Source organism: Mustelus asterias, chromosome 13 (assembly GCF_964213995.1).
Source record: "Mustelus asterias chromosome 13, sMusAst1.hap1.1, whole genome shotgun sequence".
Taxonomy (NCBI): Eukaryota; Metazoa; Chordata; class Chondrichthyes; order Carcharhiniformes; family Triakidae; genus Mustelus; species Mustelus asterias.
The window spans coordinates 94,026,835-94,098,923 of NC_135813.1; the positions used below are offsets into that span (position 1 = coordinate 94,026,835).

Sequence of the window (72,089 nt, forward strand, 5' to 3'; positions counted from 1 at the left end):
CAAGGTCACAAAAAGCAGCACAGGAAGTGGGAACCTCCACGCAGGGTGATCAATGACTTTTGTCCTACCTTCCCAGAATCATTCCAGGACATATAGGGTCCCAGACAGGCCAAGCAATGGCAAAATTGGAGAAAGCAATTCACTAATTTTCGAAATGCTCCGGATCTTGGTTAGGACTTTGTAAAGACTCGCTTTCCAATCATTATTTTGCAAATTGGGTTTGTGTCTTTATATACCCTGTTTGTGAATAGAATTCCCACTCACCTGACAAACGGGCAGCGCTCCGAAAGCGAGTGGATTTTGCGACCAAATAAACCTGTTGGACTTTAACCTGGTGTTGTGAGACTTCTTACTCCTCTTTCCCATCCAGATCATGGTGTGGACTTATTTAAAGTCAAAGGGAAAGTATTTCTCATCATTGTAGATTATTATTCCCGCTGCACTGACGTGCAAAAGCTCCATGAGCTCACCTCTGAAGCCATTATAACCTTTTTGAAAAGGATGTTTTTCACACATGGCATTCTGAACATTGTCATCTTTAACAATGGGTCACAATTCAGCAATGAGTGTTTCCAATCCTTTGCAGCATCATATGGATTTGTCCACTTTAGAAGTGGAAACTTTACAACCTCAAAAAAACACAGTACACATTCAAGGAGATTGGTGACATCACCATAAAGATTATCCCTGTAAAAATAAGTGGATGAGTACATAGCATTTAGAGATCAAGACTTGCAAGAGAGATAGAATAACACTACTCTAATAGGTAGTGAGCATGTGCATAAGGAGCTATGTAATAATGATGCCACTCAGAAGAGAAAGAGAAGAATTTGAGAGATGAGCAGTAGCTATGTTATCTTGTACATAGTTGAATATATTAATAAAGGTTACTATGGAAAAGGATCTTTGCCTCCAGATCTTGCTGAGAGTACCCACAGCTTCCAAAATGATCCAACATTTTCATTTTATTTATTAGTGTCACAAGTAGGCTTGCATTAACACTGTAATTGTAGTTACTGTGAAAATCCTGAGTCGCCACACTCCGGCACCTGTTCAGGTACACTGAGGGAGAATTTAGCATAGCCAATGCACCCAACCAGCACGTCTTTCAGAATGTGGGAGGAAACCAGAGCACTCTGAGGAAACCCATGCAGACACAGGGAGAATGTGCAGACTCCGCACAGATAGTGACCCAAGCTGCGAATTGAACCCAGGTTCCTGGTGCTGTAAGGTAGCAATGCCACCGTGCCACCCCACAAAGTAACAGGCTGAAGTAATAGGGGATAATAATTTCTGGGTTGCTTTCTGAGCTATTTGCCGCAGATGTTGGGAAACTGTGCAGTGCTATTCTCCACATCTGTATGGACATTTTCCACCTCTGTTTTCTTTTAAGAGCGCTAGAGATCCAGTTGTAGTGAATACAAGTGCTGAATATGATTACTGCAGTCTCAGTGAAACAGTTTACATGGCCCATAGCAGTCATTAATGAGTCAACAATTCTGAATATTTCAACAGCCTTTAAGGGTTGTGTTTCATGTCAATGCGGTACAATTTCAGGATTAAACCCACTTCCCCAACATAACAGGACTAGTGACTATGGCTTCTATATAATGTGTCTGCATGTCTATTTAAATATTTTGTTTTCATAGAATCACAGAAATTTTGGTGTAGAAGTTCCATTCAGCCCATCCTACCTGTGCCAATACTAGCTCCCATTAAAACTAACTTCACGATAGCATTGGAAAGAGATAGGATCAGGCAGGCTAGGAAAGTGTTTCTCTGGAGTAAAGGGAAATACAGTGTCATCAGGGAGGAAATTAGACGGGTAAATTGGAAGGAGGCATTCTTGGGGAAAAGTACCGAAGGAAAGTGGAGGATTTTCAAGGAATGTTTGTCTGGAGCTCTGCATGACAACGTTCCGATGAGACAGGGGGGTGTTGGTAGGGTACGGGAACCGTGGTGCACGAAGGTTGTGATGAACCTGGTGAATAAGAAAAGAGAGGCGTACAGAAGGTTCAGAGAGCTAGGAGGTGTTAAGGATTTAGAGGAGTATACGCGATGTAGGAAGGAGCTTAAGAAGGAAATTAGGCGAGCGAGAAGGGGTCATGAGAAGACCTTGGCGGGTAAGATTAAGGAGAATCCCAAGGCTTTCTACAAATATGTCAAGAGTAAAAGGATGAGATGTGAAGGCATAGGACCCTTAAAAGGTGAAGGGGGAAAAGTTTGTGCGGAACCGTTAGAAATGGCGGAGGTGCTTAATGAATACTTTACCTCGGTATTCACGGTGGAAAGGGATCTGGGTGGTTGTACTGCTGGTTTGCGGTGGACAGAAAGGATCGAGCATGTGGACATAAAGAAAGAGGATGTGTTGGAACTATTGAATGGCATCAAGGTTGGTAAGTCGCCAGGACCGGATGGGATGTACCCCAGGTTACTGTGGGAGGCGAGGGAAGAGATTGCGGAGCCTTTGGCGATGATCTTTGCATCGTCGATGGAGACGGGAGAGGTTCCGGAGGATTGGAGGATTGCAGATGTGGTCCCTATATTCAAGAAAGGGAACAGGGACAGCCCGGGAAATTACCGACCGGTGAGTCTAACCTCAGTGGTTGGTAAGTTGATGGAGAGGATCCTGAGAGACAGGATTTATGATCATCTAGAGAAGTTTAGTATGATCAAAAGTAGTCAGCACGGCTTTGTCAAGGGCAGGTCGTGCCTTACGAGCCTGGTTGAGTTCTTTGAAAATGTGACCAAACACATTGACGAAGGAAGAGCGGTGGATGTGGTCTATATGGACTTCAGCAAGGCGTTCGATAAGGTCCCCCATGCAAGACTTCTTGAGAAAGTGAGAGGGCATGGGATCCAAGGGGCTGTTGCCTTGTGGATCCAGAACTGGCTTGCCTGCAGAAGGCAGAGAGTGGCTGTGGAGGGGTCTTTCTCTGCATGGAGGTCAGTGACCAGTGGAGTGCCCCAGGGATCTGTTCTGGGACCCTTGCTGTTTGTCATTTTCATAAATGACCTGGATGAGGAAGTGGAGGGATGGGTTGGTAAGTTTGCTGACGACACCAAGGTAGGTGGTGTTGTGGATAGTTTGGAGGGATGTCAGAAGTTGCAGCGAGACATAGATAGAATGCAAGACTGGGCGGAGAAGTGGCAGATGGACTTCAACCCGGATAAGTGTGTGGTGATCCATTTTGGCAGATCCAATGGGATGAAGCAGCAGTATAATATGAAGGGTACCATTCTTAGCAGTGTAGAGGATCAGAAGGACCTCGGGGTCCGGGTCCAGAGGACTCTTAAATCGGCCTCGCAGGTGGAGGATGCGGTCAAGAAGGCGTACGGCATACTAGCCTTCATTAATCGAGGGATTGAGTTTAGGAGTCGGGAGATAATGCTGCAGCTCTATAGGACCCTGGTTAGACCCCACTTGGAGTACTGCGCGCAGTTCTGGTCACCTCATTACAGGAAAGATGTTGAAGCCATTGAAAGGGTGCAGATGAGATTTACAAGGATGTTGCCTGGATTGGGGGGCATGCCTTATGAGGATAGGTTGAGGGAGCTTGGTCTCTTCTCCCTGGAGAGACGAAGGATGAGAGGTGACCTGATAGAGGTTTACAAGATGTTGAGAGGTCTGGATAGGGTAGACTCTCAGAGGCTATTTCCAAGGGCTGAAATGGTTGCTACGAGAGGACACAGGTTTAAGGTGCTGGGGGGTAGGTACAGAGGAGATGTCAGGGGTAAGTTTTTCACTCAGAGGGTGGTGGGTGAGTGGAATCGGCTGACGTCGGTGGTGGTGGAGGCAAACTCGTTGGGGTCTTTTAAGAGACTTCTGGATGAGTACATGGGATTTAATGGGATTGAGGGCTATAGATAGGCCTAGAGGTAGGGATATGATCAGCGCAACTTGTGGGCCGAAGGGCCTGTTTGTGCTGTGGCTTTCTATGTTCTATGTTCTATGTTCTAACTTCTGTGCCCCTAGTTTCATGTTATTTTCTGAATCATTGAAAAATCTTCTTCAAGTGTGTACCCAACTCATTTTTTAAATGTGATTTATCCATGTACGATAGCTATTTGTGGAAATGTATTCCATGTTCTAATAACTCTTTGCAAGAAAAAATCCCTCCAGGCTCCCTCTTTTTTTCTCCTAGTACTAATTTTACATTTATGCTCCTGTGTTACCAAATCAGTGACCAGTTGATATCATAGTTTACTATTTGCCCTCTCAAATTCTTTCAATGTTTTGAACACTGTTAGATCTTTACTTGGTCCAATTAATGCAGCCATAGCATTTCAAATCTGTCATTATAAAGATATCGTCTAACCCCAGTATCACCCTACTTAATCTATGCTTTCACTTTGTCCATGGCCCCAATATCTTTTCTATTTATAATTAATGAATTTTGTGATCTCAGGTGAGGAATGTTAAGCTGTGAAATGGAACATAGTTCCCTTTGGCACCCAGCTGTCGCAACAACCATTCCCAGTTTATGTATGACACAGTTTAGATGTAGATTACAACTCCTTTTGCACTGTCCCAATAATGTGCACTCAATTTCAAAAGTGCACTCCCTGCTCCCTTCATGGCTCAAAGAGTTTATATAGGGATTAGATAAGCCATATGGGCCAAGAATGTCGCAGGTTTTAAAAATGGTTAGTGCTGAGTTAACTGACTTATCTCAGCATGGGCAGCAGTTGGAATAGTGTAATGAGACATGCCCGCCCACTTTGACCCATCCCCCTCTTTAAACTTTACAGAACTATAGTACTACAGGGCAAATGCCACATCACTTGTGGTTAATAATCTAAAATACAGAAAGAGGAAAGATTATTTGTTTCATCAAGCCTGTCTCTTCTACAAGTAGTGTAAAATTTACCTTCCAGAAATCCAGTAAAGTACTATCCCACTAACAAGTACAAATCTTCAAGAGGAGAGTGAAGAAAATAGGCAACAAAAAAAATCAGCTTCCCTTTTCTCCAATTTGATATCTGCATTACCCACACCAGCCTGATTATGACCCCTGAGTGAGACAGTCAGTTTCTGCTGAATGAATTTGTTCTGTGAAACTGTGTCAAGTCAATAAGACTTGGATTGAGAATTGTACTCACTTTGAAATGAGGAAGAGTTTCATTCGATCAGCCTGGGCTGGGAAGAACACCACTCCCCAAGATCTTAGAGGAGATTGGTTAGTGTACTATCTTATTGTACTATCTAGTTCTCAACAAAATTATATACAACTACCCCCTGGAGTGCTCTTCAAAAATTCTCTAATGTTAAATATGAACATAATATAGGACAAATTATACACTTGTAAAAGGGAAATAGACTTAATGTAACAAATGGCCTTTATTTCATATTTTCTAATGTTTCTAAGTGCTGTGGAGTTTTCCCCTTTACAACTTGTCCGGTAGAGATTGGCAGCCAAATCAAGACCAGAAGCTCTTAGACTCCAATTATAGAAACTGGTGAAATTTTCATTAATTTGTGGCAGGACAAAGAAAGATAAATTTAATTACATTGAATATTGACTTTTTCTGAAAAAAGGTTAAGGCTCATGGCATTAATTGATAACAAGGTAGCTGTATTGAAAATTGAACAGGAAGCAGGTGATGATAAATGAAAGCACCACAATCTGGAGGTGTGACTAGTTAGGTTCTTCAGGATTCTCTCCATTTGTACTATTTATAAATGTCATGGAGGAGAGCACTTCTTGGATATCTAGATACCAAAAATATTCTAAAAAGCCATAAAACATGCATTTCCTTCAAATTTCATATTGTATTTTCTGCATGACATTAAGAAAACGAAAGTGTGAAGATGCAAAGACAGTTATTCAACACAGGTTCTACAATAGCTGAAAAAGGGGCTTAGGAGAGCTAGAAGGGAACATGAGAAGTCCTTGGCGGGTCGGATCAAGGAAAACCCTAAGGCTTTTTACTCTTATGTGAGGAATAAAAGAATGACCAGGGTGAGGTTAGGGCCGGTCAAGGACAGTAGTGGGAACTTCTGTATGGAGTCAGTAGAGATAGGCGAGGTGATGAATGAATACTTTTCTTCAGTGTTCACCAAGGAGAGGGGCCATGTTTTTGAGGAAGAGAAGGTGTTACATGCTAATAGGCTGGAGGAAATAGATGTTCGGAGGGAGGATGTACTGGCAGTTTTGAATAAACTGAAGGTCGATAAGTCCCCTGGGCCTGATGAAATATATCCTAGGATTCTTTGGGAGGCAAGGGATGAGATTGCAGAGCCTTTGGCTTTGATCTTTGGGTCCTCACAGTCCACGGGGATGGTGCCAGAGGACTGGAGAGTGGCGAATGTTGTTCCTCTGTTTAAGAAAGGGAATAGAAATGACCCTGGTAGTAATAGACCGGTTAGTCTTACTTCGGTGGTTGGTAAATTGATGGAAAAGGTCCTTAGGGATGGGATTTACGACCATTTAGAAAGACGCGGATTAATCCGGGATAGTCAGCACGGATTCGTGAAGGGCAAGTCGTGCCTCACAAATTTGATTGAATTTTTTGAGGAGGTAACTAAGTGTGTTGATGAAGGTAGGGCAATTGATGTCATATACATGGATTTTAGTGAGGCGTTTGATAAGGTCCCCCATGGTCGGCTTATGATGAAAGTAAGGAGGTGTGGGATAGAGGGAAAGTTGGCCGATTGGATACGTAACTGGCTATCTGATCGAAGACAGAGGGTGGTGGTGGATGGAAAATTTTCGGACTGGAGGCAGGTTGCTAGCGGAGTGCCGCAGGGATCAGTGCTTGGTCCTCTGCTCTTTGTGATTTTTATTAATGACTTAGAGGAGGGGGCTGTAGGGTGGATCAGTAAATTTGCTGATGACATCAAGATTGGTGGAGTAGTGGATGAGGTGGAGGGCTGTTGTAGGCTGCAAAGAGACATAGATAGGATGCAAAGCTGGGCTGAAAAATGGCAAATGGAGTTTAACCCTGATAAATGTGAGGTGATTCATTTTGGTAGGACTAATTTAAATGTGGATTACAGGGTCAAAGGTAGGGTTCTGAAGACTGTGGAGGAACAGAGGGATCTTGGGGTTCATATCCACAGATCTCTAAAGGTTGCCACTCAAGTGGATAGAGCTGTGAAGAAGGCCTATAGTGTGTTAGCTTTTATTAACAGGGGGTTGGAGTTTAAGAGCCGTGGGGTTATGCTGCAACTGTACAGGACCTTGGTGAGACCACATTTGGAATATTGTGTGCAGTTCTGGTCACCTCACTATAAGAAGGATGTGGAAGCGCTGGAAAGAGTGCAGAGGAGATTTACCAGGATGCTGCCTGGTTTGGAGGGTAGGTCTTATGAGGAAAGGTTGAGGGAGCTAGGGCTGTTCTCTCTGGAACGGAGGAGGCTGAGGGGAGACTTAATAGAGGTTTATAAAATGATGAAGGGGATAGATAGAGTGAACGTTCAAAGACTATTTCCTCGGGTGGATGGAGCTATTACAAGGGGGCATAACTATAGGGTTCGTGGTGGGAGATACAGGAAGGATATCAGAGGTAGGTTCTTTACGCAGAGAGTGGTTGGGGTGTGGAATGGACTGCCTGCAGTGATAGTGGAGTCAGACACTTTAGGAACATTTAAGCGGTTATTGGATAGGCACATGGAGCACACCAGGATGATAGGGAGTGGGATAGCTTGATCTTGGTTTCAGATAAAGCTCGGCACAACATCGTGGGCCGAAGGGCCTGTTCTGTGCTGTACTGTTCTATGTTCTATGTTCTATATCTGCATCCTCCAAATTATTTTACCAAAGGGAAATACAGGATTGTGACTCACAGCCTGAACAACAATTAAACTCCAACCTTACTTAGTGTTTATCCAACAGCAATTAGACTTTGTGGCCTTAAGAGAATACATATTTACTTTAGCAGCAAAAAAAGCATTTGATTCACTCGTCGAATCACCACGAGTGATTTGCTGGTATAGTCAAAATTGTCTCACGACAAAAATCATTGCAAAACAATCTTAACTGTTTGCTGTTTTTCAATTAGAAGCTGAAATAGACAAGCACATTTCAATGTACAAAGCTTCTTGATCAGCAAAGTTTAAGTCTTATGCCAGTCAGTGATCTTATGCTATGGTTACTACTCAAAGGTTATCAGGTGTAGGTGGAATTTGGAGGTGAGGCCACAATTAGATCAGCCATGACCTTATTGAACGGCAGAGCAGGCTTGAGAGGCCGAATGGCTTACTGCTCCTAATTTGCATGATCGTGTTACAAATAGCAACTAGACCTTCTGGCTTTAAAAGAACAGGCTAGCTTGAGCACAATTCTACCTTATTAAGAGAATTCTTATACCTTGTATAACATTCTTATCTTCTTTAGATTGAAAAGCTCGCTGATGACACATCTATGTAGCCAGGTGATAAATATAGGCGGGCCAATTAGTATGCAAGAATATTTGAACCAATTTAGTAAGGAGTAGCACATAGAATTTAACCTAATTGCGGTCACCATGACCTAGACTCAATTTTCAGTCACATGCCGTGATACTCAAACATACCTACCTATTACAGTTGTGAAAATTACAGAAGTAATTTTATTAATGTTTATAAACCACAAAATAAAACATTTAGAAAACAATTTAAAAATAGTGTAATTTATTTTCCTAATTGTACTTCCTTTGTCTTTCTGTACATTATTTTTTAATTTCATTCTCTTTTTATTTCTTTTCCTGACTCCCGAATAACAGGTAGTCAAAACTTTAAAAAAGGATCTGACAGGAAAAAGCTTCACTTTGATTTTATTTTTGATGAATATATTATGTCTCCTTTTTTATTTGCATCCTGAAAAATACTCTCCATTTTATATTCTATTAGGAATGTGGCAATAAACTGAGCAAAGGAACAGACAGTGTGAGATTGAAAACTGAAGAACAGCTCTAGGGTTTCAGTTCATGTTCATTCCATTATTTAAAAATGTATCAATGGCAGAGATAAAAGAAAATGAGAGAGCTGGAATTTTCAAATAAAATAGGAAGTGCTGAAAATGGCCAGTGGCCTAGTTAATGCTGCCCTTTCCTCTCCACCACCACCGACCCCCCCAAACAAAAGAGTTAGGTAGATCCTTTATCAGAACATTTCTAATGAAACAGCCCATTCAAAATACTAACCTATCTTCCTAATACAAATTATGCTGAATCTACTACAAAAGTGTGCCAAATTGGAACTTAAGTAACTGGGTAAAGACTTAAGTAAAGCCAATGAAAGTAATAGCATGCTGAAAAGTCTGAAATAACTCGTAGTTTGTATACACAGTAAGTGGCAAATAGGCAGCTCACAAGACAACTACAAGTCTTCAAAGGATAGAGGGGCAAATGTCGGTCATGTTTGAAGTGACAGAGGCCATCATCTTCATATGTTAGTGTGCTGGATAGATGTAAAATCTTTCTGGTAGTGTACTTCGAAAAGTGAGGGATATAACATGATCAGATATTTGAGCTACCCATCCTACATCCCCACACAAGATATTCCTGAGACTAACAGATTAAAGTCTGAGGATATTTTGAACCAAAAAAAAGTGTTAGTTGCTTTGGTGTTTTGTTCAGCAAAACAAACATAATTTGGATGGATTCCTGGACAGGAATAAGATTAAGGGATATGATGAAAAGCTGGATTTGTGGAGTTGATTTATCAAAACTGAATGAATCTTTTGGCCTGAAGCCTTTGGTGCTTGCTTGGCCATACTGCACTGCCCATTCTTCCCTTTAAGTACAGTTAATATGATATTACAATTGGTGAGCAGAATTTGTTACTTAAGCATAACAAATTGACTATTTTAGTTTTTCCTCCTCTAGTCTCCTCTTCAGCTGCCTGTGAGAGATTATTGATTTCTTTTTGCAGTATTTCATTGAGTCGCTTGATACATGAGTGTCTAATATATCTCTGAAATCTAGAATAGTTTATCTTCAAACCACTGGCTCTAAAAAGCATGAAAATTACTCAACTGAAGCCAAGGATCCCAGTGGCAGTCATGAGCTTTACACTTGGTGCAAAGATGACACCAATTCAAATAACATTATCATTGTGCAGATTGCATCACTAACATTGTGCATTGGATGAGTTAAAGAAACATTGCCGCACTTCCTGATGCTTCAGTTGCTATATTCACTGCCCAGTGAGATATACAAACTACAGCGGTCCCAAGTTCAATTCCCAGACTATTTGATTTAATTCTGAAAGCAAACACGAGCATAAAGTGTCTTATAAGCTTGAACCGATGGCCTACAAGTAAGACAACTGAATATAGAATTGGAAAGGAACAAATTAGGGCAGGCCTTTACATTTTGTAATATACAGTAAAAATGAGAAAGGAATAATTGGCAATCTGGTTGTGCAAGGCCCTTTGGGGATCAGCGACCATAATATAATAGTGTAACGAAGCACTTTCACCGATTTCATTAGAAACATAAAAGGTATTTATTAAGAAGGAAACAGGAGCCTCATAGCTGTAGGTAGCCCCCAGAATGTCACTATCTAGGAGAACACTACTCACTGGGATGATTTCACATAGGCCATGTGACCCTTTTTCCACTGTGCTGCCCTTAAAGGGACAATCAAGATGGAGAGCGATGTAGTTGATTCTGAGACAAGGGTCCTGAATCTAACTGAAGGAAACTACAATGGTATGCGGCACAGGTTGGCTATGATGGATTGGGGAACTCTCCTTAAAGGGATGACAGTGGATAGGTAATGGCAAACATTCAAAGAGTGGGTGAACTACAACAATTGTCTATTCCTGTCTGATGCAAAAATAAAACAGGAAAAGTGGCCAAACCACAGCTTACAAGAGAAATCAGAGATAGTATAACATAACAAATAACGTACCAGAAATGTTGGGGAACACAGGGTTTAGTGCGGTGGAGGAACCAAAGGAAATCATTATTATTGGGAAATGGTGATGGTAAATCCCCAAGGCTTGATAACCTACATCCCAGAGTACTTAAGGAAGTGGCCTTCGAAATAGTGGACACATTTGTGATTATCTTCCAAGATTCTATGGCCTCTGGAACAGTTCGTACCCAACCATTTAAAAAGGGAGGTAGAGAGAAAACAGGGAATTATAGACCAGTCATCCTGACGTCGGTAGTGGCATAAATGCTAGTAGAATCCACTATAAAAGATTAAATAGCAGAGCATTTGGAAAACAGTGGCAGGATCGAACAAAGTCAACATGGATTTACAAAAGGGAAATCATGCTTGGCAAATCTACTGGAATTCTTTGGAGACATAACTAGCAGAGTTGATGAGGGGGAGCCAGTGTTATTTTTTATTTGGACTTTCAGAAGGCTTTCGACAAGGTCCCACGTAAGAGATTAGTGTGTAAAATTAAAGCACATGGGATTGTGGGTAGTGTATTGAAATGGATAGAAAACTAGTTTACAAACAGGAAACAGACAGTAGGAATAAACAGATCTTTTTCCAAGTGGCGGGCAGTGACTAATGGGGTACTAACGCAATCAGTGCTAGGACCCTAGCTATTCACAATGTATATTAATGATTTAGATGAAGGAACAAAATGTCATATCTCCAAAAACTTGATGGAGAGTGAGCTGTGAAGAGGATGTAGAGATACTTCAGTGTAATTTGGACTAGCTGAGTGAGTGGGTAAATGCATGGCAGAAGCAGTGGATAAATGTGTGGTTATCCATTTTGGTAGCAAAAACAGCAAGGCAGATAATTATCTGAATGGCTATAGATTGAGAGAGGGGAATGTGCTACAAGACACATGGGTGTCATTCTACAGTCGCTGAAAGTAAACATACAAGTGGCGCAGATGATGAAGAAGGCAAATGGTATGTTGGCGCGAGGTTTCGAGTACAGGAGCAGGGATATCTTGCTGTAGGGCATTGGTGAGACCACCCTAGCAATAAGTGTGCAGTTTTGGTCTCCTTACCTGAGGATGTTCTTCCTATGGGGGGAGTGAAGCAAAGGTTTACCAGGGTGATTCCTGGGATGGCGGGACTGGCGTATGAGGAAAAATTGAGGCAGTTAGGATTATATGCTATATTATGTAGTAGAATGAAGAAGGATCTCATAGAGACTTATAACTTTCTAACAGGACTAGACATGGTAGATGCAGGAAGGATGTTCCTGATGGCAGGGGAGTCAAGAACCAGGGGTCACAGTTTGAGGATGCAGGGTAGACCGTTTAGGACTGAGATGAGGAATAATTTCTTCACCCAGAGAGTAATGAGCTTGCAGAATTCTCTACCACAGAAAGAAGTTGAGGCCAACACATTGTCTGTTTTCAAGAAGGGGTTAGTTATAGCTCTTGGGGCTTAAGGAGCCGAAGGATATGGAGAGAAAGTGGGAACAGGTTACCAAGTTGTATGATCAGCCATTATCATAATGAATGGCAGAGCGGGCTCAAAGAGCTGAATGGTCTACTCCTTTTCCTATTTTCTATGTTTAGAACATATCTTCCATTAGAGAATTTTACACACTTTACTATGCCCCTCATGCAACAACATAATCCCTCAGGAGGTACAAAAGGTCATCAAGCATTCTTTAATAATGGCCTGTATGGTACACAGTTACTTTGGTCCTTTATATGTTACATAATTTTAACATAAAAAAACAAATTGAGTATTTTATATTATTTCCAGGTGTTTATTCCCATCGATTGTGGTCACTCTGCATGGGCTAGACCCAGAAAAATCATACACACTTATGGTGGATATGGAGTCAAGCAGTGACCAGCGCTATACCTACACACAGGAGCGAGGTTGGTGTCCATCTGCTCCAGCCCGACAGCAGGTGAGATACAACACTTGGCACTCCTTTGAAACAAATAGCTATATATAATTCAGTGACCAGATTATCAAAATCATCAAATTCCTTTGGTACTGATTAATGTGGAAGCTGATCAGTTCGAATACATAGATTGAGGAGTGCATAAGAAGTCCATTTTAAGAAGATGATACATTTCTTGTATGTTCTGGATAGTGCAGTTTAAAATAGGAGTGTATGACTAGAGATGGCAGGAATCCTATTTACAGAGTAGTCTGGATTAGACTACCTGAAAGTAGGTATGGTTTTAATGCTGTCCTTCAAAAGATAATTTGACAGTTTTCTGACTGAGGGGAACATTCCTGGTTATAGGGACAAGATTGTTGGTATAAGGTTATTCCCCTTATTTTTGTCCCTGCCAGATTAGTGGTTGGTCAATGGTGTGCATATCTAAATGGGGCAGCTTGGCAGGCCTTCTGAGTCTATACCTGCCCATTGCATTCAGGAACCAGATCAGAAACCCAAGGTATATTATGAAGTTAGACTAGACCCCAAACATTTGCTACTTTGACATTAATTTGAGGATAAGGCATTTCACTCCAGATGTGATTTTATTGATACACTCGTAAGCTTTTATCAAAACAAACTTTATTTAACAATACAGCTTAACTCATTAAAAAAAAGGAATTAGCTTAACTTTTACCAATTGAACAATACTTCAACATGACAAGATACATAGGAATTGTATTAGTTCCAGTTCAAGCAATATTCCTCTTATAGACTTAAACTGCTCCTCAAAATCAACACACAAATGCTTGTATTTGGGCTACCAGCCCTCAGACCTCTAGAACACTTCTAAAGAGAGAGACAGAGAGAGAAAGATCTATTTCTCCCAGCAGGTCCCAGACAGCAGCCTCCAGAGAGAGAGAGACAAAACAGCAGCCTCCAGAGAGAGTAAAACAGAGGCATGTCTTGTTTCTTTCAGAACCCAGCAGTAACTGCCTGCTTTCCCATGTAAGCTTAGCTTCTCCCCTTGAACATACGACTGTCTTTGTCAATCAACCTATTCAAAACCCTACTCTGAAACTCCAGAAGAAACCCCAAGTTAAAAAAATCATTAACTCAATAACACAAACACATCCCAAGCTAAAATCAATCTTAGCCTGCATTCTCAGCATGTGAGCTGCCTGGTGCCCAGACAAATTGGCACCGTGTAAAACAGAACTGAATTTTAAACATATCCCTTACAAGAAACACAATATAATTATATTTCTTAAAGGCACAGTATCATCACAGCATGTATCCAACCTAACCCATATACCCAACTATAGCAAGCCAAAGTGAATTGGCAGTGACTTGACTAGGTGGGATTTGGAAGTGGGTCACAGCAGTAATAGCACATTGAAACTAAGATTGGAGGATGGGTTACTATACATATGGGAGAAGCTCAGGTCACGTACTTAAGTTCTTAATCAAGCATCGCAAAAAACATAAAGGTCTAACTAATGCGACTGTCAATTCATGAGTACCCTGTTAACAAGTGGAAATCAGTTAGTAACTTGTTTAAGAGCTGGAATACCATGCCACAACCACCTTAAGCACTGAAGCAGAACAAAACGAGTTAGTGCCACACCGGAGGTAAATCAAAAATGACTGAACAATCATGCACGCGAACATAAATAACATACTGAGGCAAACTGGTTGAATTGCTTTTTTCTATTCCTAAGTCCTTATGTTTCTGAACCATTTGTGTTTCCTTTCTTGAAAATTGCACAGCAATCAAGTGGAGTGTATATCCATTCAGATACACCAGCCCTTGGAGCTGAGTTGAATAAGAAGCCCATATCTTTCAAATTGCTCAAAATCTGCACAACAAATGGGATTGGAAACAAAGGCATGGTGAGTCTGTATTTGTAAAAAAATTCCAAGGTGAGGGTTGTTTGGGGCATTTATATTTGGTTTGATCTTTGTCTCTCCTTTCTCCTGAAAGTGCTGATTATGTTTGAGCGGTAGTTCTACAGCTGCTATCAGTCACACCCATGAAACCGTTGTCAAATGTTTAAGTTATAACAGTAACTACTAGTGGACTATTTGTCCCTGAAGAGCACTGCAACCAAATCATATCCTATCCCTATTTGGAATCACTTTGCAAGAACTTATTTGATTATGATGAGGAACCTTGGATTATTGGAGTTGTTCTTAATGTTGCCCTGGCTGCGATCAGATAATTCAGCATCGTATATCAGCATTTAGTAGGCATGCAACCAGAAATTTGCCTTAGCTGTATTGCTCTGTACCACAGAGCCATCAAAAGGAAAATGTAGGTGTGGAATTCAGGAAGTAGGACTGTGAGGAACTTGCAGTTTGACATAAGAAATGGGAAGGCATTGGAGACTGACGGGCTTAAAAAATGGATAAATCCCCTGGCCCAAATGAATTGCATCCCAGACTGCTGTGGGAGGTGAGGCAGGAAGTTGCAGGAGCTCTGACACAAATTTTTAATTCCTCTCTATCCACGGAGGAAGTGCCAGAAAATTGGAGGATGGCTAATATGGTTCCACTTTTCAAGAAAGGTAGTATAGATGAACCAGGAAATTACAGACCGGTGAGACTCACGTCAGTGGTAGATAAACTGTTGGAGAAAATTCTGAAGGAGAGGATTAATGTCCATTTGGAAAGGCATGGATTGATTAGGGATAGTCAACATGGCTTTGTCAGAGGGAGGTCATGCCTAACAAATTTGTTAGAATTTTTCAAAAAGTAATCCCGTGTGTGGATGAGTGAAGTTCAGTTGATGTCGTTTATATGGATTTTAGCAAAGCTTTTGACAAGGTCCCATATGGGAGATTGATTGAGAAGGTTAAAGCATATGGAATTCAGGGAAATTTGGTGAGGTGGGTCAGAAACTGGCTTCGTAATAGGACTCAGAAGGATAGTGGTAAAAGGTTGTTCCAGTGACTGGATGCTGGTGTCCAGTCTGTACCACAAGGTTCAGAACTCGGAGCTTTATTGTTTGTTGTATGCATAACGACATAGATGAAAATGTGGGGGGAATGATGAACAAGTTTGCAGATGACACCAAGATTGGTAGGGTGGTTGATAGTGAAGAAGATGATTGTAGGTTACAGGAAGATATAGATGGGTTGGTCAGATGAGCAGAGCAGTGGCAGATGATATTTAACCATGATAAATGCAAGGTGATGCATTTTGGAAGAAGAAACAAGACGAGGAAATATTTAATGGCAGGACACTGGGAAGTTCAGAGGAACAGAGGAATCCTGGGGTAATTAATCACAGATCCGTGGAGGCAGCAGAGCAGGTGAATAGGATAATTAAGAAGACATGGGACACTTGCTTTCATCAGTCGTGATATGGAGTATAAGAGCAAGGAGGTATTGTTGGAGTTGAATAGAGCATTGGTTAGGCTAAAGCTCGAGTACTGTATGTAGTTCTGGTCACCTCACTATAGAAAGGATGTTATAGCATGAGAGGGGATACAGAGGCAGTTCACCAGGATGTTGCCTGGGATGGAGCATTTGGGCTATAAGGAGAGACTAGATAGGCTTGGGTTGTTTTCTTTAGAGCAGAGAAGGCCAAGGGGGGACACGATTGAGGTGTATAAGATTATGAGGGTTATGGATAAGGTGAGTAGGGAGCAGCTATTCCCCTTGGTTGAGGGGTTAATCATGAGGGGGCATAGTTATAGGATGAGGGGCAGGAGATTCAGAAGGGATTTGAAAAAAACATTATCATTCAGAGGGTGGTGGGAATCTGAAATGCATTGCCTGAGAAGGTAGTTGAGGCTGGAAAGCTTACAACCATTAATAAATACTTGGATGAGCACTTGAAACATCAAAACATTTCAGGATATGGGGCAAGTGCAGAGAGTCCATGGAGTTGGCTTCATAAATTCAACTTTTAAAAATGGCCACCCGCAGTTTGGACTTTTAGTTGGAGGGGGATGGGGGGGCTGAACTAGCAGTTGGGGCAGGCAACCTAGGAACAATTGCTGAGGTTGCCAGGCGCAGAGTAGGTTGAGTGTAGAGTTGAACTGGATACAAGACCTGCCTGTGTGCTTCACCATTCCTAAATACAAAAAAAAGAAACAAAAAATATCCCCAAGCACTCCCTATGCCACATCTTTGCTGACCTCTCCCATCTGCCTTGCCCCTCACACACCTGATGCCAACCCATGCATCCCCATGCCAGCTCATGCCCCATTACCCAACCTATTGCCCCCAAACCCCTCTGCTTGCTTGGTGACAAATCATGCTAGCAAATGCCCCAATCATCACTCTTCGCCCTTACTCCTTCTACACCTAGTATCATTGTACAGTTCCTCAGCAGCTTTTACACTTCCTGGACAGTTTTGACTGGACAGTTCTTTGACAGAGGGACAGCTTTATAACAGTTCCCTGATTGATGGAGAATTCCTTGATATCTGGATAACTTCATTGACAGCTGGACAGCCCTTTAACATTTCTTTGACAGCTGGACAGTTTTTTAACAGCTGGACAGTTCTTTAACAGTTCCTTGATAGCTGGACAGTTCTTAGACTATAGAACAGCTCCTTAACAGTTCCTTGAGAGCTGGATAATTCCTCGAAAGTTGGACATCTCTTAACAGTTCCATGACAGTTGGGGAGTTCTTTGACAGATATACAGCTCTTTATCAGTTATTTGACATCTGGAAAGCTCCTTGACTGCTGGACAGCTCTTTAATAGTCCCTTAGCAGTTGAACACTTCTGTGACAGTTAGACAGCTCTTTAACAATTTCTTGGTAATTGGATATTTCTTTGTCAGCATGGCAGCTCTTTGACAGTTGGACAGTTCTTGTGACAACTGTACAGCTCTTTAACAGTTCTTTGACAGCTAGACAGCTCCTTGACTGCTGGAAAGCTCTTTAACAATTCCTGAGTGTTGGGCAGTTCTGTGATAGTTACACAGCTCTTTAACAGTTCCTTTGTGGCTGGACAGTTCTTTAACAGCTGGAGAGCTCTTTGACAGCTCGATAGTTCCAATGAGTTTGTGTCTAAAAAGTGATAATCATGTTTATTTGTAAAATTCCCAAAAATTGCTTTACCTCTCCCAAAGGTGTCTAAGATCGTTTCCAAAAGAGTACCTTACTCTCCAAACAAATCCATCAAGTCAGACCTCCTTTTACCTGTTCTAATCTATGCAACCCATGTTTCATGTTCCTGACCTTCAAAAATCCCATTGCAGTGGAGGCAGTTGGTGATTTAAGTGGCCAGCACCCTTTGCAAATCTGTGAATTGCACCAATGCAAACCCTGGCCTAATTCCAGCCCCAGCTCTGTGAAAATGGGAAATGCTGAGTTTGGTCAGGCATTTCCAGGATTTTTGCACAATGGAGAGACTCTCTATTGTGGCAGAAATCTAGACCTTCGTCTTATTTTCTTCTGGGTTAAGTTATGTAGTAACCACAAAATAGTAGGCATAGAGGTGATCATGGAATTATATAACTCAGAAGGAATCTATTTATCCCATTTTCCTCTCTTGGCTCTTTGAAAGAGATATTCAGTTGGTCTCACTCCTCTGCTTTTTGGCATTGCCCTGAATTTTTTTCCATGCAAAGTATTTATCCAATTTCCTTTTAGAAAGTGATATTGAATTTGATTCCACCTCCCTTTCAGGCAGTGCATCCTAGATCACCATAACCCGCTATGTAAACGTTTTTTCCCTCATGTTACTTCTGGTTCTTTGCCAATGTTAGAATGAGCTCCACAGAGACACTGGACTTGCACAATATGTTGATGTTACAACTGACTAGTTAGGCATTACTTCCTTTAAACGGGGTACTTCATTTGCAAACATGTGGCGATCTTATTTTTGTTCACTTAGGGAAAAGAGCTATGTATCTTAATCACATTAGTTGCAGATAAAGTTTTTTTTAAAACACGTTTTATATTCTCACATTATACATAACCAGATGAAAAGTATTGCAGAAAATGTATTAGTTTGAAAAGCTGACCCTTTTAAGAGATAGTTCTTTCCCCCCTCCCCTTGTTCAAAATTAATAAGTGTCCTTCTATAAATATTGCTTTGGCATCAAAGCAATTTTAAAGAAAAAAATCTGTTTTTACAATAGAACTGATTGGAGACCTGAGAAACATGACATTTACATTACTCAATGACAGTGCTGTCTGGTCAATGAAATTTTAACAGGCATTTAAGTGAACATTTAATTATTTAAGTAGATTAGCATTTGCAGAGGTGACAATGAAGGACATTAATTGTTTTAAGTGTTTATTATGTGTGTGCAGACTACAAACCATACACTTAAATAAAAATTAGTCTTGCTTATGAAATTGTCTTTTTACTTGTTGATTTCCAATGGTCTTACACAGAGTGAGCAAGTGTAGTCTTCAGATGAAGACTGGACTTGGCATGCAGATGTAACTCAGACATATATTACACTCATGCATGTTTTCCTTCTTATTTTTATATTGTCATTATAAACACCGATGTCCATATTTATAATAGGAACTGCCTATGGAAAAAAAATGTATATTTAAAGATGCACCTGCTGATTTCAAGCGGATGTCCATGATGCCAACTCAGAAACGATTAGAATAAAAATGCTGGCTGGAAGTAAGAGAAAACAACAGGTTCTGCACCTTTCCAATGTCCTTGGTCATGGAAGTTGTTGCAGATGCTTGTAGAATCATCAATGTTTATTCAAAAAAGATGTAATGTCTGGATATATTCCTTTTGCCTGCAGAGGCCAGGTTCCTGCATGTAAAAGTATGCAGCTCTTAGCAAGCGTAACATTGTGAGCCTGACTGATAATCTTAAATTGATTATAGTGTAACTCTTAGCATGCTCACCATTGTTTTGTCCCAAGATTGGCGCATGCACAGTGGTCCTGCACTGATGGCCTCCCGATTGCTGGCCAGCCCCGCGACCCCCGCTAGACCAGCTCTCCTCCCCCTCCCCATGACCCAATCACTAGCCTCCCAGCTATTCCCGGGCCCAGCCCTGACCACCCCCCCACCTCGTCCCAATTGCTGGGCTCCCTCCTTCCCCGACTGATCCCTAGACAGCGTAGCAGTGGGATCCCCCCCCCCCCACCCCCACCGATCGCTCCCTAGGCCCCGCCCCTTGGGAGGGCACTTTGTCCCTTGGGCAGTACTAGAGGGCACAAGCTGACACTGCCAGGGTGCCCATGCCCAGGGGCAGGGGGCACCACTGCCTTGCCGCCCAACCCTCTGGGGGCCCCAATTTCACCCCCTTCACTCCAACAGGGTTGGGCCACCAGTTCCCCAAAGGTGGGGAGCTAGTATAAACTCCCCTGGAGTGAAACACTCTCGTAGGGTGGGAGAGGCTAGAGGGCCCAGAGACTTCAGTCCTGGGCCTACTAATCTCATTTAAATTGTAGGGAAATGATTATTTAAATCATTCCCGCATCTCCCCGCCAATTTCCAGCTGCAAAGTTTTGGTGACAAAAATGATTGACGAGGGAAGGGTCGTGGATGTCGTCTACATGGATTTTAGTAAAGCATTTGACAAGGTCCCTCATGGCAGGCTGGTGCAAAAGGTTGAATCTCACGGGATCAAAGGTGAACTAGCTAGATGAGTACAGAACTGGCTTGGCCATAGAAGACAGAGGGTAGCAGTGGAGGGATCTTTTTTTGATTGGAGGTCTGTGACTAGTGGTGTTATCGGACTACACACTTCAGCCAGATGAAATCGAAGTTCTCAGCCGAGGGCTCAACTTTTGCCCCACTACCAAAATAGACCCCATCAGTCTCGCAGCGGACACAGAGGAATTCATCAGGCGAATGAGGCTGCGGGAGTTCTTCCACAAACCCCAAGAGGCCAACAGCGAACACAATGAGACAGCTAATGAACCGAAACAGCAGACAGAGAGATCCGCAGTGCAACCGAAGAGGAAAGAGTCGAATTGGACTCCTCCGGAAGGCCACTGCCCTCGACTTGACATGTATGCCCGAGCCATCAGGAGGTGCGTCAACACCAAATTCATCAGCCGCATTCACAAGACAGCCCCGAACATCACCCAAGCACAACGCAACGCCATCCACGCTCTCAAGACCAACCGCAACATTGTCATCAAACCAGCAGACAAAGGAGGGGCCATTGTCATACTGAACAGAACGGATTACTGCAAAGAAGTGTACCGACAACTGAACAACGAGGAACACTACAGACAGTTACCCACAGATCCGATCAAAGAACACACCCGTCAACTCAACACTCTGATCAAAACCTTTGATCCGGACCTTCAGAGCACCCTCCGTGCTCTCATCCCACGTACTCCACGCGTTGGAGATCTCTACTGCCTCCCAAAAATACACAAGGCAAACACACCCGGCCGTCCCATCGTTTCAGGAAATGGAACCCTGTGCGAGAACCTCTCCGGCTATGTCGAGGGCATCTTGAAACCCATTGTACAAAGAACCCCCAGCTTTTGTTGTGACACTACGGACTTCCTACAGAAACTCAACACACATGGAGCAGTTGAATCAGGAGCACTCCTTGTCACAATGGATGTCTCGGCACTCTACACCAGCATCCCCCACGATGATGGCATTGCTGCAACTGCCTCAGTACTCAATGCCGTCAACTGCCAGTTTCCAGATGCAATTTTACAACTTATCCGCTTCATCCTGGACCACAATATCTTCACCTTCAACAACCAGTTCTTCATCCAGACACACGGAACAGCCATGGGGACAAAATTCGCACCTCAATATGCCAACATCTTCATGCACAGGTTCGAACAAGACTTCTTCACCGCACAGGACCTTCAACCGATCTATACACTAGATACATCGATGACATTTTCTTCCTTTGGAGTCATGGTGAGCAATCACTGAAACAACTATATGATGACATCAACAAGTTCCATCCCACCATCAGACTCACCATGGACTACTCTCCGGAATCGGTTGCATTCTTGGACACACGCATCTCCATTAAGGACGGTCACCTCAGCACCTCACTGTACCGCAAACCCACGGATAACCTCATGATGCTCCACTTCTCCAGCTTCCACCCTAAACACGTAAAAGAAGCCATCCCCTACGGACAAGCCCTCCGAATACACAGGATCTGCTCGGATGAGGAGGATCGCAATAGACACCTCCAGACGCTGAAAGATGCCCTCATAAGAACAGGATATGGTGCTTGACACATCGATCAACAGTTCCGACGCGCCACAGCGAAAAACCGCACCGACCTCCTCAGAAGACAAACACGGGACACGGTGGACAGAGTACCCTTCGTCGTCCAGTACTTCCCCGGAGCGGAGAAGCTACGGCATCTCCTCCGGAGCCTTCAACATGTCATTGATGAAGACGAACATCTCGCCAAGGCCATCCCCACACCCCCACTTCTTGCCTTCAAACAACCACGCAACCTCAAACAGACCATTGTCCGCAGCAAACTACCCAGCCTTCAGGAGAACAGTGACCATGACACCACACAACCCTGCCACAGCAACCTCTGCAAGACGTGCCGGATCATCGACATGGATGCCATCATCTCACGTGAGAACACCATCTACCAGGTACACGGTACATACTCTTGCAACTCGGCCAACGTTGTCTACCTGATACGCTGCAGGAAAGGATGTCCCGAGGCATGGTACATTGGGGAAACCATGCAGACGCTACGACAACGGATGAATGAACACCGCTCGACAATCACCAGGCAAGACTGTTCTCTTCCTGTGGGGGAGCACTTCAGCAGTCACGGGCATTCAGCCTTGGATCTTCAGGTAAGCGTTCTCCAAGGCGGCCTTCACGACACACGACAGCGCAGAGTCGCTGAGCAGAAACTGATAGCCAAGTTCGGCACACATGAGGACGGCCTAAACTGGGATGTTGGATTTATGTCACATTATCAGTAACCCCCACAGCTTTCCCCCTGATCTTGCAGAATCTTACTAGCTGTTCTGTCTGGAGACAATACACATCTCTTTAACCTGTGTTTAATGTTCCCTCCACCCACATTATCTGTACCTTTAAGACCTGGCTGGCTGTAGAGATTTGCATTCTAATTAGTATTCTGTAACTTGATTTCTGTGTCTCTGTGCACTGTTGGAGAACAGATTTTCACTCCATCTGATGAAGGGGCAGCGCTCCGAAAGCTTATGGTATTTGCTACCAAATAAACCTGTTGGACTTTAACCTGGTGTTGTGAGACTTCTTACTGTGCTTACCCCAGTCCAACGCCGGCATCGCCACATCATGACTAGTGGTGTTCCGCAGGGCTCTGTACTGGGACCTCTGCTGCTTGTGATATATATAAATGATTTGGAAGAAGATGTAGCTGGTCTGATTAGTAAGTTTGAGGACGACACAAAGATTGCTGGAGTTGCGGATAGTGATGAACATTGTCAGAGAATACATAGGCTGGAAAATTGGGCGGAGAAATGGCAGATTGAATTTAATCCAGATAAATGCGAAGTGATTCATTTTGGTAGAACTAATGCAGGGGGGAGCTATACAATAAATGGCAGAACCAACAGGAGCATAGACACACAGAGGGATCTGGGTGTGCAAGTCCACAGACCCTTAAAGGTGGCAGCACAGGTGGAAAAGGTGGTGAAGAAGGCATATGGCATGCTTGCCTTTATTGGACAGGGCATAGAGTATAAAAGTTGGCGTATGATGTTGCAGTTATATAGAACGTTGGTTCGGCCGCATTTGGAATACTGCGTCCAGTTCTGGTTGCCACACTACCAGAAGGATTTGGAGGCTTTGGAGAGAGTGCAGAAAAGGTTTACCAGGATGTTGCCTGTTATGGAGGGTATTAGCTATGAGGAGCCATTGAGTAAACTAGGGTTGTTCTCCCTGGAAAGACGGAGGTTGAGGGGCGACCTAATAGAAGTTTATAAAATTATGAAGGGCATAGATAGGGTGAACAGTTGGAAGCTTTTTCCCAGGTCAGAAATGACAAACACAAGGGGTCATAAGTTCAAGGTAAGGGGGGCAACGTTCAATACAGATATGCGGGGGACGTATTTTACACAGAGGGTGGTGGGGGCCTGGAATGCACTACCAAGCAAGGCGGTTGAGGCAGACATGCTAGGATCATTTAAGACTTATCGAGATAGCCACATGAACAGACTGGGAATAGAGGGATACAAACGGATGGTCTAGTTAGGAACACATGATCAGTGCAGGCTTGGAGGGCCGAAGGGCCTGTTCCTCTGCTGTATTGTTCTTTGTTCTCTTTGTTCTTTGTTCTCTTTGCAGGAAATCCAGCGCTGTGAGACGCAGGCAGGGCGTGAATGCTCATGCAAACCCTGCAAATTCGCCGCCATGGGATTCTCCCGGCCGCTGTGCTAAAAAAATTAGCGCAGCGGGATGGAAGAATCCCGGCCTTTGTTCTAAGTTTTGCAAGCACAGGCTGGTTGAGTACAGGCAGTATTCTGCCTGATGCAGAATTGTATATGAATCCATATACCACGTATCTGCCATTGGTCAACAACAAAACTCATATACCACACTACTCATTTGTGTGGTTGGCAGAATGTATTTTTGGTTTCATGGCAGCTTTCTGTTAGTGGAAAACACCATTTGTGATGCCACTGCAGAGTATCAGTGTGAAACACCTAGTTTTGCCTGACATTTTTGAGATATTTTATTCTTCCAAGTTAATTTGAGATGGACTTTTCAAGTTCAAAAATGGCAGCCTAAGGCCATTCATGAATATGCGCAATACACAGCAAGCAATGATCTGATCGGCGGAGCTATTATTTGTATGATAGCTTTGATGCTCCTTATTACGGAAATTACACACTTAATGTGCCCCATACCGTGCTCAATTCACCTTTGAAATAGAACAGTCTAATGAGCTCCCTTTCCTCAATGTGCTAGTTGTGAAATTCATGAATAGGTTCTCTACTACATCTTCCTCAAATATGCATTGGGATTCCTACAGCTTCATGCTACAAGATTGGTCTTACTGGCAATCTCATAAACAGGGCCCAATCCATTTGCTCACTCTGACAGCTTGACACTGAAATAGGGTGCATGTCCTGCAGTATATTGCTTGCCACACAAATGAGTAACCTGGTATATGAATTTCAGTGCCAGATACCAGGGATGTAGGCAGTATGTCTGAAAGACTGGTGGATCACACCAAACAGTACGCCCCTTCAGCTGTTCGCAGCAAATGTAGTACTGACCATACTCAAGCAATCAATGCTTTCAAAACTCAGACATAATGTTTAATGTTAGGTGTAATTCCATGATTGAGCGGTGTTTGCTAAACAATCCTAAGTGTGCTAAGAATTACACTAACGTCTAATTTAAGATTATCCATTGGGTTTGCAATGTAGCTCACCTAATCTTGTCAGAAGCTATGTATTCATATGTAGCAACCTGTTCTCTACAGGCAAAATAAATCACCAATGTGACACATTTATACAAAATGGAAGAAAAGTATAAACCAGATAACACCTAGCATCATTGGTGGGTACGGTTTTAGTGGTCATAATATGTGATAAATATTTAAATATCAAGACACTAGAGCTAACTGCTTCCCTAGTCGAGCTGTTACAGTACAATTATGGCACCATCATTTATCCAACAATGTGGAAAATTGCCCAGGTATATTCAATCCCCAAGAAATCAAATAAATCTAATCTGGCCAATTAAGAAATCTATCAATCTCTTCCTAATCGTCAGTAACATGATGGAGGAAGTCATGCCATTAAACAACACCTACTCACCAATATGAGCACTCAGTTCAGGTTCTGCCAGAGTTTATCACAATCATGATCAAGACATGGGTATAATAGTTAACTACAGGGAGTTGGGATTAGCTGCTGTTGAGGCATCATTCAATTGAATGCAGCACCAAAGAGTTGTGCTATTAGTAAAAAATAAGCCAATGGGAATCAAAGTGAAAACCCTCAGTGACTGGTGTCATATTTGATGCAAAGGAAGCCGGTTGTGTTTGTTGGACAGTAATCATTGAAGACACAGAACATCATTGCAGGAGCCCCTCAGGAAAATGTCTGTAGACTAATCATCTTCCCTCAGATATATAGTCAGAAGTGGGACTGTTAGTTGTCAATTTAAAAGTCTTCAGCTCCATTTAAAAAAGTGATTTCTTCTTTGGTAAAACTGCCCTAATGTGCAACTTATACTATTTAGAAGGACCAGGGCATTAGAGGCATAGGAATACCATCATCTCCAAGTTACAAACTATCCTGACTTAAACATTAATCACCTCCTCCTCGCTTCAAGGGCAACTGTGAAATTCTTAAGAAGAAACAGTAAGATCCAGTGAGAAGCAAAACTGTTGATTCTTTTATTCTCCTTCTAGACTCCTTCTGCTGGTACATGTTTATGATACCCTTAAATGGACAAATTACACAATGCAATTCTCAATATGCCACATCCACCTAACATATTGTGAGAGCATGGTTCAAGAAGAAGGCCCACTACTACTTTTCCATGGCATGGAGAGAGGGCAATAGATGCATTTTTATATACTGATAAATTCAAAATGGCCATGCAATGCATTGAAGCAGTTATTTAATTTACAGTCCATAATAGACTTCTTTATGAATTAATGGATGAATTTAGATTCCAGTTTTGGAACTGACCCACACGGACTATGAAAGTTAACAGTGTCTGTTGAGCTAACTGATCTCTGTTAGGGTGCCAGTCTGAGTGTTACAATTGGCCTCAATTTAACCTACCCTTGGCTAGAATAAAGGAAAAGCCAAGAATCACTGATTATTACCCAGTAACCATTGCTGGAAAGTACGAACGTAAGTATATTAGATGAGGTCAGGATCAGGCTTGACTGTTATGCCTCTGGAAGTTGAATAGCATAAACACACAGCATATAGCCTTGCAAACCAGTAATCTACAGTTAGGAAGAGTGGTTGAAGTTCTACAGGACCTTTCAAGTAGAAGAGAAGGAACTTGAAATGGAAGTTCCCTGCTTCACACCATTAATAAAATATTAACAGGTTATTTCAATTTAAAGAAAAGCTTCTCCAAAGGGAATTCTAAACAGTTGCAACATATAACCCCTCACTATCCATGCCCATAACTGGTGATTGTTTTTTACAATTTTGATACCATTTCAAAATGTAACATTTTAAGAATCTCCAGCGGAAAATTCCTCTTAAAATAAATCCATAGCCCAAATTGCTAATGGAAAGAAATGTTTTAAAATTCTGACATATAACAGGTTGATTATTCAAATTATAACACTCAGTTTAAAAATCCTTCAAGCCCCTTCAATTTTATTGTCATAATATGTCACCTTTTTCTGCACATTGGACCACTCAAATGATATCATAGGTTGAATCTTTCTCAAACTATTTTCCTCTATGACATCATTCAGGGAACAGTTCAGGAGAAATTAGATTCTTGGCAGGAAAGTTGAAGGTGCAAAGAGAGGATTTTGAACTTGTTGAATGATGAGACTTAATGAGGTACCCATTAACTGTCAGATTTCACAGCAAGTGCTTTTAGCTGAGTAATTTGCTTTGAGTGTGCATCTGAGATAAGTCTGTATACATATTGTGAAAATTAATTTCTACACTTTTCATAGCAATGTACTGCATTACTAAAAAAATACAAGTGTGTTTTTCATGCATGTATATTTTTTAAAAATAACCAATTTCACTGTTTGCAATATGACTGTATATTTTAAAAGCAAAAAGATTGCTTTTTGTGGAAGCTTTCAGATCAGAGTTTAAAACATTAGTTTCTACCCTAACTGGCAGGTGGAGCCTTTCAAAGTGCCACATGCAGACTGATCTGGAATCTTCACAATTGACGAAGCAGCAGGGAGCCCAGTTTAATGCTGTAAAGTGTCACAGTTATTTTTGTATGTATTGAACCAAAATGGCAGGTGTAACTATTTTCCCTGCGGTTAGCTAATGGAGTTCTTTTGTAACGAGAAGATTGCTGACAAACCAGCCAGTAATTACCCTGACAGTCAGAGCCGCTCCTCACTTGTGATGTTGACCGCTATTTTACTGCTGTTCAAATGCTGATAATCCCATCTTTTACTTGTCGAGTTACATTTTTTTTTGTAGTGCCATTACAGGCGTAATTAATGTAAATTGAAAAGAGTTGAAAAGATCTTTCCCATGTTATATTCTGGAGACAGGTAGATATTGTACTTCTTTTGTTCTAATTTTGCTGCTCATTAGAGAGAGAATTGACAATACACAAGAGTTGGGAATGAATGGTTCTCTTCCATGTTGCATACAATACTGTGGTACTACTAAAAGCATGTCAAATGAAAAGGGTACAGCTCCTTGAATTTTTAAATGTACTGGCACTGAGCCATTCAGGTCAAAGTTTCCAATTGCTGGTCTGTGCTGAGATGGCTGATCTTAGCAAGAGATCGGCTTCCAGTTCCCATAAACTAAAGAAAAGAAAAGGGGTATCCCACTAATGATCTAGTGGCTGTGTATGTGGATAGTGGATGAAGACCAAGGAGCGTAGAAGGCTTAGGGGTGACCTAATAGAGGTCTATAAAATAGAGGGGCATAGATCAGGTAGATAATCAACATCTTTTCCCAAAGGTAGGAGAATCCAAAGCTAGAAGGCATAGGTTTAAGTTGGAAGGGGAGAGATACAAAAGGATCCAGAGGGTCAATTTTTTCACACAGAGGATGGTAAATGTCTGGAATGAGCTACCAAAGGCAGCAGTAGAGATGGGTACAATTCTGTTTTTTAAGAAGCGTTTAGATAGTTACATGGGTAAGATGGGTAGAGAAGGATATGGGCCAAACACAGGCAATTGAGACTCGCTTAGTGGTTTAAAAAAAAAAGGGCGGCATGGACAAGTTGGGCCGAAGGCCCGTTTCCATGCTGTAAACCTTTATGACTCTATCCTAACATTCAAATTATGCAATGGTTTCTAACTTCACCACACCCCATGGAAAACATTTCATACACCTTTGTCCTCATTCTTACTGACAGTTTAAAATTGATGCCCCCCCCATCACTAACATTTGGACTAGAAGAAATAGTCTTTCCTTATTCATTACATCACACATTAAAACGCTCTTAAATGTCTTTAGCCTGTCGTGTTTCAATGAAAATAATTCCAGTATCACAGTTCATTAATGCAGTTTCCAACCTCTGTCATCTTTCTTTATCTACACTACACATTCTCTATAGCTTGAATGTCTTTTATATAATGAGGTTGTACTGTAAATGTGGCCGATCCAATGTTTTATATAGATTTATTTACTTCTTTGCTCATATATTCTATAATAAAATCTAAAATGCCGGGGACCATTTTTTATGACTATATCAACCTGTACTCATCCTTTAAGGAAATTATGTATTTGGTTCCACTGTTCATCCACATCCTTAAGCAACTTTCAACTCGGTGTATTCTCCCATTTCTTATTTTCCCTTTTAATATGCTTTGCCTCACACTTAGATTTTCACCTATCCACTTATTCTGCTAACCTGTTTGTGCGCTAATGGTTTCACATTGGGGTGTATGCGGAATTCCGACAGAGTCCAAACATTTATAAAGTGGTAAATTCACCTTAGTTCTGACAGAGTTTTGTTCGGTAACTGTGAGGAACTGCACTATCATCATGTAAATTCAACTGTCCATTTATCACAAAAAATAAGAGAATTTCAGTTGGGTGTAGTGGCAATCATAATATCATAACATGTGTGCAGGGCAATGAACCACAAATATACTTTAGGACTATGTTCCATAGATGTCAATAATTGCACGAATACTGCACACAAAATTGGAAAGTCATTGACATCACTAATATTCTGTTCACTCGCCGAGAATTTCCCAATAAATTGGGCACTCACAAAGTCGAAGAGCTAATGTCAACCAATCAAAATCTGCTGGACTATTTCAATGTGATTTCTGATTCATCAACACTGCTTATTTAAATAATATAAGCCATGCTTAACTAATGCTGATTCTTTTAATCTGTGACAGATCCCTCTAACCCCAATGCACAAGTACAAGCCCCGAATTCACTTAATCCAGAATACGGAGGAGCTGAAATCTAAGCTTTGTTCATGGACATACTGCTTCCCAGAAACAGAATTTATAGCTGTGGGTCACTACCATAGCAAAAAGGTATGTTTTTGACTTAGGTGTTATATAATATGTATAATATGTATGTAATCAACTCCAAACTATCACTTAAGCACTAAGTTACAGTATGATATTAAAATTTTGAGTCACTAAGTCACAATAAGGACATTAAGTTGGTTGGAGTCACACCTAGCACAAAGAAAGATGGTTGTGGTATTGGAGGTTGGTCATCCCAGCTCTAGGACATCACTGTAGGAATTCCTCAGGGCCCCTAGGCCCAAACATCTTCAGCAGCTTGATCAATGACCTGTCTTCCATCATAAGATCAGAAGTGGGGATGTTTGCTGATGATTGCACAATGTTCAGCACCATTTACGACTCAGATACTGAAACAGGCCATGTCCAAATGCAGCAAGACCAGGACAATATCCAAGCATAGGCCGACAAGTAGCAAGTAACATTCACGCCACACAATGCCAGGTAATGGCAATCTCGAACAAGAAAGAATCTAACCATCATCTGCTGATATCCAATGACATTACTATCATTGAATCCCCTACTATCAACATCCTGGGAGTTAACATTGACCAGAAGCTGAACTGGACCAGCCATATAAATGCTATAGAAGAGCAAGTCAGAGGCTAGGAATCCTCTGGTGAGTAACACGCCTCTTGACTCCCCAAAGCCTGTTTACAATCTACAAGGCACAAGTCAGGAGTGTGATGGAATACTGTCCATTTGCCTGGATGATTGCAGCTCCAACAATATTCAGAAAGCTCAGCACCATTCAGGACAAAGCAGCCATTTGATTGATACCTCAAGCACATTCACTCCCTCCACCATCGATGCACAATGGCAGCAATGTGTACCATCTACAAGATGCATTGCAGGAACTCACCAAGGCTCCTTAGACAGCACCTTCAAAACATGACTGCGACTGAAGGACATGGGTAGCAGATACAGGGGAACACCACCACATGGAAGCTCCCCAGTGAGGTGATTGGCTACTGTGTTTCTTACATTAAAACAATGACTCCACTTCAAAATATATTTCTTCGGCTGGAAAGCACTTTGAGACATCCGCTCGTTGGAGGGAGCGCTACGTAAATGCAAGTCTAATTTTCCTTGCGGTGTTTCTGTAGTGTAATGTTTATCACATTTTCCTAACACACAAAAGGTCCCTAATTCGAAACTGGGTAGAAACATTCTCAAAAATTGTTCATTCAGCATAAAGAGATAACCCTCAGTAAGGTTGTTGTCAGTTCTCTACCAGTAGACTATACACCAACAATCTTTGTACTTATGTTGTGATTGTAAACATGGTGCCTTGAATGCCATGACCTGTACATTGGGAACACTGAAACTTATAGGGTCTATTTTGCTTCTACACAGCAGCCATGGCCCTTGATTTTGACCCTGTATCCATTTTTGCATGGTTCTGTAAGATCAGATGACAATTAAAACCAACTGCACTGCAGAACCAAAACATATTGGATTCTCACCTGAATGTGCACCATTAGTAACTGAGCAAAGCTTGTTCATTGTGCTTTAGACCCTTGAGTCCAGAACTCAGCTGAGCCTTGTTCTCCATGGTTTGAGCAGGAAATTACTAAGGTGCCCCTTCAATTGGTCCAAAATTGCTGTGCTGAACTCCTGCCAAATGCCCAGAGAAACATCCACTACCAATTTTTTCAAGCTTGCTTTTACAACTGTGTCATTCATCAGTGATTGTGAAAATACTGCTCTTAACATTTGAAAAATGGGACCAGCCTCCAACCTCACCATATCACCCACCAATTTCCTCCCGTCTTTCTCCCTAGTCACTGTTTCCTAATTCCCCTGAACTGTCTTTTGCTCTTCCATTCTGTTCATTGACCACCCCCATTCCTATCTTCGTCTCACCCCTCCCTCCCCTCCCATGTTCTTTCCCCAGTCCTGCTTCCATCTCACCTTTCGCTCTTGTGTTCCCCCCAAGTCCTGCCTCCGTCTCATCACTTCCATATTGTGTACTCACCCCAGTCTGGCCCTTATTTTACCTTCCCTTCTCAACTCTCCTCCCCACCCTCTGAGACCTGCCCCCATTTTACTGCACCCTCTTGTGTTCCTCCCCCGAGTTCTGCCTCCGTTTGATCCCTCTCCATTGGTCACACCTCCCATGCCCAACCTTGACACAGCTTGTATTACAGGCACCTGATACTTCTCAATTACAATATTAAAGGAAGGCAAAAGCAATGTCTGTTGACCACTGAATCATGGGTGAACTGAAGCTTGGCAGATTGTGCCACTTATATACAGTTGTAAATCACAGCATTCTAATTATCCGCTGGCGGGGTACTTAATTTGCAAGGGAATATAATTCTGGTGAGTTGGCCTTTTAAGGAACATTCATGAGATGCAAATGAACACAAATGTAGTGTCCGACATAGATCAGAGGGAAACTCAACCTGCCTTTATCCCACCATCAAAGTCAGAACAAAATTCCAAACTAAATTTCTGCTGACAGGAAACTGACTTTTTCATTCATGCCAAATTTAGTACCCCTGACTGCCATAATCCTACCACTGGCAAAATGGAAAATTCCAATGGGGAGCAACTCCATCAAGGCACCACATCCACCTACCACTGAGATTTCTCCACTGACCTCAGCTGAGGAGTCAACACCAGACTTGCTCATGTCTTTGGTAATGCTGCAATCAGATGCTAAGAACAGCTAAGTCAACAGAAAAATCAGAATTGGATTTGAATAGCTCAGTATCATGTGGCACATTGGTTGAATCTATCTGTGCTGCACCTCACTTACCACTCCATGATGACCTGTTCAAAACACTACTGCCCACCCTCCATCTTGGCATCCCATATGGAGCACCCTCCTTGAGCGAGATCTACCAACAAACATCCTTTGAATCAAAGAATGGAAAACAGGAATCACTATCAAGTTCCTTGTGATGAATGGCAGGCTTTGAACTACCATGGTGAATGCGGTCTTTGCTAACCAGGTTCAGGACAGGCCAAGGCCCCAAACTCCACCGCTGGGGCCTCAGTCCGAACTCCTTCTGCACGGTTGGCATGGTGGCACAATGTTTAGCACTGCTGCCTCAGCGTGCCAGGGATCTGGGTTCAACTCCAGCCTTGGGTGACTGTGTGGAGTTTGCACATTCTCCCCACATCCAAAGATGTGCAGATTAGATGAATTGGCCATGCAAAATTGCCCTTTAGTGTCCAAAGATATGTAGGTTAGGTGGATTAGCCATGGTAAACTTGTGGAAAGAAATAAACAATGCTGCACATTACTGAGGAGTGTTCCCTCTACAAACTAAGTGGCAGACTAATCATCTTAAACTCAGCAAATATGGGGGCTATTGCTTGCCTTTGGGGATTTGCATTGACCAAATAATAATGTGGCACATTTAGAACTAGTTTTTGGCTCTATTGCACACCCTTTTTTAAAGTTAATTTCCTCTTCTCAAAGATATTGCTCCATTTTTTCGGATGAAGATTCCATCTGATTGTTTACATTAACATGAAAACATATTGTGCTATTTAAAAAATAGGTAGGTCTGTCAAGAGTTGTGGAAAAAACATTCCTCTCCACTAAAAGTAACTGAAAATAACTTCCTCTTGATATCCTAAGGTGCTTCACAGCCAATGAATTACTTTTTGAAGTGTAGTCATGCTTATAGTAGGGAAAGGCAGCAGCTAATTTGTTTTTAGGAATGTTCCACAAACAGCAATGAGATTAATGATCACACCTGCTTTATATTTGTGATGTTGACTGAAGGATAAATATTGTCCAGGACAATAAATCCCCTGTTCTTCAAATACTGTCATGCTATGTTCACCTGACAAGGCCTCAGTTTAATGTTGTATCTGAAAGATCACATCACCAATAGTGGAGCATTTCCTCAATATCTTCCTGAAGTGTCAGCTTAGATGATATACATATCTCTGCAGTGGGAATTGAACAGATGATCTTCTAAACAGAGGTGGGACCACATACTCTCACTGAATTACAGCTAACACCTAAATGTAGATGAACACCATCATTTATTTTTATTGTTGGTTTTGGGATGTTGCTAAAATAAGATAGATATATAGATACCGTGCTTGTCTAATTACGGTCACTGCATTTCAAAAGTAATTTGTTACATTAAACACTGAGACATTGATGTGACAAAATGCCATATAAATGTAAGCATTTTTAACTATGCTTTCAATACTTAAGCAGAAAATATTTGAGTGAACACAATTTTAACAGACATTATGATAATCACATAATAAAAAGCAGCCTCAGAATCTCCACACTTGAGGGTGAATTTACCAAATGCAAACTGCCAGCAATGAGCCACAGAGTGCATATTGAGAAATCAAAATTTCCATGATTTCCCTGCTAATCAAACAAGGCTTTGCATTAGTGCGGCAGAATTTAATGAGTAGTGAGTTTAGTGGCAGGGAGAACATTTAATTCTGCCGAATTCTCGCCTCTGTCCCAATTAAGACTGTGGTAGGAAGGCTCGTAAACAACTCTTCCAGCATTGGGAAGATGAGGGCCTGCTGACAGCCATTTCTTGACCTTGCTGCCAACCACTGTCCTCTTCCCTAGCAACACCCCCCTCCCCCCATCATCACACCTCTAGCTGGGACCCCTCAGTAATCATGGTTTGTGGGCAGTGGTGCAGCTCTCTGCACTACTGAGAGCAGCCACCTGTGCCCACAAATAGCAATGACCAGATAATCTGTGTCACTGACATTTGCTGATGGATAACTATTAGCCAAGACACCAGGAGCAACCCATTTTTCTTCCTTGGAAAGTGCTATCTTGGACAGCTTGAAAAAGATTTTGAGCACTGACATTCCACAAACTGGCCCATCTAACTTTAATGTATATTGTCAATGCTCACATACTGTGCTTTGTTTAAATCTATGTAAATTCATTTTGTTTTAAAACATATCACTTAAATATAGCTTATTCCCAAATCATTTACATGAAAAAATAAAATCAAAAATCTCAAAATATAACATCTGAAGACACTGAAATCATAGAATGATTCTTCAAACTATGGCAAGATTTCTGGCTGAGTCATGAAGTACAGGCATCTTTGCATTTATAAGTATTAAAATGTGTCATGCTATGAAATCTTTAAGGTTCATATTGTTTGTGTGTCATATTCCAGTATATTATGGACTTTCAGTCAATACTTTATATTTTAAAACCACAAAAGCCAACAAAAAGATGGCCACCTGAGAATCACCTTGTGGATTGAAACATTTCTCTGTCTCAAGAGGAAATAAAAGAAACTTTGCAGACTGATGCCTTTTCCTGAAACTAATTCAAAACAGTAATTTCAAATTGAATGGATCATTCAGATACAAGTGGCTTTGTGAATGGAAAATCATGTCTCACAAATTTGATTGAGATTTTTGAAGGGGTAACCAAGAAGGTAGATGAGGGCAGTGCAGTTGATGTTGTCTACATGGACTTTAGCAAGTCCTTTGACAAGATACCGCATGGTAGGTTGTTGCATAAGGTTAAAATCTCACGGGATCCAGGGTGAGGTATCTAAATGGATACAAAATTGGCTTCTTGGCAGAGAAGGTGGTTGTAGAGGGTGGTTTTTCAAACTGGAGGCCTGTGACCAAGGGTCAGTGCTGGGTCCACTGTTATTTGTCATTTATATTAATGATTTGGATGAGAATATAGGAGGCATGGTTAGTAAGTTTGCAGATGACACTAAGATTGGTGGCACAGTGGACAGTGAAGAAAGTTATCTCCAATTGCAACGGGGTCTTGATCAATTGGGCCAGTGGGCTGACGAATGGCAGATGTAGTTTAATTTAGACAAATGCGAGGTGATGCATTTTGGTAGGTTGAACCAGGGCAGGACTTACTCAGTTAATGGTAGGGCGTTGGGGAGAATTACAGAACGAAGAGATCTAGGGGTACATGTTCATAGCTCCTTGAAAGTGAAGTCACAGATAGACAGAGTGGTGAAGAAGGCATTCGGCATGCTTGGTTTAATCGGTCAGAACATTGAATACAGGAGTTGGAATGTCTTGTTGAAGTTGTACAAGACGTTGGTAAGGCCACACTTGGAATACTGTGTGCAGTTCTGGTCACCCTATTATAGAAAGGATATTATTAAACTAGAAAGAGTGCAGAAAAGATTTACTAGGATGCTACCGGGACTTGATGGATTGAGTTACAAGGAGAGGCTGGATAGACTGGGACTCTTTTCTCTGGAGGCTGAGGGGTGATCTTATAGAGGTCTATAAAATAATGAGGGGCACAGATCAGCTAGATAGTCAATATATTTTCCCAAAGGTAGGGGTGTCTAAAACTAGAGGGCATAGGTTTAAGGTGAGAGGGGAGAGATACAAAAGTGTCCAGAGGGGCAATTTTTTCACACAGAGGGTGGTGAGTGTCTGAACAAGCTGCCAGAGGTAGTAGTAGAGGCGGGTACAATTTTGTCTTTTAAAAAGCATTTAGGTAGTTACATGTATCGAGGGATATGGGCCAAATGCAGGCAATTGGGATTAGTTTAGGGGTTTTAAAAAAAAAAAGGGCGGCCTGGACAAGTTGAGCTGAAGGGCCTGTTTCCATGCTGTAGACCTCTATAACTCTATGACTCTAAGTACATTGACTGTCTCAAACTCTCAAGGTGCGAAAATCATCACACGTGATGTATAATAACCCACCTTATTTAGAATAGGACTTTGGATGGATCACATGGCAGGACGTGCTTTTAAAACAGCAAGAAGTGTTTTTCAGACAGATTCGACCGAAAGTCATAAACTAACTGCAAGGCCTCCAAGTAGCCAAGCAGCAATACGTTGAAGGCAGGAGATTCATAACAACCTTTACCTAATTTGTTTTAAGTTCAAGTTCATCTGAGAACCAGTCTCCTAGAATTTCAACCACAGGGAACCTTGCAGTTTAGTGAGAATCCTTTGCCTTACAAGACCTCCACCTCAACTAAAGCATCACCATCAGCTAAGAAATTACAGGCCTGTCATGAAAGAAACTGAAACAATCGTAAATTATAATTGTGTTGCTTTTTCCTCATCTGTATCTAATTTTTGTTTGGGTGAGTTGAGTGAGTGAGATGTTGCATTCAAACCTCCGGGACAAGTATATGAAAACAAATAATCTTCTTTATTTTTAAATTCATAAAAAGCTTGCTGCTGGGATTATTTAAATTGGGACAATCACCCTGAGGCTAAGAAAACACACAGCTCTCACATGCAAAACATATTGATCACAAGCAGTAAGAAAAGACATGGGCTGGAATTCTCTGGTCTTTCACATCCCACCGCCACTGCCAGCCAAACCTCCATTCACTGCAGCGGGACTGGAGAATTCCAGCTGTGGGTGAGATTGGTGAATCCAGCCCATAAATTCTGTCTGTAATATGTGGGAGTGATATTGCAAATAGGGAGGAAACAAATTTAACTATATAGCATTTTCATCTTATCCATAGATGAAGAAGATGAAGATAGAGTACAACCCTTATGCCAAAGGTGCTCTACCACATAGCAGAAGACAGAACAATATATCACAAAGGTCAGTGTTTATTCTCAGCTAGATAGCAAATATTTCACGGCCTTGCTGTGCTTGTATGTGAAATCTGTTGTAATTATTTTAACCGATTGTAGAAGGATAATGGTACCCATTAGTGGCAATGATGGGTGCATTAGTGTTGTGAAACACTGGAAATTCATCAAAAAATACAAAAGATTATGGGCGGCATGGTAGCACAGTGGTTAGCACTGCTGCCTCACAGCACCAGGGACCTGGATTCAATTCCGGCAAATGCAAGGTGATGCATTTGGTAGATCCAATTCAGGTGGTCACTGTCTGTGTGGAGTTTGCATGTTCTCTTCGTGTCCTCATGGGTTTCCTCCGGGTGCTCCGGTTCCCTCTCACACTCCAAAGATCTGCGGGTTTGGTTGATTGGCCATGCTTAGTCAGGGAGATTAGTAAGGTAAATATGTGGGGTTACTGGAATAGGGCCTGGGTGGGATTGTGGTTGGTGCAGACTCGATGGGCAGAATAGCCTCCTTCTGTAGGGAGGGATTCTGATTCTATCATTTGATTAGATTTTTTTTAGAATTGTTGCTATTTTTCACTCAGTAAAAAGAGTTATTTTTACCTAAGGAAGATAAGATTCCTAGAAGAGAGGTACTAGGAAAAGCTTCAACAGGTTACAATGGGCCTGATTTTACCATTTTCATTCTAAGTGCTGAATCTGGGCGCAATTCAGATCCGACTTGGAAACCTGCTTTCAGGCGCCCCCATACGCAATTAGCCTGAAAAAAAATCACGGATCTGAATCGCGCTGTGGCAAGTGCTTAGCACGCCCGAAACGATCGGAGCTCTGAACTGTGCATGTACAGTTAGAAAAAAATTTGAAAAAGCGCGCCTGTGTCAGATCGCTCCCGGGCCGCAGAAAGCGGAGAAAACGGCCCGGGAGCGAAAAGCGGGAGCGATGGCCCCCAAAGACATAACTTTCCCCCTTATCAGCCCCCCCGACCAGAGATACATCTTACCCACCTCCCTCCTCCTCCCCCACTCCACCCCCTCCCCCAGAGAACGATCTGACCTCATTCCCCCCCCTCCCCGCCTCCCTCAACCAGACAACAATCAGCCCTCCCCCCCCATACCAAACAACGATCGGCCCTCCCCCCCCCCAACCAGACAATGATCGCCCCCCACCAGACAACGATTGGGCCTCCTTCCCCCCCCACCCCTCCTCCCCACCAGATATATCTGACCCGCCTCCTCCTTGTCCCCCCCCCCCCCCACCCAACCAGACCACGATCTGGCCTCACTTCCTCACCCCCCGCCCCCCCCCCCCCAACCAACCAGACAACGATCTGCCCTCCTCCCTCCCCCCCCACCAAACTGGACAACGATCGGCCCCCCCCTTCTGCAACCCCCCCCCCACCCCCAGAGAATGATCTGGCCTGCCTTCCCTTCCCCCCCCCCCCCCCCCATCGATCTGAGTCAGAGAGCCATTGGAAGCGCTGAACTCGCCTCTTCAGCAGCTGGAGCGCCCGATTCAGACTTTTATTCAGCATGTTCATTTCGGCTCCATTCCGGATCGGCGGATGCATGCAAATGCATTTAAATCACCGTTGCGCCCGTTTTGGGTGCGAATCGGATCGCGGCCATTCCCAGGCCTTGGTAAAGTGACCATCTGCGCGGACGCGGGTGCGGATCGCGTTAATGGCCTCACACCCGACTTTACCACGTTTTCGCGCCCGTTTAATGGTAAAATAGGGCCCGATGTGTCAGTTGCAGTCAAAAATTAAAAATGAAACAGACCTGCAAGCCTTGATCTAGAGTGACACTCATTCTGATGTGTATCTCACTCAAAAGGAACCACATCTTTGATTTTAAATGGGTTTACAACCTTTATCACATAACAAAGAAGAAAGAACAAAGAACAGTGCAGCACAGGAACAGGTCCTTTGGCCCACCAGCCTGTGCCAATCACGTTGTCCTATCTAGACCAACTGCCTGTATACCTCTATTCCCCGCCTGTTCATGTGTCTAACCAGAAAAGTCTTAAACGTCACTAACATATCTGCAGTGCATTCCAGGCCCCCACCACACTCCGTGTAAAAAACCTCCCCCGCACATCTCTACTGAACCTTTCCCCCCTTACGTTGAACTTGTGCCCCCTCTGTATTTTCATTTCTGCCCTGGGAAATAGCTTCCAACTGTTCACCTTATCTAGGCCCCTCATAATTTTATAAATTTCTATCAGGTCGCCCCTCAGCCTTCATCTTTCTAGGGAGAACAATCCCAGTTTATTCAATCTCTCCTCGTAGCTAATACCCTCCATATCAGGCATCATCCTGGTAAACCTTTTCTGTACTCCCTCCAAAGCCTCCACATCCTTCTGGTAGTGTGGTAACCAGAATTGGACACAGTATTCCAAATGTGGCCTAACCAACATTTTATATAACTGTAACATAATTCGCCAACTTTTATACTCGTTGCCCCGGCCGATGAAGGCATGCATGCCATATGCTTTCTTTACCACCTTTTCCACCTGTGCTGCCACTTTTAAGAATCTGTGGACCTATACTCCCAGATCTCTCTCTACATCTATGCTCCTGATGGTTCTGCCATTTATTTTATAGCTCCCATCTGAATTGGATCTACCAAAATCCTTGTATTTGTCCAGATTAAATTCCATCTGCCATTTCTCCGCCCAATTTTCCATGCTATCTATATCCTGCTGTATTCTCTGACAATCTTCAACAGTATCCACAACTCCAGCAATCTTAGTATCATCCGCAAACTTGCCAATCAGACCAGCTATGTTTTCTTCCAGAGTTTGATGTTTGATCACACACATGTTTGATCACACAGATTTCCTTCATGTTGAAACTCTGGAGTGTTTGAGAGGTAATTTGGTGTTACTAGCAAGTTAGAGTTTCAATGTTTTGCAACTCAATTAAAGTTCATTCGAACTTGGCAAGTGAAGTTTTCCACCTATTTTTTAAAAATGTTGTCAAGGACCTGGGTTTGAAGCTGGTCCAGGCTGAATGGAGATAATCAGAGCACAGACATATCTACACTCTATGACTAATTGGACCAACTAAGACTAAAGAATAGCTGGTGCGGGAAGTCAGATTTAGACCGTATAAATAACTGAATTGTAAATATTCCCAATTTCTTTAGTCAAGTTGTGGTTTGAGATTTGAACCCATAATTTTCTGATTCCAATCCAAAATTGTTACGTCAAGACATTTCTTTTAAAAACCCATCATATAATTTTGTACATCATAATACTTCCAAATTTATTAGATTTATGGAATCTGTTCATCGCAAACCCTTTCTCTTCCAATTCCTCAGAGTGTCTGGGTCATCCAGACCCTTTCTCTTCTCAGATTAATTTCTGATGTCCAGTGTCTGGCAATGCAGCAGGTTTATAAAAGGTTGATGGAGTGACCCAAAATATTGATGACTGTCAGATCAATATTATTCTTTTCTCTGAACCTATGCTACTATTGATTTTTTCATGTTCTCTGCTTATGTTGTGCCAGCACTTTGCACAATTGGTGCATTTAATGTGCTGAAAAAGGCTGGTTGCCATGAATAGCGACAATGAAAACTACAATATCCCTTTTTATTGGCCTGTGTAGACTGTCCTTGTAATCTCATTAAGTCAGTGATTTTCCCCCTTTTGATCTGTGAGAAGTTATTTTCATACCCTGAGTCTGTATTAATAACTATTAAAATAGCAGTACATAACCCAATGCATGACATATTTAGCATCACTTGAGGGTTAGCATTTTCTGCTCTCACTTCAATCTGTTCAAATCAAAGTAAATTAGAAGGAAAATGGGTCAGAAAAGCAAGCTAATCAAGATAAAACAAAGATACAAAAAGGCTTCTTTACTCAAGTTTGGTCCCTAAGCCCAGTAGATAAAAGCATAGACTGGTGTAGAACAAAGCCATAAAATGAAGGTCCAACTGTAAGTCTGTGTTCAGTTAAATGACCTTTGTTGAGTGTCATTGTGCTACAATTGGTCTTGGTAGTCTGGACAGAGGAGAAAAACAATTTTGCTTCTGATTATTATTATCCAGAAGCTACTCCTATGCATGTGAAGATGTTGGATGGCAATGGAACTGAACTTGTGTTTGAATACATTGCCTGGGTTCACATGTGGAAGAGGAACGGGGAACGCCTAGCTTCTGTGCAACAATAGCAGCATGGCCTTCGGGGAAGGAGGAAAGTTTTTTTTAAAAATCTTGGCATTACACCCTGGCACTAGAGTCAGAAAATTGTGGGTTCACACCTCACACACCAACTTTACCAAAGGAACCAGACACAAGATTCAGTGCAGAACTAAAGAAGGTGTTCGGCAAAATCATTAATTTGAGACCCCATCTACCTGTAGTTCAGATAGACATTAAAGAATTCAAGGCACTATTGCTTGTGTTCAAGAGGCAAAAATGGGACTCTGGACCAGATGCAGTCTATGAGATCTTTTGATCCAGCCAGTTCTTGGCTTCTTTGCATTTATCTGAAAACCCAATTTTTGTTCTTTGAAGTTCCTAATTCTAGAAGGCTCTAAAAGCATCTTCCTGACAACCCAAAATCTACTAAACAGGAAGCAATCTTTCTCAGTCCTCCACACTTGGGAACTTTAAAGAAAGAACATGGAAGTATTGTTTCGTGTGCAAAGGGCCTCACTTCCGGAAGTCTCAGTTTTTAGAAGTATTGTCCATAAAACTGGTGAGACCCTCACCAACCTGATTCCCATGCGCCCCAAGGGAATTAAATTCCTAATTGACAGCAGGAACTCTGGCACTGGATCTCCCAATTCCACAAGAACATTTAATTGCTGCATTTTCCTAAGTAGATCTGAAATCCCACCCCAAAAACTGACGAGAATCAGAGGCTGGCAGCAGCAACAGGCTTGAACCAGGGTTCGTTGTTATATCTCTGGAGAAAAATGTGAGGATGAGATGGAGATCCCGGGTGGAGAGCTGCTGGTGATGTGGGGAGGGGCATTGGAAAAAAGGGCAGGGAGGTAACTGCCTGCATCCAACCTCCAAGCCTTTCCACCCAAGACTTAATTGGTGGGGGGAAAGGGACATGGAGGGACCCCACACCTCGCACCCTCCTGCCTGATTAAATGGCCTCAAATGGCCTCAGAGACAGTAAATTCTCTCCTTTGTGTGCATGGATAAATAATCATATTTTTGTGTGGAAAACCTTCATATTATGGCCAGGTCATGTGGAACCCACTCTGGTTGTGCCTTGTGTATCTGGCACTTCAAACTTCAACTTCAAAATGTTGGGCATACTAATTGATGTGGAGATGCCGACGTTGGACTTGGGTAAACACAGTAAGAAGTCTCACAACACCAGGTTAAAGTCCAACGGGTTTATTTGGTAGCACGAGCTTTCGGAGCACTGCTCCTTCATCAGGTGAGTGCAGGATTTGATTCACAAACGGAATATATAGACACAAACTCAATTACAAGATAATGGTTGGAATGCGAGTCTAAACGGGTAATCAAGTCTTTACAGGTACAGACAATGCGAGTGGAGAGAGGGTTAAGCACAGGTTAAAGAGGCGTGAATTGTCTCAAGCCAGGACAGTTAGTGAGATTTTGCAAGCCCAGGCAAGTCATGGGGGTTACAGGTAGTATGACATAAACCCAAGATCCCAGTTGAGGCCGTCTTCATGTGTGCAGAACTTGGCTATCAATTTCTGCTTGGCGATTCTGTGTTGTCGTGTGTCTTGAAGGCTGTCTTGAAGAACACAGCAGGAACCCTGGCACTTGAAGATCACAGACTGAATGCCCTTGACTGCTGAAGTGTTCCACGACAGGAAGGGAACACTCCTGCCTGGTGATTGTAGAGTGGTGTCCATTCATCCATTGTTGTAGCATCTGCCTGGTCTCGCCAATGTACGATGCCTCGGGACATCCTTTCCTGCAGCGTATCAGGTAGACAATATTGGCCAAGTCGCAAGAATATGTACCGTGTACCTGGTGGATGGTGTTCTCACGTGAGATGATGGCACCCGTGTCGATGATCCGGCACGTCTTGCAGAGGTTGCTGTGGCAGTGTTGTGTGGTGTCGTGGTCACTGTTCTCCTGAAGGCTGGGTAGTTTGCTGCATACAATGGTGCTGCATACCATGCAGATACTACAACAATGGATGAATGGACACCACTCGAAAATCACCAGGCAAGAGTGTTCTCTTCCTGTTGGGGAGCACTTCAGCAGTCAAGGGCATTCAGCCCCTGATCTTCGGGTAAGTGTTTTCCAAGGCGGCCTTCAAGACACACAACAATGCAGAATCGCCGAGCAGAAACTGATAGCCAAGTTCCGCACACGTGAGGGCGGCCTCAACCGGGATCTTGGGTTCATGTCACACTACCTGTAACCCCCGCGACTTGCCTGGGCTTGCAAAATCTCATTAACTGTCCTGGCTTGAGAGTATTCACACCTCTTTAACCTGTGCTTAACCCTCTCTCCACTCGCATTGTCTGTACCTGTAAAGACTTGATTACCTGTTAAGACTCGCATTCCAACCATTATCTTGTAATTGAGTTTGTGTCTATATATGCCCTGTTTGTGAACCAAATCCTGCACTCACCTGATGAAGGAGCAGCGCTCTGAAAGCTCATGCTACCAAATAAACTATTAGAATAAACCTGGTGTTGTGAGACTTCTTACTGTGCATACTAATTGAAGAGCGGGGAATTCTACTGGTATTCTGGCCAACATTCCTCCCTCAACCAGCATGACAAAAGTGATTATTCATGTTGATGTTTGTGCATGGTGTGCTGTGTAATTAGGTGCATGTCTTTCAGACAAGGTAGAACACTACCTGCTCCATACTTTTTTCCAATGAAACCAGAAACTGATTACAGAGGAATGGGGGAAACTTGACACACTGTTTTGCTCCGAACCATCCTTATTTAAATTCAGTGGTGAAGTCTACAATATCCCTTCAACGTTATCTTGACTTTGTATCACAATGAACCATGAAAACCAAACTTTGAATTGCAGGCAGGGGTTAAGGTTTCACAGATGCATCTTGAGGCTTGCCTATCTATGTTACATTAACATTATTATCAGCACTTACCACTACATATTTTGATTTTTCTTTGTAAGCCCTGCTAAGTCAGTTCTGCATTTCTGCAGGTACTAATCTGAATCTGTTATCTGACTCCATTGTTATCATATATTGGGCAGAATTTGTAGTTACATCACATTTGTTCAGTTACTGAAACTGAAAGAAATTGAAACCGCAATTTAAATTGCTCAAAGTATTTAAAATGAATATACAGAGTACTCATTGCCTGTATGAATCCAGGGTAAAAGTGAGCTAAATGTTTAGGGCATTGGGAAGTGAAACTGCTTTTTGCTTTGAAAAGTGTCAGAGTCAAAATTCTGTTTCAAAATGCTTCAAGTCTATACATTTCACTTATGCACAGTTTAGCAATTCCTGTGCACCAGCACTCTCGATTTCGACAATGATAATAAGAGCTTTGATGCTGCTAAAATAAAGGCAGGAGATCGGCATTAAGTACTCCTCGCAACCATAAGAAAAAATAAAGACCTGCATATATATAGTGATGGCAATCTAGCGGCCCTGTTAGTCATGGGCGCAGATCCCGGAACAGCCGCTGAATCTTATGAGTGGCCAAAAACAGAATTTGCGTTCACACCCGCAAACATATAATTAGAAAGCTTGATGCCATAGCGTCTGCCTACAATGTTTCCTCTTCCCCCCCCAATGTCATCACGTCATGCTGGCGTAATCACTACTGGTCTTCAAAATTAATATCAGCTAAGTTGACCATGCCTGAGGGCACACAGTTAGATTTAGCCCTTCCAGGTGGTGCGGGACACAATCAGTGCCAGGGTGACAGTGCCAAGAGTGGGCCCTCTACGGAGCCGCATGGGGGGTTCCCCTTATTTGTGTGTATGTGGGGGCAAGAGGTGGTGGCAGGTGGGCGATGCTTGTTGGAGGGGGGGTGTGCATGCATTGGATTGGGGAGGAGGCCTGGTGCTTGTGAATAGGGGTTGGGTTGGAGGTGTGGTGTGGTGTCAGTAAGGGGGAGTGGGTGGTCGGGTCACCCTGATCTTTGTGTTGTGGGGGCATGGGATAGTGCCCCAACACTTGCGTGAGGGGGGGTGGTGGTGCTCCTTTGCACGCAGGCGTTGATGGTGTTCCCTTTCTCCGCCAAGATGTCCTGATGTCCGGAGATGTGTCCCAATGTCTGTGCGGTGTGTCCCAATGTCCATGGCAGAGTGGAGGGAGGGGGTCCCAATCTCCATGGGAAGGGGGTGAGCCAATCTCATTGTTGGGGGGGGCGGGGGCTTTAATTTAACTTTGAGGTTGGAGTGCTATTTCTCAGAATCCCAGCATTGCCGGCATATTTAGGCTCCACCCCTCCAGTTGGCTGTGTGATCCTCGTCAGCACTTTGAAATCGCATTGAGTGCTGTTAATTCAGGCAAGAAAAGGTGGCCATGAAGCCAGCGAGTTTCTCACAGCTTTTCCTGCCTGATCCAACACTGTGTAATTTTAGGAAAATTTAGGAAAATTGCACCACCAGACATCTCAGTTCTTTACAGCCAATTTTTGAAGTGTAGTCACTGTTGTAATGTAGAAAATATCAATATACAAATACCACATCCAACCATTCTAGCCTATTAGATAATCAACATTGCTCCACTGGTTTGAGTGCATAAGCTTGTTCTATTGAGGTGTGGGTCGAGAGAGCAGGGGAGAAGCATTTAAGGAGATAGTGAAGAAAATAAGCCAAGGGTTATCTTTATGTTCTGGCACTATCTTTGGGGTAGCACAGTGGTTAGCACTGCTGCCTCACAGCACCAGGGACCTGATTCAATTCCAGCCTTGGGTCATTGCCTTTGTGGAGTTTGCACGTTCTCATTGCCTATGTGGAGTTTGCATGTTCTCCCTGTGTTTGCATGGGTTTCTTCAGGTGCTCCAGTTTCCTCCCACACTCCAAAGATGTGCGGGTTAGGTTGATTGGCCATGATAAAATTGACCCTTATTGTTGAGCAGATAATTGGGATTACAGGCATAGGGCCTTGGTGGGATTGTTGTTGGTGCAGGCTTGATGGGCCGAATGGTCTCCTTCTGCACTGTAGGGATTCTATAATCTTGGAAAACAAGTAGTTTTCGCAGTAGTGAGTGAGACCAAGTAGCACTTGATATGATCCAGCTAGATGTGGAATTGAATGACTCGACCAATAAGTGGTAAAACAATCCAAGATACTTCACAGGAGCATACTAAGTCAAAAATTAACATCAAGCCAAAAAAGAAGACATTTGGATCAGTAATGAAAGCTTAGTCAGAGGTAGGTTTTAAGGAGTGTCCCAAAAGAAGGAAAGAAGAGAATTTAAGGAGAGAATTCCAATTCTTAGGTCCCAAACAGCTAAAGCTGGGCTGAAAACATTTGGGAATGCACAATTGGATACAAGGATAAGAAATTTAAACTCAAAGCTTTAGTGGATTGGAAGGCCAACATAGATAAGCAAACATAGGGGTGAACAGGATGGATATTCAGTTAGGATAATAAACAGTGGAGTTTTGGATTACTTCAAGTTTATGGAGGGTGTAAGAGATAGGAGTTCATATAATAATGCACCAGACACAGATAAGGAAATGGAAATTATCTCTGACTCGGGGCAATACTCAAGATGCAAAAGGGTAAATTTTGCTGGAGGCAAGGGCATTGAAATTAGAGGTGAATGAGTGGTTGAGAAAATAGACAGCTACAGAAGTATCAGGGTAAGTGGAGAGCCAGAAGCTAGCAGATAGGAAATTGAATGTGCAGTTATAAGTGGCAAGGGAATGAGATTCTTTTCCAGACAAGTATGCAGAAGGAAGTATGGTTAGACAAAGTAAAAGGTATTGATGGTGAGAGATGCAAGAAAATGATTGACAGAGCACATGGCATTATAATGTCACAGGAAATGGTGAGGTTGTGAGGGTGGTTCTGAACATGAACAGGTGAGGTTTAGAGAGGACAGGAGTATACTGAAAGCAAAAGGTGCTGAGGCAGAGATTGACATCACCAATGATGAGGAATTATCATGTCCAGATGTCTTAAAAAACTTGGAATTGCACCTGGGTAGGGTGGTAAACAACAAGTATTTTAGAGGGGTAACAAGAGTGGAATATGGTGGGGTTCTTGAAGGATCAGGTACAAGAGGAATAAGGAAAGATTGAAGTGCAACTTGGTGATAAGGGCCATACCACCAATGCAACAGGCTGAGCAGGCCAGGCGGAAAATATAGCTACACCGGGAGGCTTTGTTAAGGAGCAAGGTTTTTTTATGTTGTTCCAAAAGACATGATTGTCTTTGAAGCAGACATCTGTGACATCCAAGCACGAGTCTGGTTTTGCCAGCATGCTGCTGGCCATCATCAATCCAATATGAAGGAGGCACTTTTTTATGTGGCAGCAAACACTAATCTTGGATCTTAGAATCTTAGAAACCCTACCGCACAGAAAGAGGCCATTCAGCCCATCGAGTCTGCACCGACCACAATCCCACCCAGGCCCTACCCCCATATCCCTACATATTTACCAACGAATCCCTCTAACCTACGCATCCCAGGACACTAAGGGCAATTTTAGCATGGCCAATCAACCTAACCCGCACATCTTTGGACCGTGGGAGGAAACCGGAGCACCCGGAGGAAACCCACGCAGACACGAGGAGAATGTGCAAACTCCACACAGACAGTGACCCAAGCCAGGAATCGAACCCAGGTCCCTGGAGCTGTGAAGCAGTAGCGCTAACCACTGTGCTACCGTGCCGCTGTTTGAGTACACTGAGGAGGGGTTTATCCACCTAACCAGGTGGATAACCACCAGGTTTAACCACCTAACCACCTATCCACCTATCTGCTACCGGATATTGGGAAATGTTTGGTCCCAAAAAGCCCATTGGAGGCATGACATTTGTCATCTTTACATTGATAATTGAATAATTGACTTGCAGCGGACTGAAAAGCTTGAGCATGTAGATATTAAGAAAGAGGATGTGTTGGAGCTTTTGAAAAGCATCAAGTTAGATAAGTCGCCGGGACCGAATGAGATGTACCCCAGGCTACTGTGGGAGGCGAGGGAGGAGATTGCTGAGCCTCTGGCGATGATCTTTGCATCACCAATTGAGACGGGAGAGGTTCCGGAGGATTGGGGATGTTGTTCCTTTATTCAAGAAAGGGAGTAGAGGTAGCCCTGGAAATTATAGACCAGTGAGTCTAACCTCAGTGGTTGGTAAGTTGATGGAGAAGATCCTGAGAGGCAGGATTTATGAACATTTGGAGAGGTATAATATGATTAAGAATAGTCAGCATGGCTTTGTCAAAGGCAGATCATGCCTTACGAGCCTGATTGAATTTTTTGAGGATGTGACTAAACACATTGATGAAAGAAGAGCAGTAGATGTAGTATATATGGACTTCAGCAAAGCATTTGATAAGGTGCCCCATGCAAGGCTTATTGAGAAAGTGAGGGGGCATGGGATCCACGAGGACATTGCTTTGTGGATCCAGAACTGGCTTGCCCACAGAAGGCAAAGAGTGGTTATAGATGGGTCATATTCTGCATGGAGGTTGGTCACCAGTGGAGTGCCCCAGGGATCTGTTCTGGGACCCTTACTCTTTGTGATTTTTATAAGTGACCTGGATGAGGAAGTGGAGGGATGGGTTGGTAAGTTTGCTGATGACACAAAGGTTGGAGGTGTTGTGGATAGTGTGGAGGGATGTCAGAAGTTGCAGCGAGACATTGACAGGATGCAAGACTGGACGGAGAAGTGGCAGATGGAGTTCAACCCAGATAAGTGTGAGGTGGTTCATTTTGGCAGGTCAAATAGGATGGCGGAATATAATATTAATGATAGGACTCTTGGCAGAGTGGAAGATCAGAAGGATCTTGGGGTCCAAGTTCACAGGACGCTCAAAGCAGCTGTGCAGGTTGAGGCTGTGGTTAAGAAGGCATATGGTGTACTGGCCTTCATCAATCGAGGAATTGAGTTTAGGAGTCGTGAGATAACGTTGCAGCTATATAAGACCCTGGTCAGACCACACTTGGAGTACTGTGCTCAATTCTGGTCGCCTCATTACAGGAAGGATGTGGAAGCCATAGAAAGGGTGCAGAGGAGATTTACAAGGATGTTGCCTGGGTTGGGGAGCATGCCTTATGAGGATAGGTTGAGTGAGCTCGGCCTTTTCTCCTTGGAGAGACAAAGGATGAGGGGTGACCTGATAGAGATGTATAAGATGTTGAGAGGTATTGATCGAGTGGATAGTCAGAGGCTTTTTCCCAGGGCTGAAATGGTTGCCACAAGAGGACATAGGTTTAAGGTGCTGGGGAGTAGGTACAGAGGAGATGTCAGGGGTAAGTTTTTCAGAGGATGGTGGGTGCCAGCAACAGTGGTGGAGGCGGATTCGATAGGGTCTTTTAAGAGACTTTTAGATAAGTACATGGAACTTAGTAAGATAGAGGGTTATACGTAAGCCTAGTAATCGCTAAGGTAGGGACATGTTCGGCACAACTTTGTGGGCTGAAGGGCCTGTATTGTGCTGTAGTTTTTCTATGTTTCTATGATAATGTGCTGATGGTGATGGAAATAGGATACATCTTCTTCTGATGACACAATCTCAACATACAAATCCGTCATCACTGAAATTGCATTTTAAAAGAAATTTCAAAGATTTATAGCTTATGAATTACTGTTACGATATCAATGGGCACATTTAATGCACTCATATGATATTCCTCTGGTTAATATCTACTAGAATAGTAGTGGCCTAAATTAATAACTGCATTTAAAATGGCAGATAAAAGAATGTTCTGCAAATGTATAAAATGTACTCTGCTAATACTGCCAAGTGTAACTTCTAGCTTCAAATCAACATTCCTGTGTTTCTTTGTTTATTGATCTAAAGAAAATCATTTAAACCATGATGAAACTTCAGAAAAACTGGTTTGTTGAAGCCACTGCTGAGTGCAACATTGCAGGGTGCTGAAATAACATCAGTACTCATTAATCCAGGCTGCTTCAATTTCATCCACAAATGTTAATCTAGCTCTCTTGCAGTGTCAGGTTCAATTACTATTTCAAGCTAGATCCCCCTGATGTCATCAGCAATCACTGTATAAACAGTTTCAAGGAGGGAATGTTCTGGTCTACCTGTTGCTCAGTACCTTGGAGGAGATGTCAATCACCTTGCAGGCACATTTCTTCACCAAATGCCCTTAACTTGAGGACTTAGATAAAGTAGTTGGGTGATGAGCAAACCTGGTTTGCAGTTTAGGACTTGGGTGAAGAGACCAAGGTTACTGATGTATCAATGCAACTGTCCCAGTTCACCACACTAAAAGCAACTGTCTGTCAAATCTCCAAAGAGGAAATTCGAATTTTGCGCTAACAGCTGCTGGAAGATGCTATCTGGAATGTGAACATGCACATCTGTGGATACTTTGAGTCATAAAAATAAATCAGTTGCTACTCTGGCTCTGAAGTGCCAATGATGCAACCATCTTTTGATGAAATATATCTAGATTGTGATCAGGAGCATAATAGCAATTCATTTTAGTACTGCTATCAGCATGCCATTGAGGATCTGTTCCTCATACCTGCTTTCTGCTTACTGAGATCAAATTTGCAACTGCTAGTAGTTTAAGTTGCAACTAATGGCTATCCTTTCGTATGTGGGATGGGTTGGCTGAACATAATCACTGGGTCAAATTAGTTTCAAGATGGCATGCCTTGCAATGGATGATTGGAACTAAGTCTGCACTCCTTGTTGAATTTGGTAAATATAATATCTTAATCAGATTGATATAGAGCATTCCAGGACACAACTGTGTACCCCATTTGATTCATTAATGAGACATGAAGAGGTAGATCTCTCACTGAAAGCTCAGGTGTTTTCCACTCTGCTCCAGTTAATTCTAAAAAACATATCTAATGGGCAGAGGTGTTCTAATTATACAGGTAGTAGAATGTAGTACTTTGTGTTGTTTAGTTACCTGGTTTTAGCTAGCTATGCTCCAGTCCATTTGGAGACCTCAGGGCATAGCTCATGCGAACCTGACAATATATTATAATGCTGTATGGATGTATAGATAAGGAGTTTGAACTCTGCAGACAAATGGAAACTTTGACTTGTGTAGATTTCTCACTATTTTAGTTTGGAAACTCAAATATTGTGATGGATGTCCGTGCATTTTGACTCAAAAGAATTGAGAGAGAAAAAGAAAATAAGACAGAAAAGAAAAAAGATTACATTTAAAATTTGACATCTTTAAGATTACTAACAATTCACCACCTAAACAAAAGAGACTACACACTTTTAATTGTTCATTTTTTGGGCTAGAAAGTTTGATTGGTAATCAATTATAATTACATTGTTAAAATATTACACATTAATTGCTGGACTTAACCTTCTGTGGTCAGTTTAATGGGCAATTACTGTATGAATGCAATTCTGTGAAATTCATACAGAGATTAAGGGTGAAACTTTGTTTAAGTTAATTTATTAGTGTTATTGTAACACTGCAATGAAGTTACTGTGAAAATCCCCTAGTCGCCAAACTTGGGCACCTGTTTGAGTACACTGAGGAGGAGTTTATCCACCTAACCAGCGTGTCTTTTGGACTGTAGGAGGAAACCGGAGCACACAGAGCAGACCCACACAGATGGGGAGAACATGCAAACTCCACACAGACAGTGACCCAAGCCGGGAATCGAACCCGCGTCCCTGGTGCTGTGAGGCAGCAGTGCTAACCACTGTGCCATAGAGTTCTTTATCCTCCCCACAAGCTGTTGGCTGATTTTCAGAATACTAACAGCATCCATTGTTCACAGGGCATTACTTTAGCACAAAACAGGTTCAACTGATCTTTCCCACTTTAAAAAAATCTACAAAAAAGTTGGCATTTATGATGCTTACTAGCCAGTCTCACCATATTTAGCGAATTCAGCAGGTTTACCCTATTTGGCACCAGCTGTGCGAGATCCACTCTTTGGAACTGCAGGCACTTTCATCCCCTGGACACTAGTAGAAAAGCAGCTACAGTTTTTGAGATGTAGGAGGTCCACTTTTATGGTTAACTTAATTTGCATGTGTGATTTGTGTCTAATTAGGTTTGTTCATTAATAGATTATCTGTGAAAGGGTAAAGATGATATGCATGTAGGCGTTATAGTTTGAGCGTTACTGAGAAAAGTTCATTTATTTTCTAATTGACCCATGTGAATTGGGTTATATTAGCATATTTAATTATGTGATTCCATAATTGCATAGAGATTATATCCTGCAGATTTTTCAGCCAATAATGAAACTATGAAGAAAGCTGAAACTGAAAATCTCAATGCTAGTTCTTTGTCCTTTTATATACTGACCAACAAGTACCCTTTGCCAACAACTTAGAGCAACGTCCTTTATAGGGTTATGCAGAAATCCAACCTGCAACAAATATGTACATAATATTTGTTTCAAAATTAACTCTTGACACTACCAAGATGATTGCTTTTACCTGCATAACACCATGTATAAGATTCATTCTTTGAAGTTATTTTGTGTTATACATCTTTCCATTTTTGCTGTCAAGAATTTTCCTCCTCATTTTCTATTTTCCTACACTGAAGTTAATAATATACAGAAGATACTTTAAACATAGAATTATAGAGCAGAATTTTCCCATCTGGGACAAAGTCCCATGGTGGGGGCAGTAACAGAGAGTGTTTCCTGCTGTGGAGGCCGATGGGAAACCACGCCATATCTTCCTATTAATTACACATTAGGGAATTTAGCACTGTATTCCATGGTGGGGCAAGCTTGATTGTATGTGTCCTGCCATCATATCAGGGTGCCATATTGAAAAGGCCCCCGACATTACTGATCCACCATTGAAGAAAAAAGAAAATGGATCTTTAAGAACACACTGAGGCTGGAAGATGGATCTCCTTGACCCCTGAAGCTGGAAGATCCACCTGATAGGTGCTCCCCCACCCATTACTGTGCTGTTCAAGGGTCCGGGGTCACCGGTGGTCTCCATCCTGAACTCCGGAGGTAGCCTAAGGTATTCTTCAGGTAAGCCCCAACTTCAGCACACCACATTGGTCCAGACATGCTCTGCACTAGTGTTTTTTTCCTGTTGGCGTCGTGGAGAATCGGGTGTGCGTGGGGGGCAAGGGGGAGGTTACCAGTTAAATCTTGATTTGCATCCCACTAGCAGGATGCAAATCAGCTTCATGCCAGCCCACCAGCAGGTTCCCCGATCTACCATGGCAGGCACCAGCAGAAAATCCTGTGGAGATTCATGCCGTGTGGGCTCCTGTTGAATTCTACTCCCCTGCTCCCCCCACCCTCACACATGTCATTTAACATGTTGGCAGGGCATGGGAGAATTCCACCTGTGAAACAGTCACAGTGCACAAAGGGCCATATAGCTTCTTTCTTGCTGTGCTGGTTGTCTGCAAATGCTACTTCTTTGCCCTTTCAATCCCCTATTAAAGCCAGAATTAAATCTCCCTCCACAATATTTTCAGGCACAGCATTCCAGCAGACCATTCATAAAGGAAGTTTTTTCTCATGTCACCTTTAGTTCTTTTGCTATTCATCTTAATATTGATGGCAACTAGTTCTTCATTCTTCCAACAATAGGAATAGTTTCTCATTTTACTCTGTCCAGATCCCTAATAATTTTGAACACCTCTATCAAATCTCCTCTCAACCTTCTCTTCTCTAAGAGGAACACCCTACTTTCGCCAATTTATCCACATAACGGATGTCCCTCATCCATGGAACCATTCTTGTAAATATTTTCTACACCCTCCCTAAAGCCCTCACATCCTTCCTAAACACAGTACTCCAGTTGAGGCCAAGCCAGCATTTTATAAGGGTTCACTATAACTTCTGTACTTTTGTACTTCATGTCTCTTATAAAGTCCAAGATTCTGTATGTCTCATTAACCATTTTCTCAACCTGCTCTGCCACCTTCAACAATTTGTGCACATAAAACCCCTAATTCCTCTACTTCTGTACCGCTTTTAGTATTATCCTTTATTTTACATTGCCTCTCATCATTTTTCCTACTAAAATGTACCACTTCACACTTCTCTGCATTAAATTTCAACTGAGATTTTCCTATTAAATTAAATCCTATTAAAGAATTCCTATTAAATTTCAACTGCCAGATGTTTGATCAAGATCAAGAAGAGTAGTGGTTCTAATAGCAACATCTGAGCAGGAACCCCACTATATAACTTCTTCCAGTCTTAAAAACAACCATTTACCATTGGTCTCTGTTTCTTGGCATTTAGTATTATCCTTTATTTTACATTGCGTCTCATCATTTTTCCTACTAAAATGTACCACTTCACACTTCTCTGCATTAAATTTCAACTGCCAGATGTTTGCCTATTCCACCAGCCTAGGTCCTCTTAAAGTCTATCGTTATTCTCCTCACAGTTGACAATACTTGTTTTGTGTCATATGTAAATTTTTAAATCGTGTACTGTATTCCAGGTCGAGGTCATCAATATAGATCAAGAAGAGTAGTGGTTCTAATAGCAACATCTGAGCCGGAACCCCACTACATAACTTCTTCAAGTCTTAAAAACAACCATTTACCATTGGTCTCTGTTTCCTGGCATTTAAACAACTTGATATCCATGCTGCCACTGTTCCTTCTATTCCATAGACTACAATTTTTTTGACAAGTCTGTTACGTGTTACTTTATCAAATGCTTTTTGGAAGTCCATATATAGCACATCAATCACATTACCCTCATCAACCCTCTGTGATCAAAAAACTCAAATCAAGTTAGTTAAACATGACTTGCCTTTAATATATCTGAACTTCCTTAATTAAGATACATTTGTCCAAATGACTGTTAATTTTGTTCTAATTATCATAGAAGTTTTTCTATCACCTAGGTTAAACCAACTGGCTTGTAGTTGCTGTGTTTACCCTTGGACTCCATTTTAACAAAGGTTTAAATTCACAATTCTCCAGTCCTTTGGCACTAATACTTTATCCAAGAAGGCATGTAAGATTATTGCCTGTGCTTCCACAATTTATGTCATACTTATTTCAGTATTCTCTCATGCATCTCATCCGAACCTATCAACTTTAACTACAGCTAGCCTTTCTGATACTTCCTCAATTAATTTTAACCCATCTATTGTCATAATTGCCTACTCTTTCACTATGACTTTGGTAACCTCTTCTTCCTTGGTAATCACAGATGCAAAGTATTCATTTAATGACTCAGCTATGCCCCTTGCCTCCATGTGTAAATCCTCTTTTTTGGCCCCTAATTGACCCCATCCCTCCCTTTACTACCGTCTAACTATATATATGCCGATGGAAGACTTTTGTTATGTCAGCTGCCAGGTCACTCACATCACTTTGGTATCTCATTACCATAGTCAATCTTTGTGTCAGCAGATTCTTTGACCATGGAGAAGGTCACACTTAGTATCCACACATGCAATTTCCAGCATGGTTTATGAGACAGCAAACTGGAACAGGAGCTGTGTTTTGTTGTGAGGAGGACTTCTCTTGTATTGTATCTATATACTTAACTATATAACAAAGTCAGTTACAATGGCTTTATCATACCCAAAGGCATTTCTTCCCCAACTGGTGAGTTTTAAAATCACATTACAGGTCTTCGTGAAGAACTGATGAATTTTTATTTGTTCAGTATAAAGTTTTTAATAACTCAAGAACAAAGAACAAAGAAAATTATAGCATGGGAACAGGCCTTCGGCCCTCCAGACCTGCACCGATCATGCTGCCCATCTGAACTAAAACCCCCTACCCTTCCATGGACCATATCCCTCTATTGCCATCCTATTCGTATATTTGTTAAGATGTCCTTTAAAAGTCACCATCGTATCTGCTTCTACTACCTCCCCCAGCAGCAAGTTCCAGGCACCCACCACCCTCTGTGTAAAGAACTTGCCTTGTAAATCTTCTTTAAACCTTGTCCCTTGCACCTTAAACCTATGCCCCTAGTAATTGACTCTTCCACCCCGGGAAAAAAGCTTCTGACTATCCACTCTGTCCATGCCGCTCATAATCTTGTAGACTTCTATCAGGTCATCCGTCAACCTCGGTCGTTCCAGTGAGAACAAATCAAGTTTCTCCAACCTCTCTCCTCATAGTTAATGCCCTCCATACCAGGCAACATCCTGGTAAATCTTTTCTGTACCCTCTCCAAAGCCTCCACATCTTTCTGGTCATGTGGCGACCAGAATTGAACACTATATTCCAAGTGCGGCCTAACTAAGGTTCTATAAAGCTGCAACATGACTTGCCAATTTTTAAACTCAATGTCCCACCAAATGAAGGCAAGCATGCCGTATGCCTTCTTGACTACCTTCTCCACCTGTGTTGCCACTTTCAGTGTACCTCTACACTCAGATCCCTCTGCCTATCAATACTCTTAAGGGTTCTGTCAATTACTGTATATTTTCCATCTGTATTAGATCTTCCAAAATTCATCACCTCACATTTGTCTATCTGCCATCTCTCCACCCAAGTCTCCAACTGATCTATATCCTGCTTATCCTCTGACGGTCCTCATTGCTATCTGCAATTCCACTAAGCTTTGTGTCGTCTGCAAACTTACCAATCGAACCAGTTACATTTTCCACTAAATTATATATATATATATATATTACAAACAGCAAAGGTCCCAGCACTGATCCCTGAGGAACACCAGTAGTCACATTCAGACATGCACCCTTCCATTGCGACCACTACAAACAATTCTGAGTCATTTCGATCAGGAAGGTCCCACATCTGTGCTGAGTGAGCATATGTTCTTTTGCATGGCAGTTTTTAAGGTGATATTGGTTCTGCCAGAAATACCATCATAGTGCAGTGTCCCACCTACATGACAAAATAGCCATTTGGGCAAGATATCAAAGAACTAATGATGTCTTGTCCATTGTAAGTCAGTTCTTTGAATGTCAAACTTCAAGCAATTATACACATTCCACTTCCAGTAATAATGTCAACATTTCGCATTCCTAAATTAGGTAAGTAAATGTTGGTGATTCACTCCAACAGTGCACCCTAATCCCAGTCTCTCAGCAGTTTGACATTTCCACTTCCTACACCAGATAGCCTAATAATTTATGACATAACAATTTTTTTAAGTTAAAAATTGAACCAAACTAGGTGGAAATTTCCCAAATGTATTTTAAAATCAGGACCCTTTTAGAAGGAGAAAGGACTGTCACCACACTTGATTTAAATTCAGATACCATAGGTGAAATCACATCTTAACGAGACTTAGAAATAACAACACAAACTTTAAATGGTTTTATGCACAATAGCAATATAAAATCTTCAACATATATCTTTAAAAGTACATTTATCAATTATATACTGTGATTAAACAGAATTTCATCATCAGTACTCACCAACTAGTAAATAAATATAAGTGAAACGTTATGGTATCCGAGTCTGCGACATAACTGACAAGGTTCCAAGTCCAAAATTGAACATGGGATATGATCATGGCTGGGAGAGAATGAGTTGGATGTGCTTGAAGTCTTTCTACATCCAAAATGAGAGTTTGAATAACATTCTTACTGCTAACAACCAGCAAAGTACAGCAGGTTTTTTGTATGCAAAGAAGAAAATTGAGTGTTATCTATAAAGACTGAAGGCAATAAACAATGTTAATGTGACTTTATGAATGTGTGAATTGTACAAATTTACTGGAATTTAAGGAGACAATTGCATTACTGTGTGAATAAAAAGGAAAGGCATTTTATATCTCAAAATCAAGAAAATAACTGATGAGGTCTCTTTGAAAAGTTACAGCTCACAAAAGAATAAAGAATGAAGCTGCAAGTTAAATGGCAAATTGGTTTCATAATAGAAAATGAGGGTGGTTATAAATGGAACTTATTCAGGCCAGGAAGCAATGACTAGCCAATTCTCACAGGGATCATTCCTAGGTCTCCTGTTATTCATTATATTTAATAATGACCTTGAAGAGGGACTGTAGGCAAAATGTCTAAGTTTGCTGAGAATACAAATTAAATCTTGTTAAGATGTGAGAAAGAGCTGGATGTCATTCAAATGGATATTCCTCAATATGGGTGTAACAAATATCTTTCAGTATTGACAAATTTATACACATAGTAATTATGATTGCATAAGAGATCTTCTGTTTCGCAGAAAACAAAGGAAGGGTTTGGGTGCATTAGCTGATCCAATCTTAAAAACATCTCCATAATTTTCAGTGATCTAGAGAACAAAGATTATTGTAATTGCAATCTGCTTAAGGGCAGCTCCTTTTGCTTATTTCTCCACACCTCGGTCTTCCACTTTCCACTTCAGTTGCTCATCGAAGCCTCCCATTTTCAATTGCAATGAGCAACATGAGGAGGAAAAACATACAGGAGACGGTTTCCCATTGCCTTCCTTACATGTACTTAAAGGATGCACAAGTCCTCTTCCCGAAGAATCTTTTGCTTTAAGCAGTTGTTGTCACTCAAAGTTCTAGTTCTTCTACCATTACCACTGAAAATTCACTGGTTGCACCGTTCGCTATAACCCCATGACCTTGAGCACGTCCCTGCAGCAACTCACAAAAGAGAAGGGATGATGACCCACTGAGGCCTCAAAAGACCCTGCTACCCTGAATAAACACTATAGACAAGTACAAATAGTACCAATAGAAGTGCAAGTAATACTAATGCTCCGTAACACGAGTGACTCCACACTCAACTTACAGGCACTTTCAAAAGACAGAGGGATGTTGGAATAGGAAGAATCTAGGAGATGATATAGGTACCTAGTTTATTCTCACTGTAAAGAGATTCTGGGAAACCACAGATTGAGCTAAGCTGTGATATCCCCTTGGTTGCATGGTAGATGCCACTCAAAAGGCTCAGGCATGAATAATGGTATCATGGCAAAAATGGTCTATCAGCAAGCGATAACTCAGCATGAAGCAAATGCTATCAGAAAAAAATGAAATAAAGGACAAAGGAAAGCCTTTTCAAAACAAAATTTCCTCTTTCTCTTTGCCCCTTCATTGGTAGTTGTATAGCCTAACCTCTTGTCTCACTTAACCTCTCCAGTGTTCTTTTTGAAAAACTATCCTTTCATCACATTTAGTAACCACTCTTAATAGAAACATAGACCAATTTTCACCAAGGTAGGACACTGTACCCTTGCAATTCTTGACCTGGCTGATTCCATTGTGGGGGTAAGCACCTCATAAACCAATTTTCATGGAATTCAGCTAGCTTTTTGAGGACTTATGGTTCACGGCCCCTCAGAGAACTCATGTACCAGAATCTGGATTCAGGAACCTATTAAATGGTATATTTCAAAGATCTTGCACATCCCCTCTCCATGCTTCCATGCCCCTTGTCACTTCAATGCCTGCTCACCCAGTATGTACCATGAGCCATATAAATGAATATAGCAATATATATGAAGAAAACTCACTCAGAAATATGCTTTGAAAAAGACCACTACTCTTGCAACCTTATAAAAGTGTCAAGTAGATGCTGCCATTCATTGTTTCAATAACAGAAGCTTTTTTCACTTCACACCTCTTAATCTTGTTTAAACAAATGTACAGATATTGAAAACGACAGACCAATGAAATAATAACTTATTATAACCTCATAAAGATATCAGTCAATCAAAGCCAGCACTCCACTTGTGTAAACAGACCCCTGCTGAGCTAATCCAGCAGTAAGCCTTGGAGCATTCATAATGGAAATTTCACAAATCAAGTTTCCTGTCTCTTTAGCAAAAATCCAGCCCAATATTTCAGATCGATGATGATCCATCATCAACCTGAAATATTAAATCTGTTTCTCTTCACAAAGTAGTGGAGAACATGCCCCTGTCTACATCAATGGGGAAGAAGTAGAAATATTTGAGAGCTTCAAGTTTTTAGGTGTCCAGATCACCAACAACTTGTCCTGGTCCCTCCATGTTGACGCTATAGTTAAGAAAGCCCACCAATGCCTCTACTTTCTCAGGAGACTAAGGGAATTTGGCATGTCCGCTACAACTCTCACCAACTTTTACAGAAGCACCGTAGAAAGCATTCTTCCTGGTTGTATCACAGCTTGGTATGGCTTCTGCTCTGCCCAAGACCACAATAAACTACAAAGGGTCATGAACGAAGCCCAGTCCTTCACTCAAACCAGCCTCCCTGGGCATTGACACTGTCTACACTTCCTGCTGCCTCAGAAAAGCAGCCAGCATAATCAAAGACCCCACGCGCCCCAGACTTACTCTCTTCCACCTTCTTCCATTGGGAAAAAGATACAAAAGTCTGAGGTCACGTACAAGAACAGCTACTTAGCTGCGGCCATCAGACTTTTGAATGGACCTACTTCGCATTAAGTTGATCTTTCTCTACACCCTAGCTATGACTGTAACACTATATTCTACAGCCATCTTTCCTTCTCTATAGCATGCTTTATCAGTACAGCACGCAAGAAACAATACTTTTCACTGTATACTAATACATGTGACAATAATAAATCAAATCAAAATTCTGCCTGACCTGTTGAAAATTTCAGTATTTTCTGTTTTCATTTCTGATTTTCAGCATTTGCAAGCTTTTGTTTTTGTAAACAAAGCATAATTTCCAGAAAATTATGTCTACTGAATTGAACCACTGACCAGTAAAGATACAAAGTATCCATGGAGTGTATGGATTGCGAAGTTTCCTATATCAAACTGGAAATTCCTTCAGTGACATCCCTGCAGCTTTTCCTAAGCCAAATTTTATGTATTATTGGTTACTGGGATGTGAAACAGTGACCTTATATCTGTCATCACTGGCCTATCCGGCACCTACTTTACCACTTCATGCATTGCTGTTTTACGCATAATGTCTGTTAATTTTTTTTATGTGAAAGTGAATCAAGTGTTTAAATTACTTCATGAGTTGTGTGCCACTGCAAGTTACAGCTATGTTAATATCATTTTGATTCCGTGCTTTAAATTAATTTTGTTAAGAGGGCTATTTGGTCTTGCCCATCCATAACTTTGGACCACCCCCCAGAGACTCCAAGAGCACTAGCAACATTGTAATAATCTTGCCGAGGCCAGTCTTCTGTCACAAACACCCTTTATTTACAATGTGCATAAAGTACCGCTTCTATGGCCAGTGACAGGTCAAGCCCTCAGGAGTCCTTCAACTGCTGGCCTAAGTGGAGCCAGCTGGTTTTAAACCCCCCCGCTGCTCCTTCCCTCTTGAGCGAGTCTCCACTTGCTTAATAGGAGAGCTCATAATCTACAGGCCCATGGAGAGATCTATTGACAATCCCCCGTGGCCATTATAACATCCCTCCCCCTCAAGTCTGTTTCTTTCCCAGCCCCCCTGACACGGGAGGGCCTTTTCTGCCACTTGGGTTTGGCCTAGGGTCAATTGGAGGGAGGACCGAATCTGCGGGTGTGAAACGGATCAGAGACATTTGCTTCCTAAGGGAGCATCGAAGGGCCACTGATGCGGGTTCTTCCTGAGGTCTTGCTTCAGTTGGAGCACCAGTCTCTTCCTCTTCCATTTCAGAATCCGTGTCCTCATCACGTGGATGGACAGGTGTGAGGACGACTTCTAGTGGCTCGATGCAGGCAGTGGTTGTCTGCATGGCTGGTAGTGAAGCCTACACTAAGGCTCCCTATTCCAGGTGCTTCCTCACAACTTTGCCCTGCACTTGGACCTTATCAGACATGGACCCCATTTGTTCCATTATGATCCCAGGGACGAAACTGGGATCATCCCCAAAGTTCTTCATGTGGACCAGGTCGCCAGTTTTGAGCGTTCTGTCTTGCAGGATCATAGTTCTTCTTCTGGTTACCTTGTTGGGACTCTACCCTCCCCGCCAGATTTGGGAACAGTCAGCTTAATCTTGTCCAAAGCCTCCATCCCATTAACCATTCCGCTGGAGTGATTCCTATGGTTATGTGAGGGATAGTCCTGTAGTCGAATAAAAATCACGCCTGTTTGATCCCTATGGATGCTGCAGGTTGCTTCTTCATGTCAAGCTAAAACGTCTGCACTGCCTGTTCAGCCAACCCATTCGATGGCGGGTCAGAGGGTGCTGTCCTAGAAAGCATGAAGGCCTGAAACTCGGTATTAATAAAGGCAGTGCCATTGCCAGAAACCTGGATTTCACGTATCCCGTGCATGCAGAAACTTTGTTGTAGTTTCTCAATGATAGCATGGGAAGTGATGGACCTTATTCAATGCATCTCCAACCATTTGGAGTGCGCATCAACCATAATTAAGAACATGAAACCCATAAAAGGCCCAGTGAAGTCCACATGTACTCGCACCAGGGCATACCAGGCCACTCCCATAGATGTAGTGAGACTGAGGGGTGCTCCTTTAGGTTCTCCTGGCACGACTCACACTGTCTGACCAAGTCAGTAATCTCTACATCAAGACTGGGCCACCATATGTAACTCCTAGCTCGCATTTTCAATTTTGAAATCCCAGGGTGGCCATGGTGTAATTCCGTAAGTATCAGATGTCAACCTGGACAAGGCATGTGGGACCCCAAAGGATGATGACATTCTCAACACTGAACTCATTTTTTGTCGGATAGTACTTCATTTCATCTGAAGGCTGTCCTCTGAATTTCATGTAATATCATATATTTTAATTTAGATAGGACTGGATTCTTTTGCATCCAGGCCTTGATTTGCCTTGCAGAGACCGCCTTCACAGCTGACAATGAAGCTGGACTTGTGGACAACAGCAGACGACTCCTGGGGCAGTCTCCAGGAGGTATTCATAAGCTTCCCAGTAATGAGGCCCATCGCTGTATCCAGGCAGAGGCAATCGGGGTTATTGCATTGTCTTCTTTAAAAAATCCCAGCAAGGTTTATGATAAGTTATGATAAAGTATCTACTGTAGACATATTGATGGAATTTATTAACGCCGAAGACAACTGCTAACCCCTTTTGCTCAATTTGGGAATACATCCATTCAGTGTCTGAGAGGGTGCTAGATGCGTACGCAATAGACTTCTCTGTTCCAGCTTTTCAGCAGTGTGCCAGTCCTGCCCCAGCCCCTTAAGAGGGTTATCATGTGTGAGAATTAGGTCCTTTTTGGGGACAATAATTTAGAGTACAAAAGCTGCTGTTTAACACTGTTGAAAACCTCCAGCTGCAGTACCACCCCCAGGACCACCTTTGATGTTTCCGTAATAGGTCTGCAAGGGGCCCAGTAGGGAAGCCAAATTCAGAATAAAATTCCCATAATAATTCACTAACCCCAGGAAGGAGTTCAATTCCGTGGGGTTCCTTGGAGTTTGCGCTTCCTTAATGGCCCTCACCTTGTCCTCCACCAGATGAAGGCCCTTGCCATCCACCCGATAGCCCAAATAGGTCACAGCACATACTTGGAAGACACGTTTTTCCCTTTTCAGGTATACCCCAATCTCTGAGAATTACTGTAAGACCTCTTCCAGGTTTGCTTGGTGTTCCAAAGTTCCTGTGACCCAAGACATCGTCCAGGTACACCGCTACCTGAGGTGACACTTGAAGTATGTTCTCCATGTCCCGTTGAAAAATGGCACATGCAGACGAGACCCCAAAGGGCAGGTGAGTGTACTCATACAGGACTTCGTGTGTATTAATTGTCATATGCTTTCAGTAAGCCTTGTCTAATTCAAGTTGGGATTCAAAGAAAATTACAGCACAGGAACTGGCCTTTTGGCCCTCCAAGCCTGCACCGACTAATATAAAATAATTCGCATGGCACATGTCCATCTTCGAGAATGCTTGGCCACCTATTAACTTGGTGTACAGGTCTTCAATCTGGGGCATGGAGTATCTGTCAAATTTAGAAATCCGACTGACAGTAAACTTATAGTTTCCACAAAGTCGGACTGACCTACCCAGCTTGAGAATAGGTATGGTCCACTCTGCGAATTGTGCATGTTTAATTATGTCCAGCTTTTCCAGGCATTCCAGTTCCAATAGGGGGTATGGAACTGGTCTCGCTCTAATATACTTAGGCATAGCAGCAGGGTCCACATAGATCTTAGCTTTGGCTCTCCTTATCTTTCCAAGTGCTTTCTGGAAAACGTTGGGGTACTTATTGATGACTTTGTACAGTCCCTCGCACCCAGCCTGGAGATCTCCAGCCAGTTCAGTCTGATGTGTTGAAGCCAATCTCTCCCCATAAGGCTAGGTCCTTGTCCCTGTACAATGATGAGTGGAAGTTAACCTGACTGCTACCTGTAGATCACCGAGGTCCTTTATATCAGTAATGGTTCTCCCATGTAGGTGGCCAGCCTGGTCTTTGTGTTTTCTAAGTTCAGGAGCTAAATACCAGCCCGGAGGCGATCATAGGTCTGTTCCCTGGTAACAGAGACCACAGCCCCTGTATCCACTTCCATTTTTAATGAGTGGCCATTTACGAACAACTCCACCATTATGGGAGCAACCTTTATTCTGAAGATGTGAGTTAGAGTCATAGAGAATTGCATTGTCCCTGTTCCTGGTAGTGGGCATACTTGCAAGGTACAGTCTCTTTTCAAAGTAGCACACATTTTGACTGTCCCTGTATTTCTGCCTTGGTTGCGGTCTTCTCCAGCACTTACCATACTCCACCATCTGGCATCTACAACTTCCTGCAATATGCTGCCTAGGAGTTTGAAGGCTGTCACTGACCTTCCTCGACTGCCTGGTGATGGGACTTGGGCTCCACTGTTGAAAGGATTGTGTGACATTTTACTGATACCATCACTCTGAGTTGAGGGACGGACATTGCAGGAGGCCCCTCCCCCAATCAGAGGACACTGCTGTCTAACGTCCCCTATCGTTTCTGAGCTCCTTTCTCTGCACTCTCCAATGATAGAGCTATCTCACTGGCTTTCTTTAGATCCAAATTGGACTGTCACATTGTTAATTCCACAGACCAGTATATCTAAATATGTCATTCAGGGGTGACCCAAATTCACAGTGCTCTGCCAATTTTCGTAGCCTGATCAGAGGTTCAGTGACAGATTCCCCAGGAATTCATCCTGCCATGTTAAAGCTGTCTCATTGGAGTATTATGGATGGGTCATAATAGCCTTTAACCAAGTCCACCAGTTCATTAAAGGTTTTGGAGTCAGGGGCACCCAGATAGGTCAGGCTTTTTTATTACACTAAAGGTCGGGACCCAGCATGCCATCGATAGGACTACTTTCTGCTTCTCATCCCCCTCAATGCTGCTAGCCTGAAAAAACTAATGCATACACTCTGCACATTGGGCCTAGTCTTCAAGGCTTGCATCACGGTGGCACGGTGGTGAGCACTGCTGCCTCACAGCATCAGGGACCAGGGTTTGATTCCCGGCTTGGGTCACTGTCTGTGCGGAGTCTGCACGTTCTCTCCGTGTCTGCGTGGGTTTCCTCTGGGTGCTCTGGTTTCCTCCCACAGTCTGAAAGATGTGCTGGTTAGGTGCATTGACCCAAACAGGCGCCGTAGTGTGGCAACTAGGGGAATTTCACAGTAACTTCATTGATGTAAGCCTTACTTGTGACTAATAAATAAACTTTACTTTACTTCATATACTTCCAGTTTACCAAAAAGAGGCATTTTTCATAAAGGAAGATTACTTGTTTCAACAGTAAAGGTTGTCCAGAGGGAAGAAAAAAACTGTTTTACGCCTCGTCGCCAATGTAATAATCTTGGTGAGGCTAATCTTCCATCACCAACACCCTTTAGTTATAACATGCATTAAAAAACCGCTTCTGCGGCTACAGTGCACAGGTCAAGCCTTGGAGTCCTTTGACTGCCAGCCTGGGTAGAGCGAGCTGGTTTTAAACCCCACATTGCTCCTTCCCGATTGGGCGAGCCTCCACTCACTTAATGGGGAGCTGATACGAGGCCCAATGGGTGATCTATTGATGGTTCCCCATGGATATCATAACAAGCATGAGCAGCTAAAAAGTGATATCACTAGACTGGTGGGCAGTGCCAATGTCAGCCTTGTGTGTAATATAAAGACCAGGACAGAGTATTTGGGCCAAATGGCCTATTTCTGTATTACATGTTTATATAATTCTGTCATCATTATACTCGTTTCATCTTACATTGTTTACCCTACTAGATTCAGAACTCTCTTCAAAAAATGAGTCACCGCTTCAATTAGATCAACCCTGGAGTTCAATCCAGATAAATGCGAAGTGATGCATTTTGGTAGAACTAATGTAGGGGGGAGCTATACGATAAATGGCAGAACCATAAAGGGTGTAGATACGCAGAGGGACCTGGGTGTGCAAGTCCATAGAGCCTTGAAGGTGACAGCACAGGTGGAGAAGGTAGTGAATAAGGCATATGGCATGCTTGCCTTTATAGGACGGGGCATAGAGTATAAAAGTTGGGGTCTGATGTTGCGGTTGTTTAGAGCGTTGGTTCGGCCGCATTTGGAATACTGCGCCCAGTTCTGGTCGCCACACTACCAGAAGGATGTGGAGGCTTTAGAGAGAGTGCAGAGGAGGTTTACCAGGATGTTGCCTGGTATGGAAGGGCTTAGTTATGAGGAGAGATTGGGTAAACTGGGGTTGTTCTCACTGGAAAGACGGAGGATGAGGGGTGACCTAATAGAGGTGTATAAAATTATGAAAGGCATAGCTAGGGTGAACGGTGGGAAGCTTTTTCGCAGGTCGGTGGTGACGTTCACAAGGGGTCATAGGTTCAAGGTGGGGGGGGGGGGAGGTTTAACACGGATATCAGAAGGACATGTTTTACACAGAGGGTGGTGGGGGCCTGGAATGCGCTGCCGGGCAAGGTGGTGGAGGCGGACACACTGGGAACATTTAAGACTTATCTAGATAGCCACATGAACGGAGTGGGAATGGAGGGATTCAAAAGAATGGTCTAGTTTGGACCAGGGAGCGGCGCGGGCTTGGAGGGCCGAAGGGCCTGTTCCTGTGCCGTATTGTTCTTTGTTCTAACTTTAAATCAACTTTAATCTGCAGCCCAATGTCCAATTCTAACCATATCCTAAACCTAACTGAGGAAGATTATATTTTGGGGTCAGGTCTATTTACTGATATTGGTGGTGGCAAGGTCTGTAGAGATGGCATCAAATTAGGAACAAAGTGAGAGGTTTTATTGTGTGACGTAGAAAAAAAAAGAAGAGTTTTACAACAAATGCAAATATTTGGGAACACCACAGGGAGGTTTGGTAACAAGATGAATGATACAGGGAAAAACATGACAAAAATTTTTTAATGTATACCTACCTGCACTATAATGGTAAAAATGTTTTGGGGGTACAGAAAATTCAGGACAGAAGTAAGCACACAGGAATGTCTTTCAAGTCTCACATGATTCAGTAAACATGAAAGAAGATCATTTTTTAAAATCTTGTGACAAAAATTGAGAACCAGCACAATGCTGAGACAAAGAACAAAACAACTTCCCAAACTGAGGCCACTTCAATCACTACATTGCCAATGGAGTGAATCATAAGAATATAATAAGAACATAAAAACTAGGAGCAGGAGTAGCCATCTGGCCCCTCGAGCCTGCCCCGCCAATCAATAAGATCATGGCTGATCTTTTTGTGGACTCAGTTCCACTTACCCACCCGCTCACCATAACCCTTAATTCTTTTACTGTTCAAAAATGTATCTATCCTTGCCTTGAAAATATTCAATGAGATAGCCTCAACTGCTTCACTGGGCAGGGAATTCCACAGATTCACAACCCTTTGTGTGAAGAAGTTCTTCCTCAACTCAGCCCTAAATCTGTTTCCCCTTATTTTGAGGCTATGCCCCCAGTTCTAGTTTCACCTGCCAGTGGAAACAACTTCCCTGCTTCTATCTTATCTATTCCCTTCATAATCTTATATGTTTCTATAAGATCTCCCCTCATTCTTCTGAATTCCAATGAGTATAGCCCCAGTCTACTCAGTCTCTCCTCATAAGCCAACCCTCTCAACTCCGGAATCAACCTAGTGAATCTCCTCTGCGCGCCCTCCAGTACCAGTATATCCTTTCTCAAGTAAGGAGACCAAAACTATACACAGTACTCCAGGTGTGGCCTCACCAGCACCTTATACAGCTGCAACATAATCTTGCTGTTTTTAAAACTCCATCCCTCTAGCAATGAAGGACAAAATTCCATTTGCCTTCTTAATTACCTGCTGCACCTGCAAACCAGCTCCTTGAGATTCCTGCACAAGGACACCCAGGTCCCTCTGCACAGCAGCAGGTTGCAATCTTTTGCCATTTAAATAATAGTCCATTTTGCTGTTATTCCTACCAAAATGGATCTCACATTTACCAACATTGTACTCCATCTGCCAGACCCTCGCCCACTCACTTAGGTTATCTATATCCCATTGCAGACTTTCAGCGTCCTCTGCACACTTTGCTCTTCCACCCATCTTAGTGTCATCTGCGAATTTTGACACACTACACTTGGTCCCCAACTCCAAATCGTCTATGTAAATCATAAACAATTGCGGTCCCAACACTGATCCCTGAGACACACCACTAGTCACTGATCGCCAACCAGAAAAACACCCATTTACCCCCACTCTTTGCTTTCTGTTAGTTAACCAATCCTCTATCCATGCTAATACATTACCCATAACACTGTGGACCTTTATCTTATGTAGCAGTGTTTGGTGCGGCACCTTGTCAAATGCCTTCTGGAAATCCAGATACATCACATCCACAGGTTCCCCATTGTCCACTGCACATGTAATGTTCTCAAAGAATCCTACCAAATTAGTCAAACGTGACCCGCCCTTTATCAGTCCAGCCAGGCTGATAGATTGAAAGATTCACTATTAACTGCAAAGAGTTTAAATAAAATTAATTTGGCCTATCTTACTCCAATTCCTATTGATCAGGAGTTTTCAGTGTAAATGTGCTCATAATTTCATTAAGTCAAGCTTACTCAGAAACCAGGAGGATGACTCATGAAAGCTGCAAATGGCACACTAATGCAGGAAAAGTTCCTTTCTGAGGTTGCTGTTAAACCTGTTGGTTAAAACTGTATGGTTGAAATTGCAAAGATCACTTTATGGATGGAATTTAATGCCCTCCCATGGTGGGTTTGGCGGCGGTTGGGACATTTAATCAGGTGGGAGGATGGTGAATGGGGACACTATCACTTTCCCATCTCCACTTCAATTAAGTCCGTGGCGGAAGGCCCATGGATGACAATCCCACCCCTCCACTAATTGAGACCCTTAAGTGGGAAATTAATGCTTTAAGTCAAATTCTAAACCTTAATTTAAGTAACAGCTTGAGAGCATTTAGCAGATCCCACATGCACCAAATTCCTGATTTTTGCACTCAGTTTACAGTTTACGAAACACTTTATTCCCCGATCACACTGTGCACCATACTCTAATTTTGCTGAGCCGGACAACTGTCAATCCATTTTGATATCTGTGCTGAACAAGTAATAACTAAAGTGAATCATGAAGTCAGCTTTTTGAATATTATTATTATTAGAATGTCTTTTTATTTGGATCGCATGTTCACTAACAGTGACATTTTCTTAATTTGCGACTTATTCCAGCTAATCACAACTGGATTGATACCCTCTTTACTTTTATCTGTCAAGCACAAACAGTTCCTACAGATTGAAGAATAGCTAATGTAACCCCACTATTTAAAAAGGGAGGTAGAGAGAAAACAGAGAATTATAGAATTGTCATCCTGATATCAGTAGTGGGGAAAATTCTCGAGTCCATTTTTAGAGGTATTATAGCAGAGCACTTGAAAAACAGGGTGTTGGTGAGCCCACATCTGGAGTATTATGTGCAGTTTTGGTGTCCTTATCTGACGTAAGATGTTCTTGCTAAAGATAGAGTGCAGCAAAGGTTTACCAGACTGATTCCTGGGGTGGCGGGACTAACGTATGAGGAGAGATTGAGTCGGTTAGGATTATATTCGTGGAGTTCAGAAGAATGAATGGGGATCGCATAGAAACCTATAAAATTCAAACAAGACTAGACAGGCTAGATGCAGGAAGGATGTTCCTGATAATGGAGGTATCCAGAAACAGGGGTCATAGTCTATGGATAAGGGGTAAACCTTTTAGGACTGAGATGAGGAGGAATTTCTTCACCTGGAGAGTAGTAAGGCTGTGGAATTCGCTACCATAGAAAGCAATTAAGGTATAGTGGTTAGCACTGTTTCCTCACAATGCCAGGGATCAGGTTCCATTCAGGCCTTGGGTGACTGTGTGGAGTCTGCATGTTATCATAGAATCCCTACTGTGCAGAAAGAGGCCATTCGGCCCATGAACTTGCACGGACAACAATCCTATCCAGGCCCTATCTCCGTAACCCCATGTATGTACCCTGATAATCCCCCTGAAACTAAGGGGAAATTTATCATGGCCAATCAACCTAACCTGCACGTCTTTGGAGCACCGGGAGGAAACCCATGCAGACACAAGGAGAATGTACAAATTCCCAAAGAGTGTTCTTCCTGTGTTTGCCTGGGTTTCCTCCGGGTGCTCTGGTTTCCACCCACAGTCCAAAGATGTGCAGGTTAGGTGGATAGACCATCCTAAATTGCTCCTTCATGTCTAAAGATCTGTAGGATTAACCTCCGGTTTTCTCCCACAGTCCAAAAGACGTGCTGGTTTGGTGTACTGGACATGCTAAATTCTCCCTCAGTGTACCCGAATAGGCACTGGGTTGCGACTAGGAGATTTTCACAGTAACTTCATTGCAGTGTTAACATAAGCCTACTTGTGATTTAATAAATAAACTTAACCTAGCCAAGCCATGGTAAATGCACAGTATTTCAGGGATGGGGGTGGGTGGGGGGAGAGGTATGCGCCTGGGTAAGATGCTCTCTTTTGGAGAATTGGTGCGGACTTGATGGGCCCAAAATGGCCTCCTTCTGCACTGTAGGAATATTTTGATTGTACGTTTTCAAGAAGGAGTTAGATATAGCTCTTGGGGCGAAGGCGATCAAAGAATATGGGAGGAAAGAGGGATCAAACTATTGCATTAGATGATCAGCCATGATCATAATGAATGGTGGAGCAGGCTTGACGGGGCAAATAACCAACTCCTGCCTCTATTTTCTAAGCTTCTATGTGGTTTCCTCTTTATTGTGTGTGGTTACTCTTCAGTCATTTACTGAATGTAATACATGTGTTATCACTCAAAAAGTCTGTAAGTTAAAATGACTGTGGAATGATGGAATTTAAAACTTAATTTAACTTAAGGATCTCTATGCTTTCATTTTAATAATTGTTGGAAAACTTTATTTACCATTTGGATACCCATAAGATTCATAATTTTCAGCAATGTTATAAACTGTGTTGGAGATTTTCCAGCCCCATTCGTCGCAGATGTAAATTGCATTTTGGCCACCAACCCTCACGAGAGGGCCATAGCAGGATTTGCGCCAGGGAGATCTCAGAATGAGAACTTCCCTTGTCCCCCTGAAGGCGATATAATTAGGTTCACACCTAGCAAGGGCATGAACCTGATTTCCATCAATTTAAATATACAGAAAAGCCCTTACACCATAGCTTATGGGTTCCCCATATGTTTCTCCCCATCATGCAGGTGGAAATCACTACTGGTTTCAAAAAACGGAAAGCAGTCGTGATGGCCATGTCAGGAGCCCAGAGGTAAGTATAGCCCCCGAGTGGTGAGGAAAATGGGTGAGCACTGACCCCTGGCATCCTGACATTGCCAACATGGCACTGCCAACCTTGGCACTGTCAGGATGGGGTTAGGCAAGGAGCCAGAGAGAGGGC

At 42.5% G+C, this 72,089-nt stretch overlaps 1 protein-coding gene across 1 annotated transcript; it reads left to right on the forward strand.

Moving 5' to 3' along the window:
- Positions 1-10,574: 10,574 nt before the first annotated feature.
- Positions 10,575-41,517, forward strand: LOC144502298 (T-box transcription factor mls-1-like). The gene is made up of 6 exons (XM_078226110.1): positions 10,575-10,651; positions 12,622-12,772; positions 14,522-14,644; positions 29,695-29,838; positions 37,272-37,354; positions 41,319-41,517. The coding sequence occupies exons 1-6, from the start codon at positions 10,575-10,577 to the stop codon at positions 41,515-41,517; spliced, it is 777 nt and encodes a 258-aa protein (XP_078082236.1).
- Positions 41,518-72,089: the final 30,572 nt, after the last annotated feature.

Bases quoted from the DNA above. Each gene is read 5' to 3' on its own strand.
- LOC144502298 (XM_078226110.1), top strand. From the start codon at position 10,575: ATGGAGAGCGATGTAGTTGATTCTGAGACAAGGGTCCTGAATCTAACT. The intron at 12,773-14,521 runs GTGAGATACAAC...AAAATTGCACAG, and splicing joins CTGCTCCAGCCCGACAGCAG to CAATCAAGTGGAGTGTATAT. The intron at 29,839-37,271 runs GTATGTTTTTGA...TCTTATCCATAG, and splicing joins GTCACTACCATAGCAAAAAG to ATGAAGAAGATGAAGATAGA.